Raw genomic sequence first — 72089 nt, 5'->3', positions numbered from 1 at the left:
TGACTTTCTCGTGTTGTTCTTTCAGTTGGGTTGTTTGAGGGACCTTGCAGCTGTTTGAGAGTGAATTTCCAGAATTAGGTACGGTTTCTGGCCTTACTTTCTCTTTTTGTCGGGTGTTTCTGTTTTTGCTTGCATGCGTTTTGAGTGGGGGTAGCCAAAACATGACTGGTAGGGTTGGGGTTGGTAACGTGATAGACCTGTCAGACACAAGTAGCGATTCTGGCATAGAACTAAATATGGACGGGAATACGGCCGGTAGTAATGCTAAGAATACTGGGTGGGGGATAAAATCGAACACGCCACCTCCTTTTGCGCAGTTTATGGGTGGGAATCCTGTTACCGGCCCTTTTATACCCATGACTGCGGATCAGTTTACTCGCTCACAACAGTTACATGGCCTGCGGGCACGAATGGAGAGAGAGCTTAGGCCGAATGAGCATAACGTGCCGGCTGGGGAGCCGATTTTAGACGTAGATCCGATTTCGGTTAGGTACCATTTGCGGGATTATCGGGAATTTACTCAGCCTGGCGGCTCTGGTCTTGGGGAGTACGGTACTAACATCGGCAATATATATGTTTCTAGGGCCATGCCGTCAGACGCCGAACCGTCTACAAGTAATCGACGGGCCGGGAAGGAGCCTGCCGTCCATGATGCGGGTGAGGCTAATTCCGCCGGTAGTGGTGATGTGCTTTCCACCCCTGGCGACTCCATACTGGAGTCTTCTGAGTCTGGGTCTCCTGGGTTAAGGGCGCCGCCCATTGCCGACTCTGATGAAGATGAGGAGGATGCTGCGATCTTGCAGCAAGTGTTTGAAGAAGAGGCCTTGGACGCCGATGTGAATTTCGAAGGTGAGGCCACCGCGTTCTTGGTTCCGGCCCCTCCCCCTAACGATTCTGCTGCCCTCACCACTGAGATAGATGGTGACTTTGTAAAAGAGGCCATTGCCAACCGGCATTCTGAGGTTGGTGGTCGTTTTTTGGGTTTACCTGAGGGCTACAGGTTGACTGTGCCGAAAGAAGAGCAAACGGTGGCCGACTGCCCTGAAGGCCATGTCGTTGTGTACACGAAAATGTTCGACTATGGGTTGCGCTTTCCCTTGCACCCGTTCATTGAGAAGGTTCTGCGGGCCTGGAATGTCGGCCTCGTTCAGTTATCGCCCATAGTTATTCGCAATCTGGTTGCGTACACCTGGCTGTTTTCATTGAAACAGTGGCCCTTGACCCTCAACCTTTTCAAAAAACTGCACTGGCTGAAGCGTGATTGGAAAGATACCGGCTGGTGGACGATCTTTACCAAGAGTCAGCGTCAGACTGTGAGTCCCCGACTCTCCAGCTGCAAGGACTGGAAGGACCACTTCTATTTCATGGCTGTTCCCGAAGACTACCCCCTTCGGCGTACTTTCTACCAGCCTAAACCTAGGATGGAACAATTTGACCAAGCCGACCTTGGGCCTCGAGAGCAACGTGCGTACGACAGGCTGCTGGTTGATTATGTCGACGTTGGGCTGTCTAAGCCTAAAACCTTGCCGGCTTTCTGGCTTCCTCCTGTCGGTTATATTCTTAGTCCTGCCGCATTGGGTGCAGTCGGTCTTGCACCTACACATCCCCTTGGTAAATGCAGTTGTTTGCTTGCGCTCTTTATCTGTTGTACTTGTTTATACTTCTTGGATCTCTGTTGTGTCGTTTTGCGTTTGTTAAATTTTTTTCTGACTTCCTCGTTCTTTTTTCTCAGGGCACCATCTTTTAAACAAGGCTTCACTCGGCCTTGACAAGAATTGGAGGGTTGTTGAAAAGTGTCCGGCGGCTCCTGCTGAGAAATATTATGAAGGAAATAATGCCCTTGGTCCAAGTATGCATTCTATGTTAAGTCTAATAAATGCGGTTCAGTATTAATTAACAAGTTAATAATTCAGTGAGATCAAGTGAGCTGAATGCCTAGCTAGAGGCCGCTTCAGTTCAAGTGGAATTAATGATATTAATCCACAGCATACTCTTGACTGAACCCGTAGGGTCACACAAATAGTACGTAAACGGATCAAGTATTTAATGGCATTAAATACTCCATCTATGAATATTCGGAACCGACGGATCTTGGTTTCAGTGGGAGCTAAGATCGTCACAGGCAAGAAATGAATACTCCGGAAACGATGATATTGCCGGAAACGGAAATATGGATCGTATCGGAAATATAAATATTATCCAAGTCGTAGATGTTGCCGGAAATGGAAACATGGTACGTATCGGAAAATATTATCGGAAATGGAAATATTGCCAGAATCGGAAATATTACCGGAAACGGAAATATTGTCAGAATCGGAAATATTACCGGAATCGGAAAATAATTCCGGAAACGGAAATATTAAATATTTGTTCGAAACGGAAATTAATTCCGGAATCGGAAATATTAAATATTGTTCGTATCGGAAATGAATTCCGGAATCGGAAAATTTAATCGGAAGCGCATCGTACGAATAAGCATCGGACGAGGCCTGCCGGACGAGGCCCAGCACGAAGCCAGGCCATCGCCCAGCAAGCCAAGCGCGCCGCACAAACAGCCACGCCAGGCCCAGCGCAAGGCCAGACCCAGCAGGCTGCGCAGCGCGCACAGCGCGCACAGCACGCGCAGCGCGCAGCGCGCGCGGGCGCTGCGTGGGCTGCTGCTCGCGCGCACGCATGGGGGCCCATCGTGGCTGCCGTGCGTGTGTGTGCAAGTGTTTGTGTTCGTGCACGTTTCCTAAAACATGCAGAGTTCGGTTAATGATTAAATTCCTAATTCTATTTGATAAATTAATTAAATTAGAGTTCTTGTAGGATTCTAGGTTTAATTAATTTGTATCTGAATAGGATTTCGATTCCCTTTCCATACCCCTATAAATATGAGGCTAGGGCTCACAATTTATAACAAGTTTCAAAGTATTCAAAAAGTGAGTTTTTGAGAGAAAATTAAAACACACATCTTGCTCATAAAAGTGCCGAAATTTTCTAGTACCTTAAGGGCGATTCTAGTTGGTCAATCTTAAGGCGGATCCGGACGTGCTGTGGACTATCTACGGAGGGACGACACTTGGAGTCCTAAAGACTTGTTCTTGTTCGGTTCGGGCGCAGCTAGGGAGGGCACGCAACAAAGAGTATGCATCTAAATTATGCTATATGATTATGTGTAAATAATATGTTGTCCTGGGTTAATGGTTGTTTCCGCATGATCTATGTAATGTCATATGTATCATAACCTAACAGTGGTATCACGAGCCCCTTATTATTTTCATAATCTAAATTGCATAAACATGGTTAAATATTACAAATTTGCAAGAATTAAAAGGGGTGATTAATTTTCGTAATTGTTAATTAATTGCAAATTGCGTTTATTTAATTATACGTACGCAGTTTTTCGGCAGTTTCTTCGTTACTCATCCAAATCGAGTGATTTTTGTGTCAATTCCGCATGTAAAAGGCATTCTAAAATTTTGACAAAAATAGTATTTTTCTGCCGAACCCAGAATTCTCAAATTCGAAGCCTAACTATGACTTTTCGAAGGTTTTAGTTTTTCGAATGCAAAATTTCGTAAATTTAAGATGTTAAATTAAATATTTGCGATTCTTGTTGATAAATCTTGAATTTTGATTGACCTACTGCATATTTTTAACAAGTTTGAATGCCTAGTCTTGTTAATTATGCAATCTAATTTGTAATTATGATTAATTTGTTGAAAATTAGAATAATTTAGAATTAATTTGATTTTCATAATTAATTATAATTTAATTAGAAACCTATGATTAAAAACCACCATAAAAATTGTAAATTTATGATAAATTTTAAATTTTTATGACCTAGACTTGAATCCATAACAATCGGAAATCAATTGGATAATAAATTTTCGATTTTTTCGCCCTAAAATTATGAAATTAATTATATTTATTAATTTGTCATTAATTTTATAAATTTTAATTTTTTTTTATGCGATTCGTTCATATAACTTGCACGCACAAAGCAATGGACGCTTCGTGTTACCCTTAAGGGGTGTTGTATAGTGCGGGCATGCGACGACGAGCAAGGGAGCTCGTCGCCCGTGCGGCACGAATGCAATGAGCAAGGCATGGTGCACGTGCACAAGGCAGCAGCCCTGCCTTATGTCGTGGGCCACGAGCAATGGACGAATGGGCATGGGCGAAGGGCGAGCCAAGGCAGTCGCGTGTGGGCAGCAAGCGAGCTACGCCACAACGCGCACTGCCTCGCGCAAGAGCGCGCAGCCTCGCGCGCAGCGAGCGCAAGCTCGCGTGCCACGAGCGCTGCGCCCAGCGTTGCTCGCGCGCACAGCGAGCGATGTCGCGCGCCCAGCGAGCGATGTCGCGCGCCCAGCGAGCGATGGCTCGCACGCACAGCGAGCGATGTCGCGCGCCCAGCGAGCGATGTCGCGCGCCCAGCGAGCGATGTCGCGCGCACAGCGAGCGATGGCTCGCGCGCACTGCGAGCGATGGCTCGCGTGCGACGAGCGCTGGCGCGCGCGCAGCGTGCGATGGCTTGCGATGGAAATGCAGCAGCTATGCGACGAGCGCATGGGCTGCGCGCACATGGCCAGCGATGGTTGTGTGCGAGCGGCCCATGGGCGTGCAATGCGTAGGGTGTTTGCGTTACGATTAGATCGTTTTGAATGTTTAATTTGAAAATTTCAGTTCACGTAATTTTAATTAATTTTAAAATTAATAATTTAAATTATTTTCTTGGATTTTAATTTTGAATATTATAATTATAATAAATGTTATTTATTCTAATTATTTTACTAAAATTAAAATCATGAATTAATTTAAATAACGACTGAAATTAAATTAAACTTTTTGGATTAAATTATAAATTTATATGAGCTTTAAATTTTAATTAAATTTGTATGTTTCCGGTTAGACTAGAAATACATTTTTATGTTTAAAATTGGTAAAGCATATGAATTTATTGGTTTAAGTGGGAGCGCTTTTTAGTCATAAACTCTTGATTAGGTCTACAAATCCTTAAGGTTAAAACAACTTGATTAGAATTAATAAGGACTGAATAATTGGTAGATTATTGGTGCCCTTGATTAATTGCTGCAAATATTTACGTGATGCATAATGTGTTTTACTAACCAGCTAAGTGGGCCATTCATGATAATGAATGGGTGAATGGTATATATTGTATATGTACTGTTTTGCAGGTTATGAAGTGACTAGTATGGCCCAAATAGGATAGAAAATATGGTCTGCGTACCATTAATTTGAATGTAATTGGTCTAAAGTACCAAAGTTATTTTTCAATTCAAATATGGTCTGCGTACCATCAAATAGTTGTAATTAGTTATAGCTTATCCTATTTGAAGAAAATGGTGCCTCCCACGGAGATTTTCAAGACGGACTTTGAAGTTAAAGCTTCAAGATGAAGTCGGGCCATACTAGATCACAAATATCTTATGCATGTTTTAAGTTATTTATTGCTTTTAAATATGTCTTAAAATGCATGAGATCAAAAGCTTGATTATGTTGCATGATTAAGGATTTTAGTTCACTTAAAATCTAACCAACATAGTAAGAGCCTTAAGTTCCAAACTTAAAAATTGAGTTAAAAGGTGCCATGCCAAAATATACACTTGCTTGGATATCCTTTACATCAATCTAGTAATAGTTTTCGCTCAGCGAGGTGTTACTTATTGGTCCTAAAGGGGCAAGGTACACAAATAATTGTGAGTACATGTTAGTTTTGGTGAAACTCAACGATATAAGTAAGGAGTCCTTTTATGTCGTGGCAAAATCGATAGGTTTACCTAACAAATTCTTAGACGTACCTATCAACCAAGAGTAGTTTCTAGACTATTAGCAAAAGGCTTTTGCTTACCTAAGATGTTTTAGGATTAAGTCGACAAACTGTGCTTAGTTCTTCAATGATTTTAGGGTCTTGGAATCATTTTATTCACACCTGCCGGAACAATAAAATCGAATAAAATGCTAATAACTTGTTTGAATTGCATGGTTGCTTTAATTTCAAGTTATTATTCATGATAAATGTTTAGACTTTGCATGCTTCAATGTATGTTTTAATTATTGTTTATAATTAAATATCTTGCACTGCAATAAATCCTTTTAGAAAGGTAACAGTAAATTTCCTCGATTGGTAGTGAATCCAAGAACGATTCACGGTAATGAGAGAAAATGAGCAATTTAAAATGTACGTTTCTTATATCGACTTTTATGGTTGTTTTCGAGAATCAAAATCGAATGGCAAACCGATTGGTGATTGTGAATTCAAAATACAATGTAGTTTTGAGATCATAAAGCATTGAGTTTAATACGCTCAGCTTTACCAATGGTTAACAACCTAATATCTTTGTCCATTTAATTCTCGAATGAGTCTAGTCCCTAGACATTCGAATAGATCGATGCTTAGAGAACTTTAGAAGCTTCTGGTAAGATCATCTAGTTGAAACAAAATATTCAACATAAATTAAAATGGTAAAGAACCTTGTTGGTGACATTGGACATGTCTAACAAAGTATAAAAGTCAACACTAAAGAATTCAATTCTTAAGACTATAAGAAAGGGTACAAGAAATAGGAAAACAAAGGAACACATGAAAGGAATTTACGATTCCGTTTCTACCTATAAGTTTATGTTTAAAGAGAAGTAACCTAGCAATCAAACTTCCTTGGTATCATATACCGCTTGAGGTTCTTACTTCGATAATAACTCAAACAATGGAAGCTAGGATACACTAATGACCTACAAGTGGGAAATGAAGCATGGCAATGCTACATTAGTTGTAGGGTCATCTAGTTTGTTTTAAGTCCTTTCAAAGGCTGGAACTTAATGGCTATTTTGTTCCATAATCAACATACCTAAATTTCTGCTTCAAACACAGAAAGACTCACATTCAGAAGAACAAAAATAATGCTTGATTGTTTGTTCATTTGAATGAAATGGTCATTTACAGAATGAGTCAATATGCTTGATTAAAACAAACAACTCTTTAAAGAACTTTACTAGGTTCAAATCAACCCCTTGATTTGAGTTCCACTAATCTTTGGCATTGTTGCTTAGACCATATCAACAAGTTAACATTCAAAAGCTCTATTTTAATGGACTTTTGAAAATTGGTTGATTTCTAGATCAACTTAAGACAAGCTAGTCTTACTTGTTGAAAGTAACAAAAGATATGAACTATTGTTAGAACGCCTAGACGATAGAGTTCAAAGCTAAAGAAAATTTTATGACTTTATTATTTCACATGGATTTGAGTGAATATAGGTTTATTTACTCAAATGTGATATAAGTTGAATCTGTTTGGCTAGTTCAAAGATTCAGAAGTATAAAATCCACTTGGCAAGAAATCATAAAGATCTAGGTTAGATCATGTTGATGATTACTTGAGACCAAATATGATCATCAATGATTGTGTGTTGTAATTTCACAATCTAGCTCCATAAGATATGGCATATCTAAGTTGGAATGATCGAAGTCGATTAGTACTTGATTCAATCAATGATGGATCATAAAGACTTTTCCTATAATTTCTAAAACAAAATGCTCAACTACCACCAAACTAAACCAAATTCGTCAAAGCTATTGAAAAGTAATTTCAGAATATCTTTTCATAATATATCTAAAGAGTTCTTAAACTCAGTGGGAGCTTAGTGTTTGTTATTCAACAAACTAAGGTCCAAGTATAGATATATGTTTCATTGTGATTTATTCAAATGAGACACAAGGGTATTGTTTCTACCACGAATTTTTGAGAACATAATGTTTGTTTGCTCGAAATAATGTCCTTTTGGAGATTCGTTTCCAAAATGACAAGTGGGAGAAAATAGATCTCGAAAGTTTTCGAGGCGAACAACAAACATAAACGGACATTCCGGAGGCTTTTCGAAGTGCTTCAGAAAATCCGAACTTATTCTTTAAGGACTTTAGAAGTGGCTTTAAAGAATAGATATCTCTTAGAAGACTTTACAAGTGCTTCAAGGAGAACAGAATATTCAAAGGACTTTCAAGTGGCTATTGATATTCTATTGTTTGATGTTCTATACCCAAGTAGGCATAGAATTCAAGTCACTGAAACTATGAGATTCTTCTATTAGATAGTGAAGAAACATAGAGATCAGGTCAATGAAACTATGAGATTCTTCTATTAAATAGTGAAGAAACCTACAACTTGCAGTCAAACTATTATCATGTAGATTAATGAGTTTGTGACTTGTAAGAAAGCTATGACGAAACCCAGATTCCCTAAAATGGTTAGAGGCCATATATAGACTCAAATGTTTTAAATGGTTAGAGGCCATAAAACATACTCAATGTTTTGATGACAAAATTGAAATTTTGTTGATTTGCAAGAATAGTTTCACACCTATTGGTTGCAAGTTTGTTTTAAGGATAAAAACCATCAAACATAGAATTATGTTCACACACAAATCTAGATTAGTTGCTAAAGGTTACAAGCAAATTCATGGCATGGATTGTGTTGAAACCTCATGCAAAATCGTAATGCTTAAGTCTATAATTCAAGCAATGATTGCATATTGGTACATATGGCAATTGGATGACAAAACGTATTCCTCAATCAAATGATGGAATACAATATGTACATGGTATGTCATAGAGTTTGTGGATCCAGATAAATGCTTGAAAAGGAAAGCTAGCTTATAAAATCTAAGTACAGATTTAAGCAAGCAATTGGGAATTGGAACTGTATTTTAGTGAAACTAATAAGTATTTTAGTTTCATAAAATATACATGATTCTTATAGATATATAAGAAGTTTAGTGGGAGTACTTAAAACTTAATTGGTCCTATGTGTATCACACACATATCTCTCTATTGTGAAATAACATTCAAATGCTAATGACTTAGATTTGAAATTATTCATCAATAATGGACCATGGCGAAACTTAGTACATACTGGGTATTAAGATCTATTTACAAAGATCTTATGATATTATTTTGGATTAAGTAATGGCATTTACTAAATCAAACACGAAAGTCTCCATTGGAGATATTCGACCCATGTGAATAAATCTAAGTAAAGGATGTTTGAACTATGTATAAGCATTTACTAAGTTAACATCAAAGAATCTAATGAGATTCTTCACCTATATTATATGTCAAAGAATTTAGCTGGATTCAGTATCTACTGAAATTGAATGAGCTAAAGTTACATGAATAGAATTCAATTGGGAATTATTCTACAAAAGAATTTATCATGTATGATATAATATGAGGATCGCCAAAAACGTATCGTATGACTTTAGGCATGACGAACATATACCAATCTCTATTGATCTAAGTGAAGACCAATTAGATTGGGATCAAGAAAAACTTATGGTACCTGAAAAGGTACATAGGATTACTTCTTGATTCAAGGAAATAAAGATATGCTAAATATTGATGCTACACGCATAAACACTGGCAAAGGATCAAGCAAGACCCTTTGGAGTTAACCATTGACAAGGACGAGCTAAAGAGCATCGTGTTTTGAAATGGCAACATGGATTGAAGACCATGAGTTGTTGCGTGGGAAATTAAATATGTTCTAAGATATAGCTGGAAAGTCTTCCACATATCTGTGAACTGCTTGGATAAGCAAATCCAAACAAAGCATCACTAGCAACCTAAACAGTTGAAGTAAAAGTACTTATTGCCTAAGAAGCAATAAAACAGAGTTGTTTATATTAATGAGTTCTTCATTGAACTTGGGTGGATCACATGTCTGCTAACTTGATGATTCTTCATTGCAAAATGCGTAGAACCACTATCGAAGTAAGAAAGACTAGATCACATAATAAACAAACTCAAAAGATCTTCTCATCATATCTCGAAGAACATTCGATGAAAAGGATATTAAGATTGGCAAAGCATGATAACTAAACCTATGCAACAAGTGAGAAGCAACACTCACGTTGTAGCACTGGAAATCAAACATAGCTTTGAATTCCATGAAATGTTTTAAAGATGGGTTAGAGGCCCATGGTTGTAAAACATTGGGGTTGAACATTTATCATATATGAAATGTGTTTTCATATTCCATTTAATCTTGGTTTAGTATTAAATGATGAGTCCCTTCAATTTGACAATATATTCAAGATAGACTGTCAGGACCAGTCCTGTGACTAAGAAATGTCTATCAAGTGAACTTGAATGTCAAAGGTTGAAAATGGTCCCTAATCGAAGTTTTCTATAAAATTGGACGCATAGAAAACGTTAAACAATTAGAATGCAAGATGACTAGTAGTTCTGTTTCTTGAACTATGTGGACATGGCAATGTCATAATCATTTGCATAGATACTTACTTTGGGAAGACTAGTATCGGACAAGACCTATGAAACTTTACTGTAAGAGATGAAAGTCTGTCATAAGTAAATTTCATTAAATTATTAGACACTAAATCCTCAATACCTGAGTGATTTGAGATTACTTGTTTGAGAACTGGTTGCTTTGACGTTGACCAACCGTCGCACCGTAAAAGGAGGCTATAAAGGCAACGCTCAGGTAATCACCTATCAAACGAAGTCTAATCTCAAGATCGCAAGATTGGGATTGTCCTCCCATAAATCGGGATGAGATGCTTAAAAGTTGTACAAGGCCACTCGGAGAGCTAGAAACTGTGAAATGCATGGCCGTGCTCGGATGAATCATAGGCTATGATTATCTGTTTATTTGATCTTGAACTCTGAAACCGAGGAACACCTCTGGACATAATAAGGATGACAACTTTTACCTTATGTTCAAGAGCAAGCATCGAGCGACAAAGGAATTAGGAAATGCACACTTATCCCTAAGGACAAGTGGGAGACTGAAGGAAATAATGCCCTTGGTCCAAGTATGCATTCTATGTTAAGTCTAATAAATGCGGTTCAGTATTAATTAACAAGTTAATAATTCAGTGAGATCAAGTGAGCTGAATGCCTAGCTAGAGGCCGCTTCAGTTCAAGTGGAATTAATGATATTAATCCACAGCATACTCTTGACTGAACCCGTAGGGTCACACAAATAGTACATAAACGGATCAAGTATTTAATGGCATTAAATACTCCATCTATGAATATTCGGAACCGACGGATCTTGGTTTCAGTGGGAGCTAAGATCGTCACAGGCAAGAAATGAATACTCCGGAAACGATGATATTGCCGGAAACGGAAATATGGATCGTATCGGAAATATAAATATTATCCAAGTCGTAGATGTTGCCGGAAATGGAAACATGGTACGTATCGGAAAATACTATCGGAAATGGAAATATTGCCAGAATCGGAAATATTACCGGAAACGGAAATATTGTCAGAATCGGAAATATTACCGGAATCGGAAAATAATTCCGGAAACGGAAATATTAAATATTTGTTCGAAACGGAAATTAATTCCGGAATCGGAAATATTAAATATTGTTCGTATCGGAAATGAATTCCGGAATCGGAAAATTTAATCGGAAGCGCATCGTACGAATAAGCATCGGACGAGGCCTGCCGGACGAGGCCCAGCACGAAGCCAGGCCATCGCCCAGCAAGCCAAGCGCGCCGCACAAACAGCCACGCCAGGCCCAGCGCAAGGCCAGGCCCAGCAGGCTGCGCAGCGCGCACAGCGCGCACAGCACGCGCAGCGCGCAGCGCGCGCGGGCGCTGCGTGGGCTGCTGCTCGCGCGCACGCATGGGGGCCCATCGTGGCTGCCGTGCGTGTGTGTGCAAGTGTTTGTGTTCGTGCACGTTTCCTAAAACATGCAGAGTTCGGTTAATGATTAAATTCCTAATTCTATTTGATAAATTAATTAAATTAGAGTTCTTGTAGGATTCTAGGTTTAATTAATTTGTATCTGAATAGGATTTCGATTCCCTTTCCATACCCCTATAAATATGAGGCTAGGGCTCACAATTTATAACAAGTTTCAAAGTATTCAAAAAGTGAGTTTTTGAGAGAAAATTAAAACACACATCTTGCTCATAAAAGTGCCGAAATTTTCTAGTACCTTAAGGGCGATTCTAGTTGGTCAATCTTAAGGCGGATCCGGACGTGCTGTGGACTATCTACAGAGGGACGACACTTGGAGTCCTAAAGACTTGTTCTTGTTCGGTTCGGGCGCAGCTAGGGAGGGCACGCAACAAAGAGTATGCATCTAAATTATGCTATATGATTATGTGTAAATAATATGTTGTCCTGGGTTAATGGTTGTTTCCGCATGATCTATGTAATGTCATATGTATCATAACCTAACATATTACACTGTTGCTACCTTCTGCGCGAAAGCTTGTCGTGGTCGGTCAGCCAGCTTTGTGACTCCTTCTGCCGTTGTGGACCGAGGTGTTGTTCCTCGCGTTGTTCGAACAAAGGTTCCGGCAGCTGACCAAGCTACATCCTCCGCCCAAGACGAAATGACTACTGACAGGTTTGCTTCTCTTCCTACCGGTCGGGGGGGACATGCTACTCGGAAGAGGTCTTCCAGCCAGGCGAAGGCCAATTCTCCCAAACGGTCGAAAAATGACGCTGCGAAGACAGCACAGGAGAAGGTGAAAGACGTCTACGCCAGCGTCGACAAGCCCTTGCAGACATCTGGCGCTGGAACGAAGATCGCTGAACAGCCTGCATAGTCGGTTGAGATTTTGGATGTCGACCTGTTGTCCAAACTGAACCGGAAGCAGGTGTTGAGCGATTTGATTAGCGATCCGATCCACCCTGTGCCTGTGTCGAGGCATAGTCCTTCCATGAACCGGTCTGCCAGCTCGGCCTCTAAGTATGGGGTTATAGTTCGTTCTGGGGGGTTTATTGAGGACAAAACTGTTAGGTTATGATACATATGACAATTCATAAATCATGCGGAAAAACCATTTAGCCAGGAATACATATTATTTACATGCGGAAAAACCATTTAGCCAGGAATACATATTATTTACACATAATCATATAGCATAGTTTTAGATGCATACTCTTTGTTGCGTGCCTTCCCTAGCTGCGCCCGAACCGAACAAGAACAAGAACAAGTCTTTAGGACTCCAAGTGTCGTCCCTCCGTAGATAGTCCACAGCACGTCCGGATCCGCCTTAAGATTGACCAACTAGAATCGCCCTTAAGGTACTAAAGATTTTCGGCACTTATAGTCAAGAAATGTGTCTGAATTTTCTCTCAAAAACTCACTTTGAATACTTGAATTAATCTATGAAAATATGTGACCCTAGGCACCTATTTATAGAGTTATGGAAAGGGTTTTGGAATCCTATTAGGATACTAATTTATTTAATTATAACCCTACTAGGACTCTAATTAAATAATCATTATCTAATAGTTTTAGGATTTAATCACACTTCGAATCCCGATTGCTTCAGGATTCCCGCACAAGCATTGCACGAGCACCGTACACCCGCGCAAGCCTTGCGGCCCACGCTAGGCGCACAGCGCTCGGCCCACTGATGTGCTCCGCGCGCGCGCCCAAGGCCTTGGCTGGGCCTGGCCTTGCGCTGGGCCTGGTCGAGGCTTGGCGTGCGCTGGTGTGCGTTGGCTCGCTGGGCGACGGCCTGGCTTCGTGCTGGGCCTTCGTCTAGCGGGCCTCGTCCGATGCTAATTCGTACGATACGCTTCCGATTAAATTCCCGATTCCGGAATTCATTTCCGATACGAACAATATTTAATATTTCCGATTCCGGAATCAATTTCCGTTTCGAACAAATATTTAATATTTTCGTTTCCGGAATTATTTTCCGATTCCGATAATATTTCCGATTCTGACAATATTTCCGTTTCTGGCAATATTTCCGATTCTGGCAATATTTCCATTTCCGACAATATTTTCCGATACGTACCATGTTTCCGTTTCCGGCAACATCTACGACTTGGATAATATTTATATTTCCGATACGATCCATATTTCCGTTTCCGGCAATATCATCGTTTCCGGAGTATTCATTTCTTGCCTGTGACGATCTCAGCTCCCACTGAAACCAAGATCCGTCGATTCCGAATATCCATAGATGGAGTATTTAATGCCATTAAATACTTGATCCGTTTACGTACTATTTGTGTGACCCTACGGGTTCAGTCAAGAGTAAGCTGTGGATTAATATCATTAATTCCACTTGAACTGAAGCGGCCTCTAGCTAGGCATTCAGCTCACTTGATCTCACTGAATTATTAACTTGTTAATTAATACTGAACCGCTTTTATTAGACTTAACATAGAATGCATACTTGGACCAAGGGCATTATTTCCTTCAGTCTCCCACTTGTCCTTAGGGACAAGTGTGCATTTCCTAATTCCTTTGTCGCTCGATGCTTGCTCTTGAACATAAGGTAAGAGTTGTCATCCTTATTATGTCCAGAGGTGTTTCTCGGTTTCAGAGTTCAACTGATCAAATAAACAGATAATCATAGCCTATGATTCATCCGAGCACGGCCATGCATTTCACAGTTTCTAGCTCTCCGAGTGGCCTTGTACAACTTTTAAGCATCTCATCCCGATTTATGGGAGGACAATCCCAATCTTGCGATCTTGAGATTAGACTTCGTTTGATAGGTGATTACCTGAGCGTTGCCTTTATAGCCTCCTTTTACGGTGCGACGGTTGGTCAACGTCAAAGCAACCAGTTCTCAAACAAGTAATCTCAAATCACTCAGGTATTGAGGATTTAGTGTCTAATAATTTTAATGAAATTTACTTATGACAGATTTTCATCTCTTACAGTAAAGTTTCATAGGTCTTTTCCGATACTAGTCTTCCCAAAGTAAGTATCTATGCAAATGATTATGACATTGCCATGTCCACATAGTTCAAGAAACAGAACTACTAGTCATCTTGCATTCTAATCGTCTAACGTTTTCTATGCGTCCAATTTTATATAAAACTCCGAATAGGGACCATTTTCAACCTTTGACATTCAAGTTCACTTGATAGACATTTCTTAGTCACAGGACTGGTCCTGACAGTCTATCTTGAATATATCGTCAAATTGAAGGGACTCATCATTTAATAAACCACAAATTAAATGGAAAAATGAATTCTTTTCATTTATTGTGAATGATTAACCAATAATGTTTTACAAATATTTAAACTCTAAAACTTTAAAACATTAAACAGAGACATCAAAGCCATTCTCCAATATGCTTGATTCCCATAGCTGCAGTGTGCGAGTTGTGCTTCGCCTGCGGCAGAGGTTTAGTCAATGGATCTGATATGTTGTCATCAGTTCCAATCTTGCTTATCTCGACTTCTTTTCTTTCAACGAACTCTCGTAGAAGGTGAAATCTACGAAGTACATGCTTGACTCCCTGGTGGTGTCTAGGCTCCTTTGCCTGTGCAATAGCTCCGTTATTGTCACAATACAGGGCTATTGGTCCTTTAATGGAGGGGACTACACCAAGTTCACCTATGAACTTCCTTAGCCATATAGCTTCCTTTGCTGCTTCATGTGCAGCAATGTACTCCGCTTCAGTTGTAGAATCCGCAATGGTGCTTTGCTTAGCACTTTTCCAGCTTACTGCTCCTCCGTTGAGGCAGAAGACAAACCCAGACTGTGATCTGAAATCATCCTTGTCGGTTTGGAAACTTGCGTCCGTATAGCCTTTAACAATTAATTCATCATCTCCACCATAGACCAGGAAGTCATCTTTGTGCCTTTTCAGGTACTTCAGAATATTCTTGGCAGCAGTCCAATGCGCCTCTCCTGGGTCTGACTGGTATCTGCTCGTAGCACTGAGTGCGTACGCAACATCCGGGCGTGTACATATCATAGCATACATTATTGAACCAATCAATGATGCATATGGAATCCCATTCATTCGTCTACGCTCATCAAGTGTTTTTGGGCACTGAGTCTTACTTAGAGTTATTTCATGAGACATGGGTAGGTAGCCTCGCTTGGAGTCCGCCATCTTGAACCTATCAAGCACCTTATTGATATAAGTGCTTTGACTAAGTCCAATCATCCTTTTAGATATATCTCTGTAAATCTTGATGCCCAATATGTACTGTGCTTCTCCTAGATCCTTCATCGAAAAACATTTCCCAAGCCAAATCTTGACAGAGTTCAACATAGGAATGTCATTTCCGATAAGTAATATGTCGTCGACATATAATACTAGGAAAGCAATTTTGCTCCCACTGACCTTCTTGTATACACAAGATTCGTCTGCGTTCTTGATGAAACCAAAGTCACTGACTGCTTCATCAAAACGTATATTCCAGCTCCTGGATGCCTGCTTCAATCCGTAGATTGACTTCTTTAGCTTGCATACCTTTTTAGCATTCTTTGGATCCTCAAAACCTTCAGGCTGTGTCATAAACACAGTTTCTGTTAAAACGCCGTTTAAGAAAGCAGTTTTGACATCCATCTGCCATATTTCGTAATCGTAATATGCAGCGATTGCTAACATTATCCGAATAGACTTTAGCATTGCAACTGGTGAAAAGGTTTCATCGTAATCCACATCGTGGACTTGCCTGTAACCTTTTGCAACCAATCTAGCTTTGAAAACTTCAAGTTTCCCATCCTTGTCCTTTTTCAGTTTGAAAACCCATTTGCTTCCAATGGCTTGGTAGCCATCTGGCAAATCGACCAAATCCCATACTTGGTTTTCAGACATGGAGTCTAATTCAGATTGCATGGCTTTTTGCCATTGCTTGGAGCTAGGGCTCGTCATAGCTTGTTTGTAAGTCGCAGGTTCATCACTTTCAAGTAATAGAACGTCATAGCTCTCGTTCGTCAAAATACCTAAGTACCTTTCCGGTTGAGATCTATATCTTTGCGATCTACGCGGGGTAACATTTCTAGTTTGACCATGATTCTCACCAGATTCTTCTAAAGATCTCTGAGTTTCATCCTGAATGTCATCTTGAGCATTCTCTAGAGTTTGTTGTTCGACTCGAATTTCTTCGAGGTCTACTTTTCTCCCACTTGTCATTTTGGAAATGTGATCTTTCTCCAAAAAGACACCATCTCGAGCAACAAACACCTTGTTCTCAGATGTATTGTAGAAGTAATACCCCTTTGTTTCCTTTGGATAGCCCACAAGGATACATTTGTCAGATTTTGGATGAAGTTTGTCTGAAATTAATCGTTTGACGTATACTTCACATCCCCAAATCTTAAGAAAAGACACATTTGGAGGCTTTCCAAACCATAATTCGTATGGAGTCTTTTCGACAGCTTTAGACGGAGCTCTATTTATAGTGAGTGCAGCTGTATTTAGTGCATGTCCCCAAAATTCTAATGGAAGTTCGGCCTGACCCATCATTGACCTGACCATGTCTAGCAAGGTTCTGTTCCTCCGTTCCGACACACCGTTCCATTGTGGTGTTCCAGGAGGAGTCAATTCTGATAGAATTCCACATTCTTTCAGATGGTCATCAAATTCATAGCTCAGATATTCACCGCCTCTATCAGACCGCAGTGCCTTAATCTTCTTGCCTAATTGATTCTCTACTTCACTCTGAAATTCCTTGAATTTGTCAAAGGATTCAGACTTATGCTTCATTAGGTAGACATAACCATACCTACTGAAGTCATCAGTGAAAGTGATAAAGTAGCTGAAACCACCTCTAGCATTTGTACTCATTGGTCCACATACATCTGTATGGATTAAACCCAATAGTTCATTTGCTCTTTCTCCAACTTTAGAGAAAGGTTGCTTTGTCATTTTGCCAAGTAAACATGATTCGCATTTACCATAATCCTCTAAGTCAAATGGTTCTAGAATTCCTTCATTTTGAAGTCTTTCTAAGCGTTTCAAGTTTATATGGCCTAATCGACAATGCCACAGATAGGTGAGATCTGAATCATCCTTTTTGGCCTTTTTGGTATTTATGTTATATACTTGTTTGTCGTGATCTAATAAATAAAGTCCATTGACTAATCTAGCAGATCCATAAAACATCTCTTTAAAATAAAATGAACAACTATTGTCTTTTATTAAAAAGGAAAATCCCTTAGCATCTAAGCAAGAAACTGAAATGATGTTTTTAGTAAGACTTGGAACATGGAAACATTCTTCCAGTTCCAAAACTAGCCCGGAGGGCAACGACAAATAGTAAGTTCCTACAGCTAATGCAGCAATCCGTGCTCCATTTCCCACTCGTAGGTCGACTTCACCCTTGCTTAACTTTCTACTTCTTCTTAGTCCCTGTGGATTGGAACATAAGTGTGAGCCACAACCTGTATCTAATACCCAAGAAGTTGAATTAGCAAGTATACAGTCTATAACGAAAATACCTGAAGATGGAACGACTGTTCCGTTCTTCTGATCTTCCTTTAGCTTCAAGCAATCTCTCTTCCAATGCCCCTTCTTCTTGCAGTAGAAGCATTCGGATTCAGAAGTGGGTTGACTAACCTTCCTCTTTACAGATTTGGCGCCAGTTTGCTTAGTTGGGCTGGCCTTGTCGCCACCTTTCTTAGCATTCCTCTTCTTTCCAGATTTCTTGAACTTGCCCCCACGCACCATAAGCACATCCTGCTTATCACTTTTGAGCGTCTTTTCAGCGGGTCTTCAGCATACCGTGAAGCTCAGTGAGCGTTTTGTCCAGACTATTCATACTGTAGTTCAGTTTGAACTGATCATACCCGCTATGAAGAGAATGGAGGATGGTGTCTATAGCCATTTCCTGAGAAAATTGCTGATCCAGCCGACTCATATTCTCAATGAGTCCAATCATTTTGAGAACATGTGGACTTACGGGCTCGCCTTTCTTAAGCTTGGTCTCAAGAATTTGCCTATGAGTCTCGAATCTTTCGACTCGAGCCAGATCTTGGAACATGTTCTTCAACTCACTGATGATTGTGAAAGCATCTGAGTTGATGAACGTTTTCTGCAGATCCGCACTCATGGTGGCGAGCATTAGACATTTCACATCCTTGTTGGCATCAATCCAACGATTGAGGGCTGCCTGAGTGACCCCGTCGCCTGCGGCTTCGGGCATCGCCTCATCTAGGACATACTCCTTTTCTTCCTGCATAAGAACTATTTGCAAGTTCCTTTGCCAGTCAAGGAAGTTTTTCCCGTTCAACTTCTCCTTTTCGAGAATTGATCGAATGTTGAATGAATTGTTGTTTGCCATATTAAAAACTACAATTGAAAAGAATAAACAAATAAATAACCATTCATAGTTTCTCTTAATAAACTTAAATTCTAGCATACATGCATAATTCAATGTTTATTAAGCATTTTATTCAAGTTATGTGTTCCGGCAGGTGTGAATAAAATGATTCCAAGATCCTAAAATCATTGAAGAACTAAGCACAGTTTGTCGACTTAATCCTAAAACATCTTAGGTAAGCAAAAGCCTTTTGCTAATAGTCTAGAAACTATTCTTGGTTGATAGGTACGTCTAAGAACTTATTAGGTAAACCTATCGATTTTGCCACGACATAAAAGGACTCCTTACTTATATCGTTGAGTTTCACCAAAGCTAACATGTACTCACAATTATTTGTGTACCTTGCCCCTTTAGGACCAATAAGTAACACCTCGCTGAGCGAAAACTATTACTAGATTGATGTAAAGGATATCCAAGCAAGTGTATATTTTGGCATGGCACCTTTTAACTCAATTTTTATAGTTTGGAACTTAAGGCTCTTACTATGTTGGTTAGATTTTAAGTGAACTAAAATCCTTAATCATGCAACATAATCAAGCCACAATCTCATGCATAATTAAGACATATTTAAAGAAATAAATAACTTAAAGCATGCATAAGATAAATGTGATCTAGTATGGCCCGACTTCATCTTGAAGCTTTGACTTCAAAGTCCGTCTTGAAAATCTCCGTGGGAGGCACCATTTTCTTCAAATAGGATAAGCTATAATTAAAACTAATTACAACTATTTGATGGTACGCAGACCATATTTGAATTGAAAAATAACTTTGGTACTTTAGACCAATTACATTCAAATTAATGGTGCGCAGACCATATTTTCTATCCTATTTGGGCCATACTAGTCACTTCATAACCTGCAAAACAGTACATATACAATATATACCATTCACCCATTCATTATCATGAATGGCCCACATAGCTGGTTAGTAAAACACATTATGCATCACGTAAACATTTGCAGCAATTAATCAAGGGCACCAATAATCTACCAATTATTCAGTCCTTATTAATTCTAATCAAGTTGTTTTAACCTTAAGGATTTGTAGACCTAATCAAGAGTTTATGACTAAAAGGGCTCCCACTTAAACCAATAAATTCGTATGCTTTACTAATTTTAAACATAAAAAATGTATTTCTAGTCTAACCGGAAACATACAAATTTAATTAAAATTTAAAGCTCATATGAATTTATAATTGAATCCAAAAAGTTTAATTTAATTTCAGTCGTATTTAAATTAATTCATGATTTTAATTTTAGTAAAATATTTAGAATAAATAAAATTTATTATAATTACAATATTCAAAATTAAAATCCAAGAAAATAATTTAAATTATTAATTTTAAAATTAATTAAAATTACGTAAACTGAAAATTTCAAATTAAACATTCAAAACGATCTAATCGCAACGCAAACACCCTACGCATCGCACGCCCATGGGCCACACGCACACAGCCATCGCTGGCCATGTGCGCGCAGCCCATGCGCTCGTCGCATAGCTGCTGCATCTTCCCATCGCAAGCCATCGCACAAGTGGTGCTCGCTGCGCGCGCGCCAGCGCTCGATGCACGCGAGCCATCGCTCGCTGTGCGCGCTCGCCAGCGCTTGCTGCGCGCGCTCCAGCGCTTGATGCACGCGAGCCATCGCTCGCTGTGCGCGAGCAATTGCGCGCGATCAACGCTGGGCGCAGCGCTCGTGGCACGCGAGCTTGCGCTTGCTGCGCGCGAGGCTGCGCGCCCTTGCGCGAGGCAGTGCGCGTTGTGGCGCAGCTCGCTTGCTGCCCACACGCGACTGCCATGCCTTGCCTTCGCCCATGCCCATTCATCCATAGCTCGTGGCCTACGACACAAGGCAGGGCTGCTGCCTTGTGCTCGTGCACCATGCCCCTGCTCATTGCATTCGTGCCGCACGGGCGACGAGCTCCCTTGCTCGTCGTCGCATGCCCGCACTATACAACACCCCTTAAGGGTAACACGAAGCGTCCATTGCTTTGTGCGTGCAAGTTATATGAATGAATCGCATAAAATTTTTAAAATTTATATTTAAAATTAATGACAAATTAATAAATAATATTAATTTCATAATTTTAGGGCGAAAAATCGAAAATTTATTATTCAATTGATTCCCGATTATCATGGATTCAAGCCTAGGTCATAAAAATTTAAAATTTATCATAAATTTATAATTTTTATGGTGGTTTTTAATCATAGGTTTCTAATTAAATTATAATTAATTATGAAAATCAAATTAATTCTAAATTATTCTAATTTTCAACAAATTAATCATAATTACAAATTAGATTGCATAATTAACAAGGCTAGGCATTCAAACTTGTTAAACATATACAGTAGGTCAATCAAAAATTCAAGATTTATCAACAAGAATCGCAAATATTTAATTTAACATCTTAAATTTACAAAATTTTGCATTCGAAAAACTAAAACCTTCGAAAAGTCATAGTTAGACTTCGAATTTGAGAATTCTGGGTTCGGCAGGAAAATATTATTTTTGTCAAAATTTTAGAATGCCTTTTACATGCGGAATTGACACAAAAATCACTCGATTTGGATGAGTAACGAAGAAACTGCCGAAAAACTGTGTACGTATAATTAAATAAACGCAATTTGCAATTAATTAACAATTACGAAAATTAATCACCCCTTTTAATTCTTGCAAATTTGTAATATTTAACCATGTTCATGCAATTTAGATTATGAAAATAATAAGAGGCTCGTGATACCACTGTTAGGTTATGATACATATGACAATTCATAAATCATGCGGAAAAACCATTTAGCCAGGAATACATATTATTTACATGCGGAAAAACCATTTAGCCAGGAATACATATTATTTACACATAATCATATAGCATAGTTTTAGATGCATACTCTTTGTTGCGTGCCTTCCCTAGCTGCGCCCGAACCGAACAAGAACAAGTCTTTAGGACTCCAAGTGTCGTCCCTCCGTAGATAGTCCACAGCACGTCCGGATCCGCCTTAAGATTGACCAACTAGAATCGCCCTTAAGGTACTAAAGATTTTCGGCACTTATAGTCAAGAAATGTGTCTGAATTTTCTCTCAAAAACTCACTTTGAATACTTGAATTAATCTATGAAAATATGTGACCCTAGGCACCTATTTATAGAGTTATGGAAAGGGTTTTGGAATCCTATTAGGATACTAATTTATTTAATTATAACCCTACTAGGACTCTAATATAATCATTATCTAATAGTTTTAGGATTTAATCACACTTCGAATCCCGATTGCTTCAGGATTCCCGCACAAGCATTGCACGAGCACCGTACACCCGCGCAAGCCTTGCGGCCCACGCTAGGCGCACAGCGCTCGGCCCACTGCTGTGCTCCGCGCGCGCGCCCAAGGCCTTGGCTGGGCCTGGCCTTGCGCTGGGCCTGGTCGAGGCTTGGCGTGCGCTGGTGTGCGTTGGCTTGCTGGGCGACGGCCTGGCTTCGTGCTGGGCCTTCGTCTAGCGGGCCTCGTCCGATGCTAATTCGTACGATACGCTTCCGATTAAATTCCCGATTCCGGAATTCATTTCCGATACGAACAATATTTAATATTTCCGATTCCGGAATCAATTTCCGTTTCGAACAAATATTTAATATTTCCGTTTCCGGAATTATTTTCCGATTCCGATAATATTTCCGATTCTGACAATATTTCCGTTTCTGGCAATATTTCCGATTCTGGCAATATTTCCATTTCCGATAATATTTTCCGATACGTACCATGTTTCCGTTTCCGGCAACATCTACGACTTGGATAATATTTATATTTCCGATACGATCCATATTTCCGTTTCCGGCAATATCATCGTTTCCGGAGTATTCATTTCTTGCCTGTGACGATCTCAGCTCCCACTGAAACCAAGATCCGTCGATTCCGAATATCCATAGATGGAGTATTTAATGCCATTAAATACTTGATCCGTTTACGTACTATTTGTGTGACCCTACGGGTTCAGTCAAGAGTAAGCTGTGGATTAATATCATTAATTCCACTTGAACTGAAGCGGCCTCTAGCTAGGCATTCAGCTCACTTGATCTCACTGAATTATTAACTTGTTAATTAATACTGAACCGCTTTTATTAGACTTAACATAGAATGCATACTTGGACCAAGGGCATACTTGCCGGTCTAGCTGTTGCTCCCGGTCATGCTGAAGAGCACTGGCAGCCGCAGAGTGATGTTCTGAGGGGCGAGGCTATCCTTTTTTACCGTCCCAAAGACGGAGGTACACTGGGCTATCGGTCTCTGCGCCAAGTTGTTACACCCGCCGACGGTATACCCCAGGAGATTGAGACGCCGGCTGCACAGTTGATGCATGACCTGTACTCGGTATTTTACTTCCCTCTTTGAGTTGCTTGTTTTTTATACTTGCTTTTATTTTCGGCTCTGAGCGATTTTTTCTTTCAGGTGACGCAATCTGCTACCGAGCTTGTGGAGTGCTATCGGAGCTATCAGCGTCGTTTAAAACGATCGCAAGCTGAGAAAGAGAAGCTTCAGACTGACCTTGCTGAATCGGTCAAGACTGAAGGTGACTGCCGGAAGGAGATTGCGAGACTTGAGCTGGATGTTATTGCCGCAGGCAAGAGGAAGGTTGAACTAGAGCTTCTTCCAGCCAAGTTGACGGCCGAAGAGCAGAAGACGGCTGAGCTGTAGATTAAGCTGGATGCGGCGCTGCAGGCGGCTCAGGATGCTGAAAAAGCTGCTAAGGATGATCGCAAGGCTGTGGCGCTGAAGGCTGTGCAGAAATTTATGAAGTCTGACTTATACTGCGAGGAAATGAAGGGGCGCTACAATGGTGGGTGGACTGCAGCCCATCGTTGTGCCGTCAAAGCCTTGACGCTGACTGAGGCTGCCTGGGGTAAGGTGGAGGGATCCTATGAAGAGGGTGGCCATGTTGATCCGACTGGCATGGAGACCCAGACCTTCCCAGACATCGTCATTCAAAACGCTGACCCTCGCCTTCTGCCCGACAGGGAGATTCCTGAGTCTGCTTACTGGAGTGATGCAGACGGCTCAGCTTGACGGTCTTGGCAGTTATCACCAGGCTCTTCCTGTGGTTCTTCCAACAGTTTTTTCCGGCCTCATACTTGTTAATGTCTGTTGGTAGCTTTTGAATATCATTTAGCAGATGTAATTTATAAACAATTTCCTTTTTTGGTACCTCTTAGCTGTTTGTGGCACTTTGTCTTTTGCCGTGTATTAACTGTTTCAAGAACGTTATTTTCGTCTTGACTGCGCCGTCTGAGGCGTATGTTTGTGCCTTTTAGCAGCTACTCACTCCGCATTTAGTTATTTTTGGGTGGTGGCTGTCGTCCCTGTGTTTGTTTAACATCTATGTGATGCACTTGATGGATTATCCGCTTGTTTTTATTTTATTCAATTTGTCACTTAGTGGCGTCTTCTTGCCTTCGATTTTATTATATATTGCATCTTTCCTCTTTGTCGACTGGGCCAATGTGTTCAACCTTTGCATATGTTTATGTCGTATTTTGCCTCGTTGCTGACTGAGCCAATGTGCTCACCCTTAGATTTCATTTATATCGTATCTTGCATCACTGCTGACTGAGCCAATGTGCTCAACTTTCGATTTTAATTTTTATCGTATCTTGCATCATTGCTGACTGAGCCAACGTGCTCAACCTTCGATTTAATTTATATCGTATCTCGCATCATTGCTGACTGAGCCAATGTGCTCAACCTTCGATTTAGTTTATATCGTATCTCGCATCATTGCTGACTGAGCCAATGTGCTCAACCTTCGATTTAGTTTATATCGTATCTTGCATCATCGCTGACTGAGCCAATGTGCTCAACCTTCGATTTAGTTTATATCGTATCTTGCATCATTGCTGACTGAGCCAATGTGCTCAACCTTCGATTTATATCGTATCTTGCAACATTGCTGACTGAGCCAATGTGCTCAACCTTTTATTTCGTTTTGTCGTATCTTGCCACATTGCTGACTGAGCCAATGTGCTCAACCTTTTATTTCGTTTTGTCGTATCTTGCCACATTGCTGACTGAGCCAATTGTTCCGGTAGCGGACTTGGAACAGGAAAGGGATGACTGACTCCCGACTGAGATTGCTGACTGGATCCTGCACAGTGAAACCGTTAACTAGCCTCGGGGGTGATCCGAGAATTACCCCTCCGATGCTTAAGTCAGATTATGCTGGTAGCTCTGTAATAAATGCTTATAAGAATGATAGGGCTGGAATTGCGTACCTTTGGCATTGATGGGGGTCCGTATATATAGACGGGTTATTTGTACGGAGGACCCGGGTTATTACCCGTTGGTTCCGGATCCTCCCTTTCGGCTCTGATAGGTAGATGATGTCAGAGCAATGCCGACTGGGATTGTAAACCCTGGATGCCGACTGCACCTTTGGTGCTTCTTGTGAGTATATGTCTATGATACAGTTGTTATGGGTTGTCCTACCGGCATACCGGTAGGGCTACCCGTACACCACCAATTTTTTATTTTTTTTATTTTTTTTAATGTGATAAAGACAGGTTGAAGTAACATACTATTTCTGTTTTGAAATAAAAGGAACACTTTGGCTTTTGACACTATTTCCAAATTTTAATTTCACTATCATTTGTGATTTATGGTTAAGGAAATACATAGTCGTGTGAGGTCTTATTTGATTCGTCTCAATATGTATTTTCGAAATATCAACTTTTATAATTTTTAACGAAAATTAGAGATATTAATGTCAAAACATTAATTTACATTGGCAAGCGCGAAAAGGTAAAATGTCTCCATTATTTCGAAACGGAGGGATTATCCCCTAACAACAAATATGAATGTCTGATATTGGTGAAAAATAAGTGAGTTAATCAGTTATAAGGTTAGGAGACTACTCATTTTAATGCCATATTTTTCAGGTGGAACATCTTTGGACTTGTTAAATGGATTATCTCTCTTGATGACGGGTACGACTCAAGTCCGTATTTAATATGGTACCAGAATCAGACCCATGACTTAAACCTTGGACCGTTAACAGTCAAACTAAAAATGGATCCTGTGATATCCCGTTTTATTGGGTCACTTTGATTTTGATGGATTGTAATCATATTCATAAGGATCAAACTATTTGCCAACTCTACAACCACACTAAAGCAAATGATTTTATTGATTACAATAGTAAAAAAAATGATGCATCAACTGTAAAAACAACACCGTAAAAATGATTTTATTGATTACAATACAACAACGCTAAAGTGATATACAAAAATGCGATTGTGTAATACGGAGTACGTGCAAAAATGCAATTGTGTAACGAAATACATATGCGGCAGTTGGAGCACTATATATGGATTATGGATAGATAGATAGATAGATAGATTCACCTGAAGTTCTCATAAAAAAAAACCATAAACAGAAAGGAAACGACCGTGATTGTATAGTAACAGTTGCAATGTTGGTGTTTTTATGAGGTTATGACTCGTAAGTAGTAACGTGTTGAACCACAACTCCACCACTGATGTCATTTTTGTGTGCATGCATAACAAGAAACGGACAACCATGCAAATTAGTGATGATAATTAATTGACGCACATCAAATTTTCTTGTTTCTACACTTCCTCCGCTCCAGAAGACCAGAATAGTCGGGAGTTGCTCGTTTTTAAATACTTACAACATTGGTAAAAGACTAAACTTATTTAATTATTTCTGTAATACCCGAATTTTTAAAACTCGATTAATTATGCTTAATTATTTTTATTTAGCTTAAAATCGTTTTAAATCCTAAATTTGAACTTTATTTTAATTAACGAAGTTTTATTTCGCTTGAATTTTTAATATTGCTACACGATCTATTTTTCAGTTTATAATTTAATTTTCATATTTACGAGCTTAACGAACTTTTTTTAAATTTTAATTATTTTCAGATTTCTAAATTTATTTTATTCGGAAACTAAATTAATTATTTAACGTTCTTATTTTATTCAGAAACTAAATTTATTTTTCGTTAACGATATTTAATAAAGAATTATTTAAAAACTTAGTTCTAATTAAACATTTTTATTTTTATCAATTGCTGAAAATAGAAACCAATTTTCTGAAATTTAGCCTAACTAAGTGAAATTACCAAAATAACCCTAAGCAAACTTCACTTTCTCTTCTTTTTTTGTCGTGTAAATGCCAGTGTACTTGGCAAGCATGGAGCTTGCCATGCAATTCCACTTTTTGACTTCCCTTCTTCCCTAAATTCAGTCTACATTCAACCTTGAGCCCCAAGCAAATTTTCCTTCTCATTCTCTCTATTTTTCTCTACAAATCAACCATATATGCCCAAGGGAATTCTAACCAAAAACAAAATCAAATTTCAATTTTTATTTCTCTTGTTTTTCTGTGATTCGAACCACCAAACCACCACCAATAACCACCGTCCACCACCACTGCAACCACCGATCACCACCACTGCCACCTCCGTCCAACCACCCATACTCGACCACCTAACACCACCCTAACCTCCGTCGGCCACCGCAGCACCCCACCAAACTTCCCTGCCCTCTCATCCCACGCAACTCCCTACTCCTCTCTTCTCTCCTTCGCCGAGCCACCAGGGCCACAACCACCACACCACCATCACCACCAGCAACATGTCCACCCAAAAACACCACCACGCCCCACCGTACTTTCCCCTGCTCTCCTCCTCCTTCGTCGCAACTCCTCTGCCCTCCCCTGCCTCCCTTTTTCCTCGTTTCCCTAGCTGCGCCACCACACCGCAACCACCACACCCCGTCACCCTCACCAATCGGTGAACCAAGCTCCGCCGTCCCAAATTTCCCGGCGAGCCCCCACTGCCTCCTCCCAGAACCACCCCAAAGCACCCCTCAAACTCCCCCTTGTTATTTCCCTGTTCGTGCTCCCCTCCCTCTCTCCCGTCGTTTTTCCGCCGCAAGACAACCACCACCACCGTCGCCTCCGGCGCGGGTTCGCGTGGCTGCGTCGCCCAGCTCAACCGCCCTCCCTCCTCTCCTCCTTCCTTCGTGCTCCCCCAGCTTCGTGCCCTCCCTGCCTGCTCAGAAAACCAAAATCAATTAAGTTTCAATTTGAAACTTAATTGATTCTCCTTAAACACATAATAAGTTGGGCTATATCTCATTTGGGCCTTTTGGTGAGTTAAAAAGCAAATTATATTTTCAGATTTTCTAAGTTATCATTTTTATGATTAATAATTCTTATTATATAATTATTTACTAATAAAATGATTCATTATTTTCAGGTTTAATTATCGATTTTACTAAAATAAATTGCTAGCTTGCTTTAGCAAAATCGAATTTATATAATATTTTTTATGTAAATCGATTTATGAAATTTATAAATATATTTCGATTAAAATTTCGTTTAATAATAATATTTAAATAAAATTCGAAAATTATACTTTTTATAAAAATTCGTTAATTATAAATTCATTACTTATAAATTTATTATTTATAAAATATTGATTTTAGATTATTTATCGTTGTAATACTAATTCAATAATTTAATATTCTGAAAGAAATTGGACTCGGAGCTCAGGAAGAACGATCCATCAGACGGGTAGTATAAAACTACGTTTGAGGTAACGACTATTGCTAGTACCCGCAATTTCTCCCTCTCGAATGATCCCAAAAATATTTAGTAAGTTGTATACAACAATAAAAAGAAATGGTAACCGCGAAACTCCGCTCTCATACCAACAAAAGTAAAAGTTTCACTGTCCTTGTAAAACAATAAAAGAATATCTTATTAATCCACTTGCAACGTAATTTATTAATTTCTTTAAATATTCAATCCTTTTCTTAAAATGGTGTGTGTCTGATCTACACATTGCGAATATTATAAAACGAAGAGAGTATACATTTTCTATCTCATACCAACCAACATCTTGTGCTTGTATAGTTGTATGTCGATCAGAGGAGTATAAGGGGGGGTCGGGGAAAATGAAATGAAAATTAATTACATACTCCCAATTAAAAATAATAAAAGACGAAAACTAGAGTCAAGAAAGAACTAGGCTTAAATTTGTCGTGGTCGTGATCGTCTTGTATAATAAAGCCGGAAATGGAATTGTAAAAATGGTGGAAGTGTGTGGTGTATGCTGGAAGAGTGGAGTAAAGGGAGTGAAGCGGGTCCATGAAAGCAAGCGAGTGGCTAATGTACAATTTCTATGTCTCACTCACTCGTTTGCTTTCCCCGGCTACCCCAACGTAACCCCACTGCATCTCCCATCTTCTACTTACAACCAATCACTTCCTGATTCCCATCGTGTTTTCTAGCAACCCCCTTTAAACCACTTAACTCCGTTAATGGTCTAGTAACTTGTTATTTAGTATGGTAACTTTATTGTTTTTATTGTTTTACTCTTAGTTATCACATGTATTTACACTAATATAAACCTGGTCCATGCTAACTTAGCGTGGATCAGGACAACGGAGTAATTTTTATGGGTAACATATGTAACTGTCACGTGACAGTTATTTTGTAATTTTAAATAGTAACTATATGCGTATTACAGTAACTATGTGTTTTAAAGAGTTATTATGTGTTTTGAAGAGTTTTAATGCGATTTGTGTCTAGCCCACTTTATATACGTTTTAAACTTTTTTATTTTTCAAAATTTCAGATCTACATTCTGTTCATTCTCTTTCATTTTCTCTCTCTTCATTTTCTCTCTATGCTTTTCAAAATTTAGCCCAAATTTCTAGATTTTGTTCGATTTTTTTCGTAATTATCTTATAATTCTTATGATTGGATCTATTTGATGAGGAAAAATTGGAGGAAGTAGTAGATCAAGAAGGAGGTTCATCGTTGCCGAAATCGAATCGAAGAATTTGAGCTCGCCTACAAATCTTCACAAGAATTTTTAGAGATCACATTTCGGTTTATTGTTTTTTAAAGAATTTTAAGTCTATTTTTATTTAAAATTGAAAATATTTGTTGTTTTGAAGAAATTAATGTTTGTGTTTTACCGAAGTATCGTTTTCACTTCGCGAATTTGATCAGTGACTTCACGATTTTAAATAGTAACTATATGAGTAATACAGTAACTATATGGTTTGAAGAGGTACTATGTAATTTTAATGGTTACTATATGTGTACAATAGTTACTATATCATTTTAATGGTTACTATATGTGTACAACAGTTACTATATGTGTACAATAGTTATTATTTTGTTGAGTGATTCGAAATGTTTGTTGTTTTGTTGAAATTAGGGTTAGTGTTTCACATAGTTAGTATATAAATGATATAGTCACCTTTAATTTATGTTGCGAATTAGTGTTTTTAATAGTCACTGGAATGTTCGTTGTGTTTATGTTAGTAGTAGTTTTTAGAGTAACTATACTTTTTTTAAAAGTTACTATAACTTTAAAACAGTAACTATGTGTTTAAAATAGTCACAATATTTTTTAGAAAGTTATTATAAGTTTAAAACAGTAACTATGTGTTTAAGATAGTTATTATGTTATGAACAGTTTATAGTGACTTTCTGATAAATAATAGTTACTATACGATTACATTATGTACTATGTTATTTAGAGTATGTATTTGTCCGCTTCTTAGATAGTGACTATATGATTATAATGGTTACTATATGTGTTCAATAGTTACTATATTTTAATAATAGTCACTATATGTTTTATATAGTTACTATATGGTTCATATAGTTACTATATATTTGATATTTGTAAAAGAAAATAATACGAAGTATCAATCACATGTTATTCCAGGTCCTAAAGTTGCACTATCTAGTGACGAATCTCCAAAAATACTTTACAATATCATTTGTATAAGAAGAAATAATGCCTTAAGTTTAGGAAAAAAGAGACAAAGGCTGTGAACTTTAAGAATTGATGGAGCAAAGCACAAGAGGTAGAAATAGTGTTTGTTGTTTGGGTGAAATTAGGGTTAGTGTTTCATATAGTTAGTATATAAATGATATAGTTACCTTTAATTTATGTTGCGAAATAATGTTTTTAATAATCATTGGAATATTCATTGTGTTTATGTTAGTAGTAGTTTTTAGAGTAACTATATTTTTTAAAAAGTTACTATAACTTTAAAACAGTAACTATGTGTTTAAAATAGTTACTATATTTTTTAGAAAGTTATTATAAATTTAAAATAATAACTATGTGTTTAAGATAGTTACTATGTTAAGAACAGTTTATAGTGACTTTTTGATAAATAATAGTTACTATACGATTACATTATGTAATATGTTATTTCGAGTATATTTTTGTCTGCTTCTTAGATAGTGACTATATAATTATAATGGTTACTATATTTGTACAATAGTTACTATATTATAATAATAATCACTATTTGTTAAGCTAGTTGTTGTGTGATTATAATGGTTACTAGCTATATGTGTACAATAGTTACTATATTATTATATTAGTTACTATATGTTTGAAATAGGTACTATGTTTATTTTATCATGATGTGTTACCATATGTTTATTTTCTTCAATAGTTACTATATTATTTATATAGTTACTATATGTTTGAAATAGATATTATGTTTATTTTATCATGACTTGTTACCATATGTTTATTTTCTTTAATAGTTATTGTACGTTTTATATAGTTACTATATTTTTGAAATAGGTACTATGTTAGTTTATTATGTTATGTGCATATTTTTATGTTATTCTATATTTTTAATGATATAGTTAATGTATTATGGATAGAGTTACTATATTATTATCACATCAACTATGTCTGCAACTCTGTGACTAAATGACCATCAATAATATTTATAGGTATTATATCTTGTATTATAGTAACTATATGTTTGGTATAGTTTTTTATGTATATTATAATGTTCTTTTCATGTTCTTTGTTGTATTCCATGTTATTAGTAATAAGAGTTACTATGTTATGATCACAACAACTATATGATCATAACAATAACTATATCTACAACCTTGCTCGTATATGACTATCATTAATATTAAGAGTTACTATATCATGTATAATAGTAACTATATATTTTTAATAGTTATTATCTTATCATTATGTTCATTTTATGATCTTTCTTTGTACTCCATGTTATTATTAATAAAAGTGACTATATTATTTTGACAGTAACTATATGACTATAACAATAACAATAACTATATATGCAATTCTGCAAGTATTTTACCATCGTTAATTGTAAGAGTTACTATATGATGCATAATAGAAACTACACGTTTTACATAGTTACTATGTTATTTTTTCATATTTAAATGTTAAATTATTAACTTAGTTTAAATATTATTGATTCAGAAATACAAGAGATTATGCATCCAGAATTGAAATCGTGCAAAGAATAAATTCTGCAAGGAAAACAAAAGCAGGAGGAGAAGAAGAAAATCCTGACAACAATGGAAACCAAGAACGTGGTAGAGGAAGGACATGATGTGTTGGTGGAAAAAAGAGACGTGGTCCACGTGAACGTGTCGATTAGTATTTTTTAGTTCAAAAAACATTTGAGTTTAACATGGTTTATTTATAGATGCAAAGAATTAGAATGTCGTAGCTAAAACAACTAACCAAGTAGTTAATGTTTTCTTTATTATTGTTCAAGAGTTATAATTACTGTTACTTTTGATATAGTTACTCTTTTATATTTCAGTAATTATGTGATATATAATAAAAAAATACTATATGACCTCTAAACCATCTATATCATATTGTTTATTTTTATAATATAGTAATTGTTTTACAGCTAAAGTTATTTTTCTATATAATATAGTTAATCTTTGGATAGAATAATTGTTCTCATCGAAATTACTATATTATTATTATTTATTTCATAGTTACTATTCTGAAAATATAGTTACTTTACAGAACCTATAGTTTCTATAATTTACTCTTTTTTTCTGCAAGAATGAATATATAGTAGTAATTGTTTTACAGTTAAAATTACTTTTCTATATGATATAGTTACTCTTTGGATAAAATAGTTACTCTTATCATTACTATGTTCATAGTTATTATTCTGGAGATATAGTTACTTTACAGAACTACAGTTAATATAATTTACTCACTGTTAAAATTACCTAATTACCTTGGTCCATGGTAATCTTATGGTGGACCGGGTCCATGCAAGTGGAATTGTATCACATGATTACCATGTGACATAATCATCCTAAGATCCTACATAATTTTGTGTGAAGTGTTTTAGGTCATGAATGTAAGTTGGGTTGGTGTGATTGAGCAGCCGCCATATATATACACTGGTTGTTTTTATGATCAATGTGATTGAAGAAAAATTAATGAAACAATAACAAAGCTTCTCTGCCTCTGCTTCTCTCCTTTACTCTTTGTTTGATTTTTTTTTTACAAAAGTGTTCATGGTATCAGAGCACCGGTTCTGAGATAACAAAAAATTGGTAGAGGTTACTATATTCAACATTCCAATCACTCAAACACATTAAACACACAGATATTCAAGAGATTATAACATAAAGCTACAGTTTCTGAATCTGAAACTTTATATTCCTTCACAAAAGACTGAAACTTTAATTCATTATGGCCACCTCTAGCTTCAGTAGTCCACTATGTTTGCATCCATCTGAGGATACAAGCCCTACAAATGTTAGAAAACTGACAAGCACATCAGATTACAAATCTTGGAAAAGATTAATGGAGATTACACGTTCTTTGAAGAGGAAATTGATTTTTGTGAAGGAATTGTAGTTAGAGATTCAAAGGATAGTGAGCAAGAGATGTGAGATACCTGCAATGATATGGTAGTTTCCTAGATTATTTTCTCTGATTCTGTTAAGAAGTCTATTGTGTTCTTAAGCACTCCAAGAGAAATGTGGGTATCATTAGAAGCAATGTTTTCTGTGTTGAGTGGATCTAGGAAGTATAAACTGTCTTGGCAGCTATATATGAATGCAAACAAAATGGCATGCTTGTTAATGAGTATTTTACTTCCATGACGGTAATATGAGAAGATCTAGAAGCACTAAATGGTCTTCCTAGTTTCACTACTTATAACAAAGAAATAGAAGCATTTCATAAGGATTTCAAACAACAAAAAGAAGAACAAAAACTTTTCCAGTTTTTGAATGGTTTGGATGATGAGTATGCATCACAAAGAAGTCAACTTTTGATGATGACACCCCTTCCAACAGCAGAAACTGCATGCTCATGTGTTCAGACTAAAGAACACCAAAGAGATATTCTTAAACATGTCAAAACTGAATCAGATTCTACTGACATCAGTAATGATGGTGAACTTTGTACTGCTTGTGGTAAAACTAGTCACTCAGTTGAGAGGTGTTGATAGTTGTTGGCTATCTAAAATGGCACCCAGATCAAAAATCCAGCAGGGAACACTTAGTTCACAAACTGGTCAGAAGTGGAAAAGTAAACAAAACATGAATGGTAATAACAAGTGGCAAAAAGATTGGTTGTGCTTTATTATAAAATTATCTTCTTCTTTCTCGTTCTAAAAAATGAATTTAGGAAAACCTCAAACTTTACCCGTTGCTTGTTCAAGACTGACAAACTTTTTTTTGCTGGAATAGGACCAGTAGGGAAGCCATTAACCACCAAGAAAACTATAGCGCGTGAGCGCTACTTAACCCCACCTTTTTGCGTTCTGTAAAGAAACCCGAAATCAAAAAGTCTCGCTCAGGAATTTCTGAAAATGAAGGTTCAAAAGCCCAAGATTCAAATAGACTGTGTTACGATACCCAGATCTTGACTTCCATAGCCCTTAGGATTTGAAACCCTAGGCCCGGCCATTTCAGTTCTTCGTAACGAAATGAAGCCTCGGAAGCAATCTGCTATCTATCGATAGGCGAGTGAATTTGACCTTACTCATTCAAGTAAGCAAGTAGTCGAGTCCTAACCGTCTTCTCTGCTTCACCGAGAGCCTGGCCCTAATATAATGTTTAACCGATCCATTCCGGATTGGGCTTAATTGACTTTCTATTTATAAGGTGGAACTCTCCCATCCACCATGAATCCTTCAATAAATTGAGAATCCGCGTATTGGCTTTCCACCAGGTAGGGGCCGTGGTCGAGCCGTCTTCCAAATCAAAAAAGAAAGTCGTTGGGAAGAAAGATCCTAAGTAGGGTTCTTTTCACCTTTCCATGATCCATTGTGGATTCTTATATCCATCATTCTCTAATAAAGGATGCTCTTGACTATGTACTACGTAGCTTTATTATATTTTAAAAACAATTTAAACAAAAAAACGTTTTATATACAACATAAAAGAGAATTAATTTTAAGAAATATGTACTAAAATCAATATTAAAACTAAGAAAAAAACATCAATAGAAAAGGCAAAATGTAATTAATCAAGTAATATTATTGTGTTTGCGTTTTTAAATTGCAAGTACACATCACGTATTCGCGTGCATAGAAAATTAGTATGATCATGGGAGAAGACATATTTGAGAAACTTTTCCTAGTCACAAAAGAAGGATCCATTCCCAAGTTGTAGTCCATGAGTCCATGACTGTTCAATGGGCCACCTAATGGGCCTAATCTATGCACATTACATAGGTTTAAAACTTGTAGTGATCATATATTCATACATGATTACAGATTTACAAGATTGCAGCTACTATCTTACAAATATACACTTATACATGTAGAATTATGGTTGTGAGTTGTGCATAAGATTTTTATTTACATTTACAAAGAATCATTATTTACAAATTGAATCACAAAAAAAAATCAAGAGAAAAACAGGTGATCAATCATGTATCCATTTCACCATATTTTGTGATCTTCACCTCACAAGAACAACATAAGCAAGCCTTGAATTTGAAGAATGGCTTAAGTTGTTGATTTTTCCTTTCCTTTTCTTTTCGGGTTGTTAAACTATCGAAGGATCGAATGAGAATGCTTGATCAAGTTGTTGATAGACTGGTTGCTATGTGCTTTGCACAATATATTCTTCACTCTTTCAGTCATCTGTGTTGTTATAAGCATGTGTTAGACCAATCTAGAAAAATCAACAGAACCTTAAAAAACACGAAAAAAAGAGTAGTGAAAAACCTTTCTCAAACTTGCTCTTGTTGGATATGGTACAGATCTTATATACCCAATTGATGATGAAGCTGCAGGAGGAGATTTTCTGCTATTTGGTTCTTCTGTGTTATAACTCGGTACCATTTTCTTGTTTTCGACATTGTTTTTGCTCCTCGTTGTAATTGTGGAAGATCCATTATTCCACTTGTTATTACTCAACATATTTGGTAGGCTTGACTCCTGCAAAATATAGTTTAATTTCATTGTTAAATACTCAGAAATCATCAGAAACTCTGCATTTTCTTTTCATGCAGCATAATTACCAGGAAGAGGACTGTCGCGCAATTCTTAAGGACCTCCAAGTTCATACGTACATCATCAAGGCTCCTATTACATACATTAAGAATTGAAAACAGATTAGCCTTTGTCAAAGATGAATAGAAACCTGTGTTGCACACTTGCACGAAACGGGAACAGGAAACAGAAATGAATCTTCATAGGGAACAAAGAAGAATTATAAAAAGTCTAGACATGTTATGAAATGAGACCTTAAGAGAGTCTCCATGCATCATAAATTTGAATGATCAAGCTATACATGTAGTACCTGTGCTTTTGCTGACCGAGTCCAAAGTAATTGGCCAATGTTGCCATCTGAAATGAACATAAAGAGGAGAATTATTAGGTAAGAAGAAGATACTCTACTGAACCAGCACCTATCAGTTATCACAGGTTATTCAGCCAAGCTACACAGGTCTACACTTGAGCGACTTTCAAGCATTTCGCAGCTGATGGGGCTCGACCATGTGACCTCCAAGTCACAAAGCGAGTTCCCCACCAACTCCACCAATTTGTGTTGATTTTGGGATCATATATATACATGATGCTGTAAAATATGGAGTACATGAAAACAAATTGTTTACATACCTTCATATCACCAGCTCTTTTTCCAAATTTATCAGAAAGAACACCCAAAGAATCAATAATGCCACAAGGTTGAGGTGCAGGACGACCAATCTCAGCAAAAGCTTCCTTAATCCGCAGACAATCAAATCTCTGAATATTATGACCAGCCCATATTCTCCCATCTAAGACTTGATATATCTTATCAGCAACATCCTCAAAGGTTGGTGCTTTCATTACTGCCTCTCTCGTAATGCCATCAGTTCGTGTAGACCTCAGCGCGACAACTGAGAGATCTCCTGGTTTAATAAGGGTACAGTAGCTCTCTATCTCAACAAGCTTTAGAGGACATATCACCATTGCACCGAACTCTAATATCCAGAACCTTCTTTCATGCCCAGGTCCTGCTCTATTTGGGACCGATGTTTCTATATCGAAGAACACTATTTCTGGTACGCGTTCTTCATTTCTATATGAAGCTGCCATTAATTGGTTCTGGTTCTGGTTCTGGTTCTGGTTTTTAGAGCTTATTTCTTCTAAGAATATGTTGAATGATGATGAAACGAGCTGATCTTTGATAAACCAATTATTTGCTATATATATAGGCCAAAAAGGAGAATATGCCCTCCTTTTGAAGTATACGTCAAGTCATTTTGAAGAGAGTTGTATAATCATAAAGTCTATTGCATGAGGAAGTTAAGACAACTAAAACCATACAAATATACTAATATGCCCTTAATGAATCAGATCAAAAGTGGATAAGTAAGGGCATGACAGACTTTACACCCTCTATTAGTTGCAAAACTGTTAGACGTAAACCTGAGAATCGTAGTATAATAATAAAAGATGCAGTTAGCTGTTTTAGGAAGGCTTATTGGTAAGGTACCATAGAGGAGAGAATAATTCTGGGTGAAGGTGAGATCTCCCTGCAAGTAAAACTCTGTGAGGAAGAAAGACTTTTCAAAGGGCAAAAGAAAGTCCAAAACATTCAACATAATCCTATGTTATGAACGCAAGCTACAATGCCGGAAGATTGGAAGCTAAGTTTGGATTATCTAATAATCTGATGCACGAAATCTCTGTAGTTGGATATACCAAAAACAGGAAATACTATATGACAAACAAACCCCTTTTCCTTTTTTCGCTGTTTTTTTCAACCACAAAGTGGAAAAGATGAGCTATAATTTCAATATCTGAAAGAGAGGTTACAAAATTTGGATGGGGATATACCAAACCAAAGATGGTGCTCGATTTGGAACCAAGAGATACAGTCATACAATATTTCGCAAATTTAATACATTAGGAAGTATATACGGAGTAACTCAAACGTATATATGTACTTGTATACAACAAAACCAACAGCTCAAAGTCCCTAAACAAACAGTACACCAAAACATAATTTTTCAGAAAAACAAAAATAAAAAATAAAGATTAATAGGCTACAAAGTCTACATAAATAGAACTCCAATTATCAAATAACAAGATGCAGCACTAAGCCTGTACATCAAACCGTTCCCATCTTCTAAGTTTCTTCAAAAGGTACATTGAACAAAATTGATCACAGCATGACTTGCTTTTGTGGAGGGGTCACATGGAAACCACAGAACCCTGTACATCTTATTTTTTTTCGAGACCCTTTAATGCTTGTTACATACAGAGTATATACTACCCAAACTCGACAAAAGCAATATTGTATCGGGAGCAAATGTAAACAGGAGACCATCAGAAGGGGAGTTTTGTACTTGGTATACAACTTATGAAACGCATCCAAAAGAGCTCTTGGCCAAAAAGAGAGATCTGTATCAATGGCTGCCACTTCTTGATGATCAAACCTGATCAAGACACAGGCGCTTCTGTAAGATGATGATTTTAGCTTTCTGAAAATAAATCACATTGCACCAAAAGAATATCTTGCTTTAAAAAAATTTACAAGTGCGACAATACAGGAGTAGCATATAGTTGTCAGATAACTTGCAATTTTGCAAACAGCAAATCTATGACAATGGATCCACTTATAAACAGAAATCATATAATTGTCATAACATCCATCTACCTCATCTATACAACCAGAACTACAAAAGAATCTAATTCAGTACCTCACCATCTAGCTTAACCTATATGAACTTAAAGAACTTGACTAAGCAAGGAAAGATATTTGAGTAGTTCAAACTGGCAAGGGCCAAAGGTGTTTTCTGATTTTCATTTTTCAGCACGCATACGGCATATACGAAATCAAAGCCTGATTTTCAACAATGAACCCAATATAATAAAAAAAACACCTTGGAAAAAATTTCCCTGCTTGAGCGGATTCGAAGGAGAGACATCTCCCTTCATTCGACGCCATGGCAAATACTCGCAAGCAAACCCAGAAAAGCTCCAATGGAGCGACCACGAAGCAATCGATGCCGACGGTGAGTAAACCGGTGAGAAAACAGGCCAAGAACAACACAAAGAACGATGATGACACTGATCCCTTGACAAATTTGGACGCTATTTCTTACGACTCGGACCAAAACCCAGACATTGAGACTTTGATTGAGGATCAAATATTGACACCAACTGCTTGAGCTTCATCGTCTGAAATAAAAATAGCAGAGGGATATGATTTTAATGCTTGGTTGAATGGCATTCATTAATGGCAGTGATGTCCCCACCCATTTTCAATCGATGTTGGCAGGAATAAGGTGTCTGAAACTAATCCCCCTATTAACTGCAATGTGATTGAACACTCCCCTATTCATGATTTGAGAAATGATTATGAGATTGTTAATGATAGGGATAATACCCACATAGTTCATATTGATTTTGATGATATTAAGGATAGGGACTCGGACGATATTTTACTCCATGCTTGTGATCAAGGTTGATCAAGCAACCCTGCATAGAGACAAGTTGTTGTTTGCTAGGGTGCTTGTTGAAGCCACTATTGATCAACCTTTTCCTGATTACATCTCCTTTATGAATGAAGTAGGGATCAGAGTTGACCAGAAAGATTTCATGCTCAATCTATAATGGCATCGGCCATGAGAAATCCAAATGCAACAAGAAGATTGGTGGGGCAACCAAGAAGATGTGGGTGAAGAAAGCTGTTCAGCCACAAGCTATCCCAGAAACAGGTGGCTCCTCTGTTTCTTTCGGTGAGAACAAAGGTCAACAGTTAAGGCTTGTTGTAGCCAACATGTGGACATCCTCTCCACAGTTCATACCGCCATGGAGAACTGCTCCTAGGTATTAGCGGTTGGGTTTTACAACATGTGGACATCCTCTCCACAGTTCATACCTATCGTGGAAAAGAATTGGAGACAGTTTGTGAATGGCTGCCCAAAGTTTAGGGTAACTCAGAAACTCAAATGGATAAAAGCTCAGCTCTTAACAGGGAAGGCTTTAACAGTGTGGAGCTGACCAGCTCCATTTTCATGGGCAGTTGAACAAGCTTCATGCTAACCCTACTTGCCAGTTGGCCTCAGAGGAGAAAGCCATTGCTGCAACCTATAAAACTGCTCATGACAACTACAATTATTTCTTACAACAAACAGCTAAGATGCACTGGCTTGAACATGGAGATGAAAGTTCCAAATCCTTTCACCAGAGCATCAAACAAAGAAGGAAACAAAACAAAATCCATATTCTGCAGGATGACAAAGGTAACTGGATAAAAAGTGAGAATGGGGTACCAATGGCTTTCCTGAATTTCTACAGAGATCTTTTTGCACCAAAATGGAAAGCAGAACTCATGTATGCTGCTATCATTAATAAAGGTCCTATGCTTACTGATAACCACTATTATGCTAGTTCCATCTTGGTGATATCAAACGAGTGATAGATGCTATTCCAAGTAACAAGGCACCTAGAATGGATGGATTTAATAGTCATTTTGTCAAGAAAGTTTGGGAGGTGGTAAAGGATGATTTGTTTCTAGCAATCACAGATTTCTTGGAAGTTGCTTAAGGAGCTTAATGGTACTTCTATAACTCTGATTCCTAAGGTCAGTGTTCCAGCTTCAGTTAGTGACTTTAGACCCATTGTTTGCTCCTCTGTTATCTACAAATGTATTTCAAAAAGCCTGACAATCATTTCTCACAATCAAGGGCCATTTGTGACTGGCAGATCTATTATGCATAATGTATTGGCGTGTCTGTTTCTTTCATGTTTCTGTTTCTTATATGTTTCTTATACTTATACAGTGTGTCTGTTTGTTTCTGTTTCTTTCTATTTTTATTTTTTTTTATTTTTTATTTTATTTTAAAAATTCTTTTTAATTTTTTTAATTTTACATGCTATTTTGCAATTTACTTATTTTACTTATTCATTTATTTTAAACTTTACTTATTTTTTATTATCTCTTACAATATTTCTTCTATAATATATATATATATATACATTTTTCTCTTATCTTACTTTCATTAATTCTACTTTCTCTTCCTTATTTTTTTTCTTTTTTACTTCCTGCTCCTTTCTGGTTTGATTGGTGACAATGACAATCTCCTACGACGATTCATGTTAGCCGACCCCAAATCATTTTGGGACTAAGACTTTGTTGTTGTTGTTGTATTGGTGTGTCAAGACATTTATTAAACTGTAAACCCAATTGTATCATGAAATTGGACCTTAGGAAGGCGTATGACACTGTAGAGTGGGACTTTATTGAAAAAGTCATGGTTTCCATGGGCTTCCCTCCTCATTTCATTCAGCTAGTCAAGACTTGTCTCACAACAGCACAATACTCCATACTTATCAATGGTGTGCCTACATAGATCATTCACCCTATGCATGGAATATTTTTCAAGGGAAATGTTCACCGTTGGGGATCACCCTTAATTCCGATTTCATAGCTTGCAGTTAAACCACTATGCTTTGCTGATGATCTCTTGATGTTTTGTAAGGGAAATGTTCATCTTTTTCCTGACCGTTAACCCTCACAAGTAGGGATGTCAGTGGGGCGGGTTTTGCGGGAGACCCGCCCCGCATCCGCCCCAAGTAGGCGGGGATGGAGGTAGGTTTGGCGGGTGATGGGGCGGGGATGGGTATAAAAATCGTACCCGCCATGGGTGATGGGGCGGGTGTGGATTTTGTGTTGAACCCGCCCCATCCCCGCCCGCCCCGCCCCATCCCCACTCGCCCCGCCCCATTCCCACTCGCCCCGCTTCATACTCGCCATGAGTGATGGGTGAGTTTGGATTTATTTGCATCTTTAGGTGATAATATGAATTTAGGTGAGACTAAGTTTTTTGTTTGGATTTTTTTGTTATGACAAGTATTATTTTCGATTATATATGTTAACTTTAGTCATAATGTATTTTTTCAATAGTTAACTTTCATTACTCCGTATATATGGCAAATGTTTGCTAAATAAGAAAAATTAGGCGGGTATTAGCACGGGTATGAAGCGGGGATAAGATGGGGATGGATACCCAGTTGGGTGGTGGGGCGGAGATGGATTTTAGCTTACACCCGTGGGGCGGGGATGGGGATGAACTTTGTACCCGCCATGGGTGATGGGGCGGGGATGGGAATGGAAATTTTAGGTGGGGATGGGGATGGAGGGACCTACATCCGCATCCGCCCCGCCCCATTGACATCCCTACTCACAAGTCTTCCATCTACCATCTACTGTTGTGGCATTAAAGGCCAACAGTTAAAAGATCTCATCACTGTTTCTGGTTTCTAGGGGAGTTTACCTTTCAAATATCTAGGGTCCCTGTGATGCTTTGATTGACAAAATGGTGTCTAGACTCTAGAATCAAAATGTGGAGTTCAAGATGTCTTTTTCTAGTAGAGCTCAGCTTGTCAACTTAGTGCTCATGAGCATTAGTGTTTATTGGGCTCAAATCTTCTTGTTTCCCAAGGCCATTCTCAAGAAAATCAATGCTATTCGCAGAGTCTTCTTGTGGTTTGGAACATATGATTCCGCACCGTACCCGCCCCAGTTGGAGCGGGTATGGATATGACTATGGCGGGTAGTAGGCGGGTATGTCTACAAAAAGTCATACCCGCAATGGGTAGCGGGTAGGTGGTGGATTTTAAGTCATACCCACCTACTCGCACGGCATCCATCTGCCCTAAATACGACAACTCGCTCAAATAAATACATAATAGGCTTTGGCGGCCCATAAGACATAAGTCACATAAGCCCAACAGTAATATATACCCATCTGTTAGGGTCTTAAGGAAACCCTAATACAATCTCACACTTCCATTTTTTCCACGCCGCCCTTCCTGCCTCTCTCTCAAATCTCAATAATCAAAACTCGCTTGTTTTCGCCGGCCATTACAACCCCATCGTTGTTCTCGCCCTCCACTCCTCTCTATATACTCTCAAATGTATGATACTTTGTTCTAGCTAGTTGACTAATTTTCAAAGAAGAGTGAAAGGAGAGTTAGAAGCATTGCTTCATAAATCCCACTTAATCTAACCAACAACAGATGTAGTTTAATTACTTGATTGTAGAGCTCTTGTCTAATTGTTTCCCCCTTTGTAGATTCAATTGTTTTCTTTCTCAGCCTTGAAGTTCTCAATTGTCTAATTTTGTTAGTAATTTTAGCTTCCAGTGGAAGCGTGATGATGGAGCCATTCATTTTTCTTTTTCCTTTTCAAATGATTCTTACATTTCATTTAATTTGTGGATTGGCAGATTAATACAAAAATAGGCGGGTATTTAGGTGGGTATAAGTGACTAGTGTATATCCACGTGGGTGGTGGAGCGGATGTGGATATACGTTCATACCCGCTTAGGCGGGCATGGATATTAAATTTGTAACCGCCGCGGGTAACGGGTATAATTTCTTTTGGCGGGTACGGGGGAAGGGGTACCCGCACCCGCCCCGCCCGTTTGCCATCCCTAATAGCAAACCAGGGTCAGTTTCATGGGAAAAGCTTTGCCTTCTAAAGAGTAATGGTGGTCTAGGTTTCAGAAATCTGGTTATGTGGAATCAAGCAGCTATAGGCAAACAAACTTGGGCCATTGCTCAAAAGTATGGGTTATATCATTAAATGTGTACATGTTGTGTATGTGAAGTCTAAAAATTGGCACCAGTTCATAGCCCATAGCCCCTCATGCAGCTAGTTGGGTTATGAAATACATTTGTAGGGTGATGCATCATGTTCTGTTCTGCTCACCTGAATGGTACTTAGTGGATGGATGCTCCTAAGTACTCTATTAAGCAGATGTATGGTAATCTTAGCAATCAGGAAAGCAAGTTGCCTGGCAACAGTTTGTGTGGAACAGGATGTCGATTCCCAGACACAGAATTGTGGTTAGCTAAGTTTCCTTGATATACTCAAAACCAGAGGTGAACTTCACCAGTTTTGCATCAAATATGATGTTAAGAACAGGATAGTTAATCTTATTGGGGAAAGTCAGCAAATCAGATAGGAATGGTTCCATGCTTTGTAACTGTTTCCTTTGTTTAGTTTAGGCTAAGTAGGAAGTCAGCAATTCAGATAGGGAATGGTTCAATGCTTTGTAACCGCACCCAAAGCAACTTTCGCTAGAAGTAGCAAAAAAAATACTCTGAAAATCCTTCAATATTAACCTTCTTTTGGAGCACAAAACTAAGTAGAATTTCCATCAAATTGTTCCCTGAGTATTTCTAGTGAGCACTAAAACCAAGAAAGCTAAATGATGTAAAAAAACATCCACAATGAATTAGTAGTCTCGGACTCTCAGTCAAAAGAAGGCAAAAGAAAGTACAAAACTCAACCTCTTTGAGAACTCCAGACTATTGATCCAGCTCATTGCTTAGAGTAAGTTTAGTGTGGCTGTTTACACGATGGTTCTTTGTGTGTGTGTGTGGGGGGGGGGGGGGGGGGAGAGATTAACCGGAGTTGCAAATTTACTTATAGAAGGAAATTCCTGTACAGAATTCTTCACTGGTTTCTTTTACTTATCTCTTGTCTTTCCTCCTATTATTCTTTTATTATTTTTAATACTCCCTCCGTCCCACTTTAATCATCACACTTTTCATTTACGTCCGTCCGTCCCTATTTAATCACCCACTTCCTTTTGTGGCATGGATTCATTAATATTTTATTAATTCGTACTTTTCACTTCCAAAAGTTATGGCCTCTCATCCTCTCACATTCAATTAAAATTTTCTTCCATTATCTTCCACCATACCTATTTTTCTATTAAACTATAACAAATAAGTTAACAACAACTTATATGATAAAACTCTATGAAAACCTTAGTGCGAATATTACATTGGGACATAAGCATATTGCTTGGATTCCTTAATGCTGAAGGAAGACAAGGTGGAAGAAAAAAAGTAAGAAACGCATAGGAGAGAGGCAGACTACAGGCAGAAATCATGGAAGGAGTACCGAATTTTCCTTAGTTCCTAAGTTCACTTTATTGCTACGACAACAACATTCCATAACTTTTATCTCCCATGCAATCCAATACTGTAACAAATAACCTTATCGTGAACAGGAAATTCAGCATATTACTTTACCTAATGATCCATAATCACCAGAGCTAGTAGTTCCCTGTTAATTCCAACATATGGTTTTCCCAAATGACCCATTAATTGGTAAATGCTATTGTATCGCCCTTGTTACTTCCAACCACCCGTTTCCCCCAAGTCCCCAACAACCACCAACGCTATTAAGTTTTGCGTCATTACTTCCAATATAAAACAAAGCATGAACAAAAAGGGGTAATAAATACGAAGTATACTACCTCCATTTCTAAAAGTCGGTAAAAAGTCCCGTTTTAAGTCCGTTTTTGAAAGTTGTTAGCAAGTTTGTTTTATTCATTTTTGGCATACTGTCTTTACTATATTACCTTATCCCAAAACATTTTCACCGACTCTCTTACTTTATCCACATTTTCTTACACCCACTCACCTTTTTAGCTTTACACACTTTCTTACCATAATCCAACTTTTTCTTACATGCACTCACCACAACATCCCTCTCTCTTTTATCTTATTATTTGTGCAAATAATACTCCGTAACTGTCAACAACATATAGAAACGGAGGCAGTTCAGATTGACAAAAGTCAGACCACAATGTCTTCTCAATATGCAGGAGACGCAGAGGAAGGAAAAATACAACCAAGAATTCAAAAATGAGAAATTAACTCTGGTGCTTGGTGCTAATGCCTGCATTGTTAGGCATATATCCACTTAAGCACTAACCCAGTATTCGTGATGCACTAAGTGAGTGTTAAAAAAATTATAAAAAATAAATTACAGCGTCTCATCGACAAGGATTTAGAATTTCAATCCAAATAACTTGATCTACCAAGCCAGCCAGCCTAACTGTAAGTTCACCCCACCATTTCTAGGAACTCAATAGCCAATTTGAGACGAGAAATTAAGCTGTTGGAATTACTTGGAAACACCTCATTCAACCTCGTTAAACCAAATTCACTTTTTTTCATGCCAGAGCGCTCTCAATCCGTACACTTATGTCTACAGATCTTTATCCTCTAAATTCTAAAGTTCAAATAACTAGGTATTAACATCAAGACATCAGGAGATTTGCAAACAATACTTGATCCCGGACTCCAAGTAACCCCCAAGTTAGGTTTGTGATTGTGGTGATTCCACAAATTAGCCGAATTTGTTGTTATTTCATGGCTAGGAGAGCCAATTAGAAGTAGATAAATATCACAAAGCATGGTTTCAAGTGCCAAAGACTGCCAAGAGCATATGATCATCTAAAAAACACATCTTGCACAATAACACAGCATTGCCAAGAGCATAGTATGTAAAGAAACTCAGCTTAACTCACACTATATTGACTTCATATAATACAATAACATACCATTCCAACCTACGTTCAAATTTTAAATCAAACACCTGAATTCTGATCAACTTGATTTCAAATGTAGGTTAAATTAGAAGCAAGGAAAATAATTCATTACCTCAAATCCGAGTACAAGACGGATCAAAATCATCAGGGGCGAGCCGAGTAATCCAATTACTTAACGTCTTCTTAATATCAGTGTGATTAACATAAGCTAACTCATACATGGAGCAAAGATTAACAATAAGAGTTTCATTAAGCGCCACAGAAGGAACCCTCTCAAGTGAATTCTCCAAAACCTTAATTGAATCAGATAAATCCCTCAAATACATCAAACACAACGCCTTATTATTAATTGCAACAACATCTGAACCATCCCTATCAATACATACATCATACTCCCTCACCGCGGAAACATAATCTTTTGCTACCATATAAATCAACGCTTTATTTCTTCCCACCATATTCTGATTCTCAGCGCTCCCGTCTTCCCCTTTATCTCTCATCAAATTGTCAACCTTCTGAAACGACACTTTCGCACCGTCCAAATCGCCGAATTGCAGCTGCACATAACCTAATTTCGATATCAGCGACAAATTATTGACATCTTTTTTTATCATCTCTTTGACTAAAGAATAACAAACACCGAACTCCTTCTGATTCGAATGCTGGCTGATAATTGTCGACAAAACGAAACTCTCTCTCCTCCGCCAAACCTCGGCATTGGAGGCCTCGTCAATACGAGATCGGATGAAGTGTAGCAGAAGATACAGACGGTCTAGGGAATCGTTCCTACGGCCGAGGAAAGACGGGAGGAGAGCTTGAAGCCATCGGAGAGTGAAAGGGATCATAGAGCCGATTCGATTAGGGTAAACATTAGGATATGATTCGTAGCGGTAGGATGAACTGTGGAGGTCTTCGAGGGAGGATTCGATGTCTTCTAGGGCGTCAGAGTATCGGCGGAGCTTCGATAGTGCGACGGCGTTGAAGGCGAGGTAGACGAGGTGTTCGTGAGGGTAGCGCAGCTGAGAGAACGATCGCGCCGCCGATACTTTTTCAAGGATTGTTTTCCATGATCCCCGGAGAGCGAGTTCATGTAAGGATTTAATTTCATCGGTGATCAAGTCATCGGTGATATTTCTCTCTCCGCCGTCCGTGACGGTGGAGGTATGTGACTCGGAATCAGAGGTTTCCATAGTTAAAGACCGGAAGAAGTTTGAATGTGGATTTGAGTATTTTTTGTTTGAATGTGGTTTCCATATGATTCTATTTTTGTTTTTATGTTTTTGTACTTGGTAACGTAGAAGGGCCGTCGGCCCAACACTAGTATATTCCATGGGTTCTCTACAAGAGACTATAAAGGCTAAAACGGCCTACTATAGTCATGATGACTTGATTAATTATTAATATATAGATAGCTATGCACCTATCTGTACATGCATACGCGATTAAACGGTTGCGTTTCATCGATAACAAAAGCACGCAGCTATTCTCTCACCATTCTTCTCTCTCCTCTAACCTCTCACCATTTTCTCTCTCATCAAAACCTCTCACCATTTTCTCTCTCATCAAAACCTCAAACTCTCTTTCCTCCATTGAAGTCACTCTTTCTCTCTCCTCCCAAACAATCCGACCTCCTTCCCTTCGCCTTTCACCGCCGCCTCCCTTCGATCTAACAACCGCCACTTCCTCAACCGCGCGCAGCTACTCAATCGTGTTAGATCCACGCGACACTGCGCCATAGATATTGTCGCTGAAGCCTTCTCCTCCCCTGCGACGTTGCCTCTCAGATCTTGTGCCATGGCGGTCGACATTCTCCGCCGCCGAACATCGATGCTCCGCTCTCTGGAAGTTTCTCTTTCACCGCCGACATCGAAGTCTCTCTCGGCATTGTCTGACTCATGCTCAACTAAGAACCGTGAATCCTTCCTTCTCTTAATCTGGTAAGTCCTATCTCCTTCGTTTGTATAACTTACTAAATTTGAATTTACTAATTTCGGACGAATTTTTTTGAAAGTAATTAGTTGTTAACCCTAGATTTTGTGTGAATTTGATTGAGAATTTTCATGTTCATGTATTCAATTTTGTGTGCAAATAGTTCACTTATTTCGTCAATTAATAAAGTCAAATTGCAAATAGTTTTCTGATTTAAGTGTCAATTTTATGAATTTTAATTTGATAGAGAAATTGCAATTTATTCATTATTGATTATGATTTGGTGACAGATTATTTGATAAAGAATTATAAGTGTGATTAGAATGAACAACATTTGTTAATTTTGATATTGTTGTTGTTGGTGGTATTGTGGTTAGGATTGTTGTTATGTATGATAGTTCACAAATAATAAGATTTTTGTGCGATGTTTAGTTTTTCAACTCTCTTGTTCAACTTATAAAGAATTATGTTCAATTTTACACAAAATCATGTTCAAATAAATTTAAATTGTAAAATTAATATATGTCCAATATTTTTGTGTGATGTTCAGTTTCTCAACTCTCGTGTTCAACTTATAAAGAATCATGTTCAACTAATTTCAACTTACAAAAGTGATGTTCACAACTAATAACATTTTTGTGTGATGTTCAGTTTTTCAACTCTCGTGTTCAACTTATAAAGAATCTTGTTCAATTTTAGGCAAAATATGTTCAATACTTTTGTGTGATGTTCAGTTTCTCAACTCTCGTGTTCAACTTATAAAGAATCATGTTCAATTTACACAAAATCATGTTCAACTAAATTTAACACTTTTGTGTGATGTTAATTATTTTTATCTTTTGAACAATATATGATGTGATTATCTATCAATTATGTTTGGCACCAAAAACATCTATCGTATTATGTAATTTGTGTAATTGTGAAATGTTAACTCATGTTGCATTGCTTAACTTTTGGTTGTGATATGTATTAATTTCATTAATCATAGTAATTAGTATTAGCTTCATCTATTTACGCTGATAATATCGCTGAACAAATATTTTCTTCTTTTAGAAATGATTAATTTGCTACTTTGTTAGTCTTGATTTTGAGTGATGTTCAGTTTTTCAACTCTCTTGTTCAACCTATAAAGAATCACGTTCAACTTATAAAACTATAATATGTTCAATACTTTTGTGCGATATTCAGTTTCTCAAGTCTTATGTTCAACTTAAACAAAATCACGTTCAACTAAATTTAACTTATTAAACTAATATATGTTCAATACTTTTCTGTGATGATCGGTTTCTCAAGTCTTATGTTCAACTTACACAAAATCATGTTCAACTAAATTTAACTTATAAAACTAATATATGTTCAATTCCTTTGTGTGATGTTCAGTTTCTAAAGTCTTATGTTCAACTTATATAAAATCATGTTCAACTAAATTTAACTTATAAAATTAATATATGTTCAATAATTTTGTGTGATGTTCAGTTTCTTAAGTCTCATGTTCAACTTATAAAGAATTATGTACAACTAAATTTAACCTATAAAACTAGTATGATATTTTCAAAAGCATTTTTTAAGTAGGTGCTCATTATTCTTTAATAATGTTCAGATTTTACAAGCAGATGTTCATTATTCTTTACTAAAATATCAAAAGTGGCGTTGTCTAAAAATTACCATGTTCAGTTTATAATTCATCATGTTCAACTTATAGAAGATGATAGTTCACAAATAAGAACATTTTTGTGTGATGTTCAGTTTCTCAAGTCTCATGTTCAATTTATAAAGAATCATGTTCAACTAAATTCAACTTATAAAACTATGATATGTTCATAAATAAAAAACACTTTTGTGTGATGTTCAGTTTCTCAAGTCTTATATTCACCTTAAACAGAATAATGTACAACTAAAAACATTATGATTTTCTTGCAGGAAGGTAAATGTTGATAAGAATGCGGAAATAAAAGAAAAAAAGTTGATTTAGAAATGGAAGATATGGTATGAAGAGATGTTGTAAGAATTGAAGAAGAATTGAAGGCAGAAGCAACAAGAAAAGAATCTGGAAATAAGGTCGCAGATAGAAAGAGAAAAGAGACCGATGTACATAAAAAGTGAAGCCGAAAGGAAGGAAGCAGAAAAATTAGAAGCATATAGAAAGAGAAAATAGGAAGTAGAAGTAAATAAATGAAATGTTCATTTTTTAAACATGAATGTTCATTAAATTACTTTAAATGTTCATTTGTGTGTTTTTTATGTGTGCTTCTTGTATCTTACTCAAATGTTCAGATCTTTTTTTTAGGAAAACAACTGTGATAAAAAAGTTTTTAAAAATAAAAAATTCAAAAAATAAAAAAAAAGGAGGACACAGAATAATGGACTAAAAAAATAAAGGAGAAATCACACAAAACTGCTAAAACGGAATATTTGTAGCTCATATGCATGCAGAATTGCATGCATAGGTATGCAGCCAAAAATTTGGGATGACTTGATGAGGGGTGACGGACTAATGGATGGAGCGGATTTGGATAATACTCCCTCCGTCCCGAAATACTCGACCCGGTTTGACCGGCACAGAGTTTAAGGGACTTGAATTGACTTATTTAATTTAATAGGTAGTAGTTGATAGTGAGGTATTATTTTAATGTAGTTAGTGGGAGGTGGGTTAAGAGGTGGGGTTGGGGGAGAGTAGGGGTTGAATTTTTAATTTTTTTTTGTATGGAGTAGGGGGTAGGTGGGTTAATAGGGTGGAGTGAGAAATAATATAATATTGTTAGAATATTTCCATTTTTAGAAACAGGTCAAGTATTAAGGGACAGTCTGATAAGGAAAACAGGTCAAGTATTCCGGGACGGATGGAGTACAGAGTAAGGGTTTTAAATTGGATCAATTGATCGGGTTTGGGTCGGACTCATCGGATTTGGATTGAAACGGATCGGATTGGAACGGATTAATTTGGTTAACGGATCGAGTCGGGTCGGATCGGATTGAAAACTTAAAGGATCGGATCGGGTCGATTTTTTTATGCACGGGTTCATATCAGATCGGGTTGTAAGCGGGTCGGATTGTAGTCGGGTTGGGTCGGATCTGATCGGATTGGAACATAACGGATTGTTAACGGGTTTAGCCGGACTATAACAGGTCCGGATTCATATCGGATCGGATTAATCGGGTAACGGACTAACACGGGTGGGATTTAAACGGATTTAGTTGGGTTACATCATCTTCAGTTTCATATCGGTTCGGAATATTATCGGATCGGGTTATTCGGTAGCGGGTTGAAATCCGAGTTGGGTCCATTTGATTCTAAATTATATAATTATAATATCAATGACTTAGTTAGGGGACGAAAACAATAAATAACTTTTAAAAGTCATAAGAATATTTAAGATCGGTAATATAAGTTATTGAGTATATTGTATATAACTTAGTTTAATACTACATTCGTTCCTGAAAGTTCTTTACGCCTTAAATCTACATCAATTACAAGTTTCATTTGAGCAGAGTATATAAAGGGAGAATGGAGTACAAGTACACCGTATAACTAATAATCATACGCTTAATTAATTCGTAGTGCAACATAATAATGTTCTCTTATGGGTCGTGAACGGTTTGGGTTAAACGGGTTCGGATCAGAATTGGTTCAAATTAAACGGGTTATGGGTTGAAACAGTTCGGATTAAAAGGGTCATGGGTTGAAACGGTTTGGATTAAACGGGTCACGGGTTACAAACGGATCGGATTATACGGATTTTCCTCATGTTGGAACGGATTCGGTTTCAAACGGATCGGATCATAAACGGGTTTCGGATCGCTTCAGTTCGGATTAAACAGATTCTGATTGTCACTGATCGGTCTGTTATCGGATTCAGATCTTAATCGGATCAATATTAACGGGTTGGGTCGGATTCGGGTTGAATATAATTGGACCGGATCGGATTTCGGATCTTTGCTCGCGGGTTCTAAACGGTCGGACAAACCCGGCCATCGGGTTCACTGGGTCGTATTGAAAATTGGCACCCCTAATACGAAGTACTCTACTCTAGGGATGTGTAAAAAATCTGAAAAATCAAAATCAAATCTGAAACCCGATAAATCCGAACCTAAACTTTAGGTTTAGGATCGGCACCTTTGAACTTTTAAAATACACGAATTTGAAAATGCGGGTAACCGTATCGAAATGTGAGTAACCGAACCGAACCGAACCGAACCGAATATCACTTATAAATATATTTTTATACGAGGTTGTGCAGAATTTACAAAAAATTAAAAAGAAAAATTGACAGTTAATATTAATGAAACTAATTGCTTACTACTCTTATAAAAAACTAGCTTTTTGGCCCATTCTACGCACATATTTTTTAAGAAAAAATAACTAGAAGTAACAATAGTAAATTATATTAAAAAAAATATATATAATAAATGTCACACTTACATAGTTATATTTTAAACAAAGATGCATTCCATACTGAAAGGAAAAAATTATTAGTAAACTCACCTCATGAGAAAGAGCAAAAATCTCATACTTAGGCTTGTTCTCTTCAATTTATAGGACCTTATTTTTAGGTTCTATAAGTTCAGATAGGTTCAGATAACTTTCAATAAACTTTTATAAGTTCCATTAAGGTCATATAATTCCAACAAGGTCCTATAAGTTCCAATAAGGTCCTATAAGTTTCAATATGGTCGTATAAGTTTCAATTACGGAGTATAAAAAAGTTCATTAAAGATTTAATCACAAATAATTTTGTTTACAAACCGGTCAATTTCGTACTTGAATTTTATAAAATTTGGATAATTATTTTCAATATTCTAATGGTTAAAAGTTTAATAATAATCTAATAAACTTTAAGTAAAGTCTAATAAGGTTTCATAAGATCTTATAAGGTCCTATAAGGTCCTATAAGTTCGTATAAGTTCTTATAAGGTCCTATTGTTAGGTTATGATACATATGACAATTCATAAATCATGCGGAAAAACCATAAACCCAGGAATACATATTATTTACACATAATCATTTAGCATAGAATAGATGCATACTCTTTGTTGCGTGCCTTCCCTAGCTGCGCCCGAACCGAACAAGAACAAGTCTTTAGGACTCCAAGTGTCGTCCCTCCGTAGATAGTCCACAGCACGTCCGGATCCGCCTTAAGATTGACCAACTAGAATCGCCCTTAAGGTACTAGAAAATTTCGGCAATTTGAGCAAGATGTGTGTTTGAATTTTCTCTCAAAAACTCACTTTGAATACTTTTAAACTTGTGTTTTAAATTGTGAGCCCTAGCCTCATATTTATAGCGGTATGGAAAGGGAATCGAAATCCTATTCAGATACAAATTAATCAAACCTAGAATCCTACAAGAACTCTAATTTAATTAATTTATCAAATAGAATTAGGAATTTAATCATTAACCGAACTCTGCATGTTTTAGGAAACGTGCACGAACACAAACACTTGCACACACACGCACGACAGCCACGATGGGCCTCATGCGTGCGCGCGAGCAGCAGCCCACTCAGCGCCCGCGCGCGCTGCGCGCTGCGCGCGCTGTGCGCGCTGCGCGCGCTGTGCGCGCTGTGCGCGCTGTGCGCGCTGCGCGCTGCGCGCAGCCTGCTGGGCCTGGCCTTGCTGTTTGTGCGGCGCGCTTGGCTTGCTGGGCGATGGCCTGGCTTCGTGCTGGGCCTCGTCCGGCAGGCCTCGTCCGATGCTTATTCGTACGATGCGCTTCCGATTAAATTTTCCGATTCCGGAATTCATTTCCGATACGAACAATATTTAATATTTCCGATTCCGGAATTAATTTCCGTTTCGAACAAATATTTAATATTTCCGTTTCCGGAATTATTTTCCGATTCCGGTAATATTTCCGATTCTGACAATATTTCCGTTTCCGGCAATATTTCCGATTCTGGCAATATTTCCATTTCCGATAATATTTTCCGATACGTACCATGTTTCCGTTTCCGGCAACATCTACGACTTGGATAATATTTATATTTCCGATACGATCCATATTTCCGTTTCCGGCAATATCATCGTTTCCGGAGTATTCATTTCTTGCCTGTGACGATCTTAGCTCCCACTGAAACCAAGATCCGTCGGTTCCGAATATTCATAGATAGAGTATCTAATGCCATTAGATACTTGATCCGTTTACGTACTATTTGTGTGACCCTACGGGTTCAGTCAAGAGTAAGCTGTGGATTAATATCATTAATTCCACTTGAACTGAAGCGGCCTCTAGCTAGGCATTCAGCTCACTTGATCTCACTGAATTATTAACTTGTCAATTAATACTGAACCGCATTTATTAGACTTAACATAGAATGCATACTTGGACCAAGGGCATTATTTCCTTCAGTCTCCCACTTGTCCTTAGGGACAAGTGTGCATTTCCTAATTCCTTTGTCGCTCGATGCTTGCTCTTGAACATAAGGTAAGAGTTGTCATCCTTATTATGTCCAGAGGTGTTCCTCGGTTTCAGAGTTCAACTGATCAAATAAACAGATAATCATAGCCTATGATTCATCCGAGCACGGCCATGCATTTCACAGTTTCTAGCTCTCCGAGTGGCCTTGTACAACTTTTAAGCATCTCATCCCGATTTATGGGAGGACAATCCCAATCTTGCGATCTTGAGATTAGACTTCGTTTGATAGGTGATTACCTGAGCGTTGCCTTTATAGCCTCCTTTTACGGTGCGACGGTTGGTCAACGTCAAAGCAACCAGTTCTCAAACAAGTAATCTCAAATCACTCAGGTATTGAGGATTTAGTGTCTAATAATTTAATGAAATTTACTTATGACAGACTTTCATCTCTTACAGTAAAGTTTCATAGGTCTTGTCCGATACTAGTCTTCCCAAAGTAAGTATCTATGCAAATGATTATGATATTGCCATGTCCACATAGTTCAAGAAACAGAACTACTAGTCATCTTGCATTCTAATCGTCTAACGTTTTCTATGCGTCCAATTTTATAGAAAACTCCGATTAGGGACCATTTTCAACCTTTGACATTCAAGTTCACTTGATAGACATTTCTTAGTCACAGGACTGGTCCTGACAGTCTATCTTGAATATATCGTCAAGTTGAAGGGACTCATCATTTAATAAACCACAAATTAAATGGAAAAATGAATTCCTTTCATTTATTGTGAATGATTAACCAATAATGTTTTACAAAGATTTAAACTCTAAAACTTTAAAACATTAAACAGAGACATCAAAGCCATTCTCCAATATGCTTGATTCCCATAGCTGCAGTGTGCGAGTTGTGCTTCGCTTGCGGCAGAGGTTTAGTTAATGGATCTGATATGTTGTCATCAGTTCCAATTTTGCTTATCTCGACTTCTTTTCTTTCAACGAACTCTCGTAGAAGGTGAAATCTACGAAGTACATGCTTGACTCTCTGGTGGTGTCTAGGCTCTTTTGCCTGTGCAATAGCTCCGTTATTATCACAATACAGGGCTATTGGTCCTTTAATGGAGGGGACTACACCAAGTTCTCCTATGAACTTCCTTAGCCATATAGCTTCCTTTGCTGCTTCATGTGCAGCAATGTACTCCGCTTCAGTTGTAGAATTCGCAATGGTGCTTTGCTTAGCACTTTTCCAGCTTACTGCTCCTCCGTTGAGGCAGAAGACAAACCCAGACTGTGATCTGAAATCATCTTTGTCGGTTTGGAAACTTGCGTCCGTATAGCCTTTAACAATTAATTCATCATCTCCACCATAGACCAGGAAGTCATCTTTGTGCCTTTTCAGGTACTTCAGAATGTTCTTGGCAGCAGTCCAATGCGCCTCTCCTGGGTCTGACTGGTATCTGCTCGTAGCACTGAGTGCGTACGCAACATCCGGGCGTGTACATATCATAGCATACATTATTGAACCAATCAATGATGCATATGGAATCCCATTCATTCGTCTACGCTCATCAAGTGTTTTTGGGCACTGAGTCTTGCTTAGAGTCATTCCATGAGACATGGGTAGGTAGCCTCGCTTGGAGTCCGCCATCTTGAACCTATCAAGCACCTTATTGATATAAGTGCTTTGACTAAGTCCAATCATCCTTTTAGATCTATCTCTGTAAATCTTGATGCCCAATATGTACTGTGCTTCTCCTAGATCCTTCATCGAAAAACATTTCCCAAGCCAAATCTTGACAGAGTTCAACATAGGAATGTCATTTCCGATAAGCAATATGTCGTCGACATATAATACTAGGAAAGCAATTTTGCTCCCACTGACCTTCTTGTATACACAAGATTCGTCCGCGTTCTTGATGAAACCAAAGTCACTGACTGCTTCATCAAAACGTATATTCCAGCTCCTGGATGCCTGCTTCAATCCGTAGATTGATTTCTTTAGCTTGCATACCTTTTTAGCATTCTTTGGATCCTCAAAACCTTCAGGCTGTGTCATAAACACAGTTTCTGTTAAAACGCCGTTTAAGAAAGCAGTTTTGACATCCATCTGCCATATTTCGTAATCGTAATATGCAGCGATTGCTAACATTATTCGAATAGACTTTAGCATTGCAACTGGTGAAAAGGTTTCATCGTAATCCACACCGTGGACTTGCCTGTAACCTTTTGCAACCAATCTAGCTTTGAAAACTTCAAGTTTCCCATCCTTGTCCTTTTTCAGTTTGAAAACCCATTTGCTTCCAATGGCTTGGTAGCCATCTGGCAAATCGACCAAATCCCATACTTGGTTTTCAGACATGGAGTCTAATTCAGATTGCATGGCTTCTTGCCATTGCTTGGAGCTAGGGCTCGTCATAGCTTGCTTGTAAGTCGCAGGTTCATCACTTTCAAGTAATAGAACGTCATAGCTCTCGTTCGTCAAAATACCTAAGTACCTTTCCGGTTGAGATCTATATCTTTGCGATCTACGCGGGGTAACATTTCTAGATTGACCATGATTCTCACCAGATTCTTCTAAAGATCTCTGAGTTTCATCTTGAATGTCATCTTGAGCATTCTCTAGAGTTTGTTGTTCGACTCGAATTTCTTCGAGGTCTACTTTTCTCCCACTTGTCATTTTGGAAATGTGATCCTTCTCCAAAAAGACACCATCTCGAGCAACAAACACTTTGTTCTCAGATGTATTGTAGAAGTAATACCCCTTTGTTTCCTTTGGATAGCCCACAAGGATACATTTGTCAGATTTTGGATGAAGTTTGTCTGAAATTAATCGTTTGACGTATACTTCACATCCCCAAATCTTAAGAAAAGACACATTTGGAGGCTTTCCAAACCATAATTCGTATGGAGTCTTTTCGACAGCTTTAGACGGAGCTCTATTTATAGTGAGTGCAGCTGTATTTAGTGCATGTCCCCAAAATTCTAATGGAAGTTCGGCCTGACCCATCATTGACCTGACCATGTCTAGCAAGGTTCTGTTCCTCCGTTCTGACACACCGTTCCATTGTGGTGTTCTAGGAGGAGTCAATTCTGATAGAATTCCACATTCTTTCAGATGGTCATCAAATTCATAGCTCAGATATTCACCGCCTCTATCAGACCGCAGTGCCTTGATCTTCTTGCCTAATTGATTCTCTACTTCACTCTGAAATTCCTTGAATTTGTCAAAGGATTCAGACTTATGCTTCATTAGGTAGACATAACCATACCTACTGAAGTCATCAGTGAAAGTGATAAAGTAGCTGAAACCACCACTAGCATTTGTACTCATTGGTCCACATACATCTGTATGGATTAAACCCAATAGTTCATTTGCTCTTTCTCCAACTTTAGAGAAAGGTTGCTTTGTCATTTTGCCAAGTAAACATGATTCGCATTTACCATAATCCTCTAAGTCAAATGGTTCTAGAATTCCTTCTCTTTGAAGTCTTTCTAAGCGTTTCAAGTTTATATGGCCTAATCGACAATGCCACAGATAGGTGAGATCTGAATCATCCTTTTTGGCCTTTTTGGTATTTATGTTATATACTTGTTTGTCGTGATCTAATAAATAAAGTCCATTGACTAATCTAGCAGATCCATAAAACATCTCTTTAAAATAAAACGAACAACTATTGTCTTTTATTAAAAAGGAAAATCCCTTAGCATCTAAGCAAGAAACTGAAATGATGTTTTTAGTAAGACTTGGAACATGGAAACATTCTTCCAGTTCCAAAACTAGCCCGGAAGGCAACGACAAATAGTATGTTCCTACAGCTAATGCAGCAATCCGTGCTCCATTTCCCACTCGTAGGTCGACTTCACCCTTGCTTAACTTTCTACTTCTTCTTAGTCCCTGTGGATTGGAACATAAGTGTGAGCCACAACCTGTATCTAATACCCAAGAAGTTGAATTAGCAAGTATACAATCTATAACGAAAATACCTGAAGATGGAACGAGTGTTCCGTTCTTCTGATCTTCCTTTAGCTTCAAGCAATCTCTCTTCCAATGCCCCTTCTTCTTGCAGTAGAAGCATTCGGATTCAGAAGTGGGTTGACTGACCTTCCTCTTTGCAGATTTGGCGCCAGTTTGCTTAGTTGGGCTGGCCTTGTTGCCACCTTTCTTAGCATTCCTCTTCTTTCCAGATTTCTTGAACTTGCCCCCACGCACCATAAGCACATCCTGCTTATCACTTTTGAGCGTCTTTTCAGCGGTCTTCAGCATACCGTGAAGCTCAGTGAGCGTTTTGTCCAGACTATTCATACTGTAGTTCAGTTTGAACTGATCATACCCGCTATGAAGAGAATGGAGGATGGTGTCTATAGCCATTTCCTGAGAAAATTGCTGATCCAGCCGACTCATATTCTCAATGAGTCCAATCATTTTGAGAACATGTGGACTTATGGGCTCGCCTTTCTTAAGCTTGGTCTCAAGAATTTGCCTATGAGTCTCGAATCTTTCGACTCGAGCCAGATCTTGGAACATGTTCTTCAACTCACTGATGATTGTGAAAGCATCTGAGTTGATGAACGTTTTCTGCAGATCCGCACTCATGGTGGCGAGCATTAGACATTTCACATCCTTGTTGGCATCAATCCAACGATTGAGGGCTGCCTGAGTGACCCCGTCGCCTGGAGCTTCGGGCATCGCCTCATCTAGGACATACTCCTTTTCTTCCTGCATAAGAACTATTTGCAAGTTCCTTTGCCAGTCAAGGAAGTTTTTCCCGTTCAACTTCTCCTTTTCGAGAATTGATCGAATGTTGAATGAATTGTTGTTTGCCATATTAAAAACTACAATTGAAAAGAATAAACAAATAAATAACCATTCACAGTTTCTCTTAATAAACTTAAATTCTAGCATACATGCATAATTCAATGTTTATTAAGCATTTTATTCAAGTTATGTGTTCCGGCAGGTGTGAATAAAATGATTCCAAGATCCTAAAATCATTGAAGAACTAAGCACAGTTTGTCGACTTAATCCTAGAACATCTTAGGTAAGCAAAAGCCTTTTGCTAATAGTCTAGAAACTATTCTTGGTTGATAGGTACGTCTAAGAACTTATTAGGTAAACCTATCGAATTTGCCACGACATAAAAGGACTCCTTACTTATATCGTTGAGTTTCACCAAAACTAACATGTACTCACAATTATTTGTGTACCTTGCCCCTTTAGGACCAATAAGTAACACCTCGCTGAGCGAAAACTATTACTAGATTGATGTAAAGGATATCCAAGCAAGTGTATATTTTGGCATGGCACCTTTTAACTCAATTTTTAAGTTTGGAACTTAAGGCTCTTACTATGTTGGTTAGATTTTAAGTGAACTAAAATCCTTAATCATGCAACATAATCAAGCTTTTGATCTCATGCATTTTAAGACATATTTAAAACAATAAATAACTTAAAACATGCATAAGATATTTGTGATCTAGTATGGCCCGACTTCATCTTGAAGCTTTGACTTCAAAGTCCGTCTTGAAAATCTCCGTGGGAGGCACCATTTTCTTCAAATAGGATAAGCTATAACTAATTACAACTATTTGATGGTTCGCAGACCATATTTGAATTGAAAAATAACTTTGGTACTTTAGACCAATTACATTCAAATTAATGGTACGCAGACCATATTTTCTATCCTATTTGGGCCATACTAGTCACTTCATAACCTGCAAAACAGTACATATACAATATATACCATTCACCCATTCATTATCATGAATGGCCCACATAGCTGGTTAGTAAAACACATTATGCATCACGTAAACATTTGCAGCAATTAATCAAGGGCACCAATAATCTACCAATTATTCAGTCCTTATTAATTCTAATCAAGTTGTTTTAACCTTAAGGATTTGTAGACCTAATCAAGAGTTTATGACTAAAAAGCGCTCCCACTTAAACCAATAAATTCATATGCTTTACCAATTTTAAACATAAAAATGTATTTCTAGTCCAACCGGAAACATACAAATTTAATTAAAATTTAAAGCTCATATCAATTTATAATTGAATCCAAAAATTTAATTTAATTTCAGTCGTATTTAAATTAATTCATGATTTTAATTTTAGTAAAATAATTAGAATAAATAACATTTATTATAATTATAATATTCAAAATTAAAATCCAAGAAAATAATTCAAATTATTAATTTTAAAATTAATTAAAATTACGTGAACTGAAATTTTCAAATTAAACATTCAAAACGATCTAATCGTAACGCAAACACCCTACGCGTTGCACGCCCATGGGCCGTACGCACACAGCCATTGCTGGCCATGTGCGCGCAGCCCATGCGCTCGTCGCATAGCTGCTGCTTCCCTATCGCAAGCCTCCGCACGCATTTGTGCTCGCTGCGCGCGCCAGCGCTCATCGCACGCGAGCTATCGCTCGCAGTGCGCGCGCGCGACATCGCTCGCTGGGCGCGCGAGCCATCGCTCGCTGGGCGCGCGACATCGCTCGCTGGGCGCGCGACATCGCTCGCTGTGCGCGCGAGCCATCGCTCGCTGGGGCGCGACATCGCTCGCTGGGCGGGCGACATCGCTCGCTGTGCGCGCGAGTAATGCTGGGCGCAGCGCTCGTGGCACGCGAGCTTGCGCTCGCTGCGCGCGAGGCTGCGCGCTCTTGTGCGAGGCAGCGCGCGTTGTGGCGCAGCTCGCTTGCTGCCCACACGCGACTGCCTTGGCTCGCTCTTCGCCCATGCCCATTCGTCCATTGCTCGTGGCACACGACACAAGGCAGGGCTGCTGCCTTGTGCTCGTGCACTACGCCCTTGCTCATTGCATTCGTGCCGCACGGGCGACGAGCTCCCTTGCTCGTCGTCGCATGCCCGCATTATACAACACCCCTTAAGGGTAACACGAAGCGTCCATTGCTTTGTGCGTGCAAGTTATATGAACGAATCGCATAAAAAATTTAAAATTTATAAAATTAATGACAAATTAATAAATATTATTAATTTCATAATTTTAGGGCGAAAAATCGAAAATTTATTATCCAATTGATTTCCGATTGTTATGGATTCAAGTCTAGGTCATAAAAATTTAAAATTTATCGTAAATTTACAATTTTTATGGTGGTTTTTAATCATAGGTTTCTAATTAAATTACAATTAATTATGAAAATCAAATTAATTCTAAATTATTCTAATTTTCAACAAATTAATCATAATTAATAATTAGATTGCATAATTAACAAGACTAGGCATTCAAACTTGTTAAACATATGCAGTAGGTCAATCAAAAATTCAAGATTTATCAACAAGAATCGCAAATATTTAATTTAACATCTTAAATTTACGAAATTTTGCATTCGAAAAACTAAAACCTTCGAAAAGTCATAGTTAGGCTTCGAATTTAAGAATTCTGGGTTCGGCAGAAAAATACTATTTTTGTCAAAATTTTTAGAATGCCTTTTACATGTGGAATTGACACAAAAATCACTCAATTCGGATGAGTAACGAAGAAACTGCCGAAAAACTGCGTACGTATAATTAAATAAACGCAATTTGCAATTAATTAACAATTACGAAAATTAATCACCCCTTTTAATTCTTGCAAATTTGTAATATTTAACCATGTTCATGCAATTTAGATTATGAAAATAATAAGGGGCTCGTGATACCACTGTTAGGTTATGATACATATGACAATTCATAAATCATGCGGAAAAACCATAAACCCAGGAATACATATTATTTACACATAATCATTTAGCATAGAATAGATGCATACTCTTTGTTGCGTGCCTTCCCTAGCTGCGCCCGAACCGAACAAGAACAAGTCTTTAGGACTCCAAGTGTCGTCCCTCCGTAGATAGTCCACAGCACGTCCGGATCCGCCTTAAGATTGACCAACTAGAATCGCCCTTAAGGTACTAGAAAATTTCGGCAATTTGAGCAAGATGTGTGTTTGAATTTTCTCTCAAAAACTCACTTTGAATACTTTTAAACTTGTGTTTTAAATTGTGAGCCCTAGCCTCATATTTATAGCGGTATGGAAAGGGAATCGAAATCCTATTCAGATACAAATTAATCAAACCTAGAATCCTACAAGAACTCTAATTTAATTAATTTATCAAATAGAATTAGGAATTTAATCATTAACCGAACTCTGCATGTTTTAGGAAACGTGCACGAACACAAACACTTGCACACACACGCACGACAGCCACGATGGGCCTCATGCGTGCGCGCGAGCAGAAGCCCACTCAGCGCCCGCGCGCGCTGCGCGCTGCGCGCGCTGTGCGCGCTGTGCGCTGCGCGTGCTGTGCGCGCTGTGCGCGCTGCGCGCTGCGCGCAGCCTGCTGGGCCTGGCCTTGCTGTTTGTGCGGCGCGCTTGGCTTGCTGGGCGATGGCCTGGCTTCGTGCTGGGCCTCGTCCGGCAGGCCTCGTCCGATGCTTATTCGTACGATGCGCTTCCGATTAAATTTTCCGATTCCGGAATTCATTTCCGATACGAACAATATTTAATATTTCCGATTCCGGAATTAATTTCCGTTTCGAACAAATATTTAATATTTCCGTTTCCGGAATTATTTTCCGATTCCGGTAATATTTCCGATTCTGACAATATTTCCGTTTCCCGCAATATTTCCGATTCTGGCAATATTTCCATTTCCGATAATATTTTCCGATACGTACCATGTTTCCGTTTCCGGCAACATCTACGACTTGGATAATATTTATATTTCCGATACGATCCATATTTCCGTTTCCGGCAATATCATCGTTTCCGGAGTATTCATTTCTTGCCTGTGACGATCTTAGCTCCCACTGAAACCAAGATCCGTCGGTTCCGAATATTCATAGATAGAGTATCTAATGCCATTAGATACTTGATCCGTTTACGTACTATTTGTGTGACCCTACGGGTTCAATCAAGAGTAAGCTGTGGATTAATATCATTAATTCCACTTGAACTGAAGCGGCCTCTAGCTAGGCATTCAGCTCACTTGATCTCACTGAATTATTAACTTGTCAATTAATACTGAACCGCATTTATTAGACTTAACATAGAATGCATACTTGGACCAATGGCATTATTTCCTTCACCTATAAGGTCCAATAAAGTCGTATAAGTTCCTATAAGGTCCAATAAGGTCGTATAAGTTCCTATAAAGTCCAATAAGGTCGTATAAGGTCATATAAGTTACATAAGGTGTTATAAGTTCAGATAAGTTCAAATAAGTTCATGCCTTATAAGTTAAAGAGAACACACCTTTATTTTGACTTATTTTAACAAACATAAGTTCAGATGAACCTAATCATGTCCAAATCATAAATGATATGTACATCGCATGTCTAGATCAGAACCGGTATGTACAAATCATGTGCAAATCAGAACCGCTATGTCGAGATTAGTGAAGGAAATAATGCCCTTGGTCCAAGTATGCATTCTATGTTAAGTCTAATAAATGCGGTTCAGTATTAATTAACAAGTTAATAATTCAGTGAGATCAAGTGAGCTGAATGCCTAGCTAGAGGCCGCTTCAGTTCAAGTGGAATTAATGATATTAATCCACAGCTTACTCTTGACTGAACCCGTAGGGTCACACAAATAGTACGTAAACGGATCAAGTATCTAATGGCATTAGATACTCTATCTATGGATATTCGGAAACGACGGATCTTGGTTTCAGTGGGAGCTGAGATCGTCACGAGGAAGAAATGAATACTCCGGAAACGATGATATTGCCGGAAACGGAAATGTGGATCGTATCGGAAATATAAATATTATCCAAGTCGTAGATGTTGCCGGAAACGGAAACATGGTACGTATCGGAAAATATTATCGGAAATGGAAATATTGCCAGAATCGGAAATATTGCCGGAAACGGAAATATTGTCAGAATCGGAAATATTATCGGAATCGGAAAATAATTCCGGAAACGGAAATATTAAATATTTGTTCGAAACGGAAATTGATTCCGGAATCGGAAATGTTAAATATTGTTCGTATCGGAAATGAATTCCGGAACCGGGAATTTAATCGGAAGCGTATCGAACGAATTAGCATCGGACGAGGCCTGCCGGACGAAGGCCCAACACGAAGCCGGGCCATCGCCCAGCAAGCCAAACGCGCGCCACAAGCCCAGCCAAGGCAGCGCCCAGGCCTACCGCAAGGCAGGCCCAGCGCGCGCCAAGGCCACGGCTGCGTGGGCCTCGCTGCGTGGGCTGCTGCTCGCACGCACGCGCATGGGCGGCCCTTGTGGCTGCCGTGTGTGTGTGTGTGAGTTTTTGTTCATGCATGATTCCTAAAACTATTAGAGTTAGTATATGATTAAATTCCTATTCCTAAAAGGATAAATTAATTAATTAGAGTTCTTGTAGGATTCTAAGTTTAATTAATTCGTGTCCTATTAGGATTACAATTCCCTTTCCATAACTCTATAAATACGTGCCTAGGGTCACATATTTTCAGAGATTAATTCAAATATTCAAAGTGAGTTTTGAGAGAAAAATTCAGCCACATTCCTTGCTCAAAAGTGCCGAAAATTCTAGTACCTTAAGGGCGATTCTAGTTGGTCAATCTTAAGGCGGATCCGGACGTGCTGTGGACTATCTACGGAGGGACGACACTTGGAGTCCTAAAGACTTGTTCTTGTTCGGTTCGGGCGCAGCTAGGGAAGGCACGCAACAAAGAGTATGCATCTAAATTATGCTATATGATTATGTGTAAATAATATGTATTCCTGGGTTAATGGTTGTTTCCGCATGATTTATGTAATATCATATGTATCATAACCTATCAATTAGAACCGATAACTCTAGATCAAAACAGATAATGTCCAGATCAGAATCAATCTATATAGATCACGTCTAGAGAACTGATATGTCCTGATCAGAACCAGTATGATCAGATCATGTTCAGATCATAACCGATTTGTATAGATCATGTCTAGACCAGAATCGATTTGTACAACTCATGATCAAAACCGATATGTTCAAATCAGAACTAATATGTACAAATTATGTCCATATCAGAATCAATCTATACAAATCATGTCCAGATTAGAACCGATCTGTGCAGATCATGTCCAGACCATAACCGATCTATGCAGATCATGTCCAGATCATAACAATTTATACAGATCATGTTCAGATCAGAACTGATCTTTGCATATCATGTCCAAATCAAAACTGATTTGTACAGATCATGCCCAGATCTGAACCGATGTGTGCAGATCATGTCCAGATTAGAACCAATTTGTCTATGTCAAATCCGGTATGATCAGAACCTGTATGATCGGTATGTGCAGATCATGTCCAGATCAGAACCAATCTATACAGATCATGTCCATATCAGAATTGATCTGTACAGATCATGTCTGAACCGATGTGTACAAATCATGTTCAGATCAAAACCCATACGTTCAGATCAGAACCGGTGTGTCCAAATAATGTCCAGGTCAGAACAATTATGTCCATATCATAACCAGTATTTCCAGATCATGTCCAACTCAGAACCGATTACGTCTAGATCATGTTCACATTAGAACCGATCTATCCAGACCATGTTCAAGTCTATCTAGTATATGAAATAGTTTTAAAATGACTAATGTCAAATAAATAATTTGTAATTATAAAAATATTATAAATTTGAATAAAATTATTTTACATGTAAATCATTTAATATTAATAATTGTAAGTTTTGATATTTAAATCTTAATTATGAAAAATTAGATCAAATCTGATCATATGAGAAAAAATAAGTTCAGATCAGATCAGAAAAAATAAGTTCAAATCAGATCAGATTAGGTCAGGAGAAATAAAGTGAACTAAATAGGGCTTTAGTTCACCAAAATAAGTTATTTAAGACAATTTACACTCATAATTAAGTTTTTTTTTTCCAGCAAAAATAAGTTTGTATAAGTTCGGTTAAATTTTAGATAAGTCTATACTCCATAATTAAGGTATCCAGTGCTAATGAACGTGAATGCGTGTTTCTAGTCGAAACAAGGCCAAATGAAATTGTTTTTGGTGATTAAACTGCACTATGGTTTTGGATCCAAAAAATTACTTTCTTGCGCGCACGGTATAGAAACACTAGTTGACAACAAAAAGTGGAAGTGGGAAATAGGGGTGTTAATAAACGGGCCGAACCAAACAAAATTGTTAGAAAGCTAAGCCCCATTGGTTATCATATTATGTTTCCAGTTTTCTGTTTTTCAGAAAACTAAAAACAAAAATATGGAAAGCACAAAAGTAGTTCCAAGATTTTCTTTGTAAAAGTCAATATGATTATTATATGAATATCAACTTTTAAATTCATAATTCAACTTAATTCATGCCTATTTGATAATCAAAAAATCAAAAACAAAAAACTAATAGTCATAGTATAGAACGGAACCTAACCTATTGTGATTTTGTGAAAATCTAATCCAAAAGTTGAGATTCACCGTGTATAATTTCCTCAAAATACTTCCTATAACCCTTATGAGTGAATAAAATGACATGGTCTCCACTTATTTTACTTACTTCATCCTTTTCGAAAATATCGCACCATGATTGACTTTTACTCCTCTAACCATTACTTTGACTCTTAATATCTGAAATAGTGTACAAGTAAAAAATATAAAAAATTAATATCTAGAAAATATATATCGATACGAATCTAACATGACCCCACATTCCCAACTCCACTTGTTTTATTACTTTATTTCATTCAATTCTTTTTCTTAATGCTCATGTCCGGCCAAGTATATCTCTTAAATAAATACGGATGGAGTATTTATTATGGATAGTGATGATAATTCCCGAATATTTAGTTTGACTAAAGAACCATTGAATCAATAGTCTTTTATAATTAATGAAGTACTTCGTATATCTTAATATTGCTTACACTTGTAGATAACTAACTACTCGTATGATTGAAGGAGACAGATTTATATCTTAATTAATTCATGTGTTTGGTAATTGAATGGCGTCTTGCAACTTTTTCCAATAGCATATGATAATAGCATATGATTTGCAAGACATTGACACATTAAAGACTCAGCAAGAGGAAGTCTACTGTTTAAGTAAACAATGCATGGAGTATTATATATAGAGCACGATAGATATTGATCATAACAATAATTATATTCAACCAATAGTAAGTAACGACTTTGACCTAGTTTTTATAATTAACTACGTAGTAATCATTGAGCCTTTTGAATGATCATTTCATTTAGAAAGCAAATGCATTACCAACTAATCGATCTACAAGCTTTTATGGTTAACTAGTTTTATATCCGTGCGGTTCTATTTTAGTTTAAAAGTGATTCTTTTATAGTTTCATCAAATATTGACCAGAACAGTTTCAGTCTTTTTACAAACTTAATTTTTGGTTCATTATCGAAATTGGTCTTTCATTTTGTTATGCATGTTTTTCGTTGTTTTGTAGGTTTCAATATTTTGGTCAAATAATTATTTAAAATGTGAAATGAGAAGAAGTATTAAAGTGTTATGACATTTTAACTATGATTATACCCCGGAAGGAAAAGTAATTGCATGGGTTTTCTTAAAGTAAAATTTGATGTTAGGGAAACTGCAACCATTCCAACTAAAGATCTACTTTTCAAAGACTTGTTTTGTCCATTGTATAGAGTTTACAGTCTCTTGATATAAATACTTGAACATGAATAAGAAGAAATAATTTAGTACATCTTGCTAATAAGTACATAAGATACACTACTTGATATGTGTTCGAACTTGATTGTTAAACAAAAAGAGCAAGATCAATCTTAACATGAACCAAGTTCAATAAGTGTTTTCAAACTAAACCCTTAGTACTTTGACCACATTTATATGGAGTACTATACAAAAACCACTAACCCTTAATATTTTGACCGCGTTTACGAAGTACTAAACAAAGACCACTGAACCCTTAATATTTTGACCGTCATTGATATGGAATACTAAACCAATGAGGTCGTTTTTTCGCATATCAGATATGTGTGTTTCCACATGTTAAAAAAGGAAGTACCATTCATGTTAAAAAAAATATCATTCTGTAAAAAAAATACCATTTTGTAAGAAAAAAGTACCATTTTTGTTTAAAAAAGTACCATTTAATTTCTTTTTTGTCCTTTTTCCTATTTTGTCTTTTGTTCTGATATGTATTTGCCCATACATATCTGATATGCGCTTGTACTTCCTCCTAAACCAATACCCTTCAAACCGGAGAGTAAGAGGGAGCAATTTGTACGGAATATAAGTTTTTCCATATATATTGACATTCATCTTGTCTCTCACCATTATTTATCTTCATTAAATTGCTCATTCCAACCTAAAAGGAAAAACAAATTTAGAGAAGCCAAATAAAAATCTACCAGTAGTTCAAAGAGATCATGAGATACAGAGTTGGAATAGAGGCTGAAAACAAGGATATAGATATAAACAATATTCAGTAAGACATTATCGAGTTTGGTTCAACTTCCATAAGAGAATAGTAGAATGGCATTACAAAAAAAAAAAAAAAAACCCAACTCCCTACAAATATTTATAACTGATCAGATTTCTCATTTCAGATTATTTTCCTATTCTCTTGTAAATGATATGATTTTCAATTATAAACTATTTTCCTATCCTCTAAATATCCCAAGTTACAAATCAATACCTAGTATTTAAAAAACATAACCAGCTCCATTTCAAGGACATATAAGCAACAATATTTTGAAGACACGTGGAAGACCCGTAAGCAACACCATTTTGAAGACACGTGGCCTTCAATCCTCCCTTTAAACTTCTATAATCTCCAAATTTAGTTCAATTTAATTCAATGAGTTAATGAATTAATTTCTTCAATTCCTAATTTTCCCCTCTTCTCCCTCCACCTTCCCTTCCAATGTAACTGAAATGAGTTTGTCATTTAACTTAAAACATCTCTTACAAATTCAACATCCCTTATAAGTACCTCACTTTCAGATAGTGACTTGGATTGCATTTCTCAACCCAAACTATCAAGGCGCAATTGAACTTTGTCGACTGCCTCAAGATCTCTGATGACTTTCTATCTCTTTCACTCTATTTTAAGTTGAATTTCATTTATATGTATATATGAGCAGTTGATAGTTGATATTTTACTGCTGGCTCGTGATTATTATTGAAATTAATATGCAGAATTCAACAATAAGATATTCTATCAAAGGATTGAATTATAAGGTGAAAATGGGATCACCATGAAGTATTGAAGTATCGGGCAACTGTTTGGCCAACTCAAGAGTTCGCATCCTCCAAAAGAGTGACAAGTATCTGTGAGGGGGTCGAAAAAGCACGAGGCTAATGCGTGACCTTGTCCCTCGTGGGTGTGACGATTCTTTTTATTCAATCAAGTGTAATTTGAATTTCCTATGAGTATACACCCAATTGACTAGTAATATAGGAGTCGTCATTCAGTTTTTAACGACAATGAGAAAAACTGACAAAACCCGGTTATCGTGACATAAAGGGAGTGCAATTATGTTTGACCACGACGGCCGTAGGTTCCCTTGTGATCCCTGGTGTGGGGATCTCTCAATATATACCCGCAAGGTAGAGATTGAGGGTTCGGGGGACTGTAACTACCGAGAGGAGTACTTCGCTCGTCGATAACTCCAGAGGCAGGATATCCTTACTAGCTCAGCATAAATAATTGAAGGGACATGCGTTAACTATTAAACTAATCTGAGTTGATTTTAGCAATATGCAACATATAATACTAATTCGATCGTGATTATCTGATTTAAATAGCATTAAGGGACCTAGCATGATAATCCGATTTCCCAAAAATATCATATTTGTTAGGCGTGATAGAACAATCAGATTTAGTTAGTTTAACAGTTCATAAAAAGGGCGAGGAAAGCAGTTAAATCATCGAAAAGGGACACATTACGACGCACCCTTGAGAGGTGCGTCACGGTTCTCAGAAAACTAACCACTTTGACTTTGCTATTTCTCCTTTTTTGTAACGAATCTCAATTATGGGACAGGATACGTTCTGTTCGATTTATGGATCGATTGCGACAGAACGCGTGAACAATTTCGCAGCGAGAGGCTTAGGCTAAGGGGTTTAGAGTCAATACTCAGAATATAATTATGTGTTGTGTGTTCTTTCACGTCGAATTTAGGGGCCTATTTATAGGGAAGAGTTCGTGGAAAGATAGAATTGCAGAGTTCTAATCCACAAAGAATTAGGAAAAAACACGTACCCATGTATTTGCAGCGCCTAGGCCTGGGCGCCGAAGATTTCGGCGCCCAGAGCCAGGCGTTGAAAATAGGGTCTGGGCTGTTTTCTTTAGTCAGATTCGGATTCCTGGAATCCGTAGAGTTTGAGATTAATTCGAGTCTTTTAGCGCGTATCAATTTTATGACGGAATGCGTCTGGGCCCGTTACGAACTCTAGGCTCGTTAGGATTTTAATTAATACGTAACTCTTATTTCTGAATCATATTAGGAATAGGATTCTCGCAGTTTTCTATCTCATTTAGGATTTATGTTGGAATGCAACACCTAATTCTGACAGGTTTCTATCTTTTATGATTTGCCACTTTTAGAAGCTACCTTTTACGACAATTACTATTTTTAGCAGGTTTCCATAAATAGCAGGTTTCGGGTGAAATGAAATGGGGAATCGTGATTCGTTTATTTTATAGGAGATGCGTTGTCAAGTGGAGATTTACGTTTTCATCATCGAACCTTTCCCTTGCGGGAATGGGGACAAAAGTAGGTGTCTACAGTTAGCCCCCACTTTGACTGAGTCTTGGAGTAAGACGATGGTCAAAGTATTAGACGGAGTGCGTCACACAAGCCATGGTGTATGTGACCTGTTTTGCGAGGGTCTCACGAGCCCCCGAGTGATAACATTTGACTTAAGGGTCATCACTTGAAGTGTCGACATATCCCTCACGTGTCATTGGGATTTGTCAACCGATAGTATAGAAACTTCCTCACTTTGTCATTGGAAGGATCTAAAGGTGCGTAGAAACTCCCTCACTTTGTCATTGGGAGTAGCTACAGAGTTTTTCGAAATCAAAGCTATAAAGTGTAATTGGGCCTG

At 37.8% G+C, this 72089-nt stretch overlaps 2 protein-coding genes and 1 long non-coding RNA gene across 5 annotated transcripts; 1 reads left to right on the top strand and 2 right to left on the bottom strand.

The window, feature by feature from the left end:
* The first annotated feature begins 27349 nt into the window (after positions 1 to 27349).
* On the top strand, positions 27350 to 32666 carry LOC130470523 (uncharacterized). Its single transcript, XR_008931057.1, has 3 exons — positions 27350 to 28234; positions 28619 to 28681; positions 32375 to 32666. It is a non-coding gene; the product is annotated as an uncharacterized lncRNA (long non-coding RNA).
* Positions 32667 to 35505: 2839 nt separating this feature from the next.
* Positions 35506 to 37571, bottom strand: LOC110778396 (protein NEN4). Its single transcript, XM_021982954.2, has 5 exons — positions 37014 to 37571; positions 36694 to 36740; positions 36413 to 36476; positions 36117 to 36329; positions 35506 to 36032 (listed from the first exon to the last, which is right to left on the bottom strand). The coding sequence occupies exons 1-5, from the start codon at positions 37473 to 37475 to the stop codon at positions 35940 to 35942; spliced, it is 879 nt and encodes a 292-aa protein (XP_021838646.1). The 5' UTR covers positions 37476 to 37571; the 3' UTR covers positions 35506 to 35939.
* Positions 37572 to 38255: 684 nt separating this feature from the next.
* LOC110778394 (uncharacterized) lies at positions 38256 to 48020 on the bottom strand. Of its 3 annotated transcripts, none has more exons than XM_021982952.2 (2): positions 46860 to 48020; positions 38256 to 38866 (listed from the first exon to the last, which is right to left on the bottom strand). In XM_021982952.2, exon 1 carries the CDS (start codon positions 47935 to 47937, stop codon positions 46861 to 46863), a length of 1077 nt encoding a protein of 358 aa, XP_021838644.1. In that variant the 5' UTR covers positions 47938 to 48020; the 3' UTR covers positions 38256 to 38866; position 46860. The 3 variants fall into 3 exon arrangements, with proteins under 3 accessions (XP_021838644.1, XP_021838645.1, XP_021838643.1); XM_021982953.2 differs by having other exon boundaries at positions 38256 to 38842; XM_021982951.2 differs by having other exon boundaries at positions 38256 to 38821; positions 46860 to 48018.
* Between the last annotated feature and the right edge of the window lie 24069 nt (positions 48021 to 72089).

Source organism: Spinacia oleracea, chromosome 3 (genome assembly GCF_020520425.1).
Source record: "Spinacia oleracea cultivar Varoflay chromosome 3, BTI_SOV_V1, whole genome shotgun sequence".
In the NCBI taxonomy this organism is placed as follows: Eukaryota; Viridiplantae; Streptophyta; class Magnoliopsida; order Caryophyllales; family Amaranthaceae; genus Spinacia; species Spinacia oleracea.
Note: the sequence above shows the minus strand (reverse complement) of the source record. Positions and strands in the feature narration are given on the sequence as shown.

Coding starts and splice junctions, on each gene's coding strand:
- LOC110778396 (XM_021982954.2), bottom strand. CDS start 37,475: ATGGCAGCTTCATATAGAAATGAAGAACGCGTACCAGAAATAGTGTTC. Junction 36,741..37,013: donor AAAGAGCTGGTGATATGAAG/GTATGTAAACAA, acceptor TGTTCATTTCAG/ATGGCAACATTGGCCAATTA. Junction 36,330..36,412: donor GCGCGACAGTCCTCTTCCTG/GTAATTATGCTG, acceptor TATATTTTGCAG/GAGTCAAGCCTACCAAATAT.
- LOC110778394 (XM_021982952.2), bottom strand. CDS start 47,937: ATGGAAACCTCTGATTCCGAGTCACATACCTCCACCGTCACGGACGGC.